Below are 72089 nucleotides of genomic sequence, written 5' to 3'. Positions count from 1 at the left end.
AACTGATCAAATGGATATTGATGTTGATCGTTTGGCAAGGATGAATCTTATTGAAGATGAGATCGAACCCTAACCAATCCGTCACTGTACGTTCTAAATTGATGACATTTCTATCATCTCATATGCATGATTTATTTTTGAATATATTTCATTGTTGTAAATGCATGTAGTGGGATTGTGTAATGATGTATACTGTAATGTACTATGAGATGGTTTAAAGAAAATAGTTTTTTATTTTGTAAAGGAATTCAGTTTTTCTTCAGTTTTTCTCTGCCATGCGTGTATTAATCCGTGTATAGTAGCGTGTATTAATCCGTGTTTAATAGCGAGTATTAATCCGTGAATATTATCGTGTATAGATGCGTGTATTATTGCGTGTATATAAACGCAGTATTAATCCGTGTATAGTAGCGTGTATTAATCCGTGTATAATAGCGAGTATTAATCCGTGAATATTACCGTGTATAGATGCGTGTATTACTGCGTGTATATAAACGCGTTTATACATGCGTTGATAAATGCAAACATACACGCGAACTTAAATGCTAAAATACACGCGCCCGATTCTATTCAAATACAAGCACGACCATACACGCATTCGTAATTTATCGCGTGTATGGCAGCATTGTCTTGTAGTGTTTAATGTTGATGGTATGCAGAAAGTATGTGAAGCATGTCAATTTGGAAAGCAAAAAAATCATATATTTACACATGATAGAAATGTGAGCAAGAATTTACTAGATGTTGTACATTCAGATGTATGGGGTCCTACTACGAAGACTGTGTCTATGGGTGGCTAATGGGTTTTCTATAACATTCATTGATGACCACATGAGAAAAGTGTGGGCGTATTTCATGAAGGAGAAGAGTGAAGTTTTCACTCATTTTTTGAATTTCAGAGTGATGACTAAAAAGCAGACAGGGAAGCATGTGAAGTGCCTAAAGTCAGATGGAGGGGAAGAGTACTTCTTCAATGAGTTCTCTAATTTCTTATTGTGGAAGAATGGTATTGAGAGAAAGTTTACATGCAGATACACTCTACAGCAAAATGGAGTTGCTGAGCAGAAAAACAAGCACATTGCAGAGATAGCACAAGCATTGATGACAGAGAAGAATATGCCACATAGCTATTGGGCGGCTGAAGCTATTTCTACAGCAATTTATATCATGAACAGGACTAGTACTATAGCCATACATGATGTAACACCAGAGGAGAAATTAAATGTCAAGAAACATGATTTGTCTCACTTGAAATTTTTTGGATGTATTGCATATGGGCATGTGCCAAATGAGTTGCGTGCTAAGCTGGATCCAAAAGTAGAAAAATGTGTGTTTATTGGGTATTCCCTTGAGCAAAAGGGATATAGATGTTATAATCTTGCTACACATGAATTGAGGATAAGCACGAATGTTGTATTTGATGAGATGAGTAGCTGGTATGCTATTGAAAAGGATGCTATTGGAGCTGAAGTAAGTGGAAATATGGTTACAGAGAATGCAAGTCAGTAATCACAATTATTGAGTGGACTAGGAGAGTCCTCATGCAACAGTTCTGTTGATAGATCATGGAGTGGCAGGTTGCATCATAATACCTATCCTAGAAATGAAGTTGATACATCACATAAAGGTAAAGAGAAAGTGGTTAAGCCCCTTCATATGCCCGATATTTTTGCAGGGCATTCTTTTGTTGATGGAGAGTCTAGTATTGGATGTAAGTGGGTGTATAAGATGGTTATGACATCACTATGCTTACATGGTAAAAGTTGTGCAAGTTGTTGAGCCCACATGTTTTGATGAGGCTATTGGAAATGTGTATTGGGAGAAAGCTATGAATGAGGAGATGGATGCATTGTATGGAGGCAAGAAATCTATTGGATGTAAGTGGGTGTATAAGGTGAAACATAATAGTGACATTATTTAAATCACATTCATTTCATCTCACAGCACATTCATTCACATCACAGTCTTTTATATCCATCACATTCATTCTCATCATCACCATCTCATCACATACATAACATCACATCAGATCTATCCACATCATATCTCATTTATACACATCTCATCTCATTCATCCACATCATACCTCATTTATACACATCTCATCTCATTCATCCACATCCATCCAATTGTTCACATGTATGATTACCCACATCTATTCATTCATTCATAGCTATCACTTCACATCCATATATATTCATGTCACATCACATCTCTTTACATCACATCACATTCTTTCACATACACGTCCACCTCACATTCTTTCACATACACATCCACATCCATTCTTTCACATACATATCCACATCCATTCTTTCACATACATCCACATCCATTCTTTCACATACATATCCACATCCATTCTTCACATACATCCACATCCATTCTTTCACATACATCCACGTCCATTCTTCACATACATATCCACATCCATTCTTCACATACATAACCACATCCATTCTTTCACATACACATTCGCATCTATTCTTCACATATACATTCACATCCATTCTTCACATACATAACCACATCCATTCTTTCACATACACATTCGCATCCATTCTTCACATATACATTCACATCCATACTTCACTTATATATTCACATCCATTTTCATCACATATTATCCACTCATATCCCATATCATTCATTTACATCTTGATTCACATGACATCACATCTCATCCATTCATTCATATCTATCTGATTCACATCACATCTCATCACATCTATTCACCTCACATCTCATTACCTCTATTCACATCACATCCATCCATCCATTCATTCATTCATTCACATCCATCCATCCATTCATTCACACCTATCTAATTCTCATCACATCTCATTACATCTATTCACCTCACATCGCATCACCTCTATTCACATCACATCTATCCATCCATTCATTCACACCTATCTGATTCTCATCACATCTCATTACATCTATTCACCTCACATCTCATCACCTCTATTCACATCACATCCATTCATTCACACCTATCTCATTCTCATCACATCTCATTACATCTATTCACCTCACATCTCATCACCTCTATTCACATCACATGCATCCATCCATTCATTCACACCTATCTGATTCTCATCTCATCTCATTACATCTATTCACCTCACATCTCATCACCTCTATTCACATCACATCCATCCATCCATTCATTCACACCTATCTGATTCTCATCACATCTCATTACATCTATTCACCTCACATCTCATCACCTCTATTCACATCACCTCACATCTCATCACCTCTATTCACATCACATCCATCCATCCATTCATTCACACCTATGTGATTCTCATCACATCTCATTACATCTATTCACCTCACATCTCATCACCTCTATTCACATCACATCCATCCATCCATTCATTCACACCTATCTGATTCTCATCACATCTCATTACATCTATTCATAGAATTTAAACATAGAATTTAAGAGAATTCTAATTTTGATGTAAAGATTCTTTACGCATCTATTTATGCATAAAAATCAACTTCAGTGGGAATAACACTTTTATAAAAATCCTTTTATGCATCTATTTGTGCATAAAAATCAACTTTAATGAGAATAACACTTTTAAAATAAAAATAAATCCTTTATGCATCTTTCTATGCATAAAATCAATCTTAATGAGAATAACACTTTTGAAATAAAAATAAATCCTTTATGCATCTTTCTATGCATAAAATCAATCTTAATGAGAATGACACTTTTGAAATAAAAATAAATCCTTTATGCATCTTTCTATGCATAAAATCAATTTTAATGAAAATAACACTTTTATAATAAAATAATTTCCATTATGCATCTTTCTATGCATAGAAATCAATTTTAATAATTAATATCAGTGATATCCATGCATATTCATAGGTGGATATGTACATAGAGTAATTAGAATATTTCTTTTTGAATGCACAAACGGTGGGAATTACTCTTTTGGAATAACATAAAAACAACTTTCTTTTCCACAAAATTTTAGAAAATTTTACCATAACCTCCTTTGTATGGCTGACCATTTCTCATTTTTATCATTCTAATTTCAACTTAAATTAGCCGAATCTAGATGTATAGGACTCTAATCTACTCAATTTTCAGAATTCATGAGAGTAAAAAATAAGAAAAGTTTATTTAGTCATTTAATGAAACCATCTAGGATTAAGAAAGGCTGAATTTTGTAAAGAAGAGAAGGGGGTGGCCTTTTCCTCAAAGGCATAGCATTTGAATTTAATTTAAGCAACTGTAAAACAAGAAAATCAAGAAAACCATATATTTAAAATTAAAAAAAATAAGAAAATTTAGCTTACATGGAGTTGTAAGCTTTCCTTTTCCTTGAGGGATTGAGGGTTCTACTCTTGTTTGAAGTAAGAGTGGCCACCAATTCACTTTGGAGAGGATTGGGTCAAAAACAATTGAATTATCAAGAAATTGAATGTAAATGGCTCAGCGCAGGAGTAGAGTAATAGTGCATAAACACCATTAAGCTTTTACAAAAGGGAGAGACTTCTATTTATAGGAAAAAGTGAGCCTCTAAACAAGCTAAATGATTCTAGAATTTTCCAGATCAGTTTGGTCAATTTTTGACCATTTTTGGGTCAGTTTAGCTTACTTTTTGGGTCTAGTTGAAACAGGAGAGACGAGAGATGAAAATATCTCATTATTTTTTAGTTTAAAACTCCTCCACACATGTGAAATAGGTGCCTCCTTCATGAGGGGAGATCCCCACATTGAGGTGTCAGAATGCATCATTTCCTCTAAATATCGCTTATTTTTTAACTAATAAATCTTGTACTCAGTTAACTCTTCATCTTATGTGAGCATTTACTCATTTTTTGGGGTTTTTCTTTTATTCTTCAATTTATCTCCTCCCTACATTTGGATTATTCGTATTGGTCCATAGGAACCTTAATTGGACCATAATCCAAAAATTTCTGAAAATCCAAACCCTTAGGCTAAGGTCCTTTTTACCTGTTCTCAAATAATTCCAATTGCACATTGGAAGGTTCTTTTTGAATTTCTGTTTCAAGGGAAACCATTTTAGACAGTAGGAGGATTTTCATATCCAAAAATATCTCAATTTTGAATTATCTCCCTCTAGACATTTTCTCTCTCCAGGCCAAAACAGGGTAAAATAGGATCTTTTTTTATTTCAGAGAAGGGAATAATTATAAGATCAGAAGGAGAGGTTCTTATATCTACACACCTCAAAAGCTGGAGGGAGGAATCTTACACCCGAAAAGCACGGGCGATTCCTCCAGGATAATTTTACTCTAACGTAGCCAAAAGCCTTAACTAACTGAACTAATCTGACCAAACCCGTAAGTCCCATAGTCAAAGGAAAAGATTGCACTTGAATCATAGAGACCAACGCTTTTTTCCTTATTGAGAGGCACACCCGTTGATTCTTTTCCATAGAACAATTTTTATCCATCCATCTATCGTACCATAACAAAATTGAGTCTCATTTTAGAGATCCATCAGTCCAGCCTAACCCCATCCAGTCCCGTGGGTTAGCCAACCGCCCAACCACTGTAGTGATGGGATCCATTTAAGAATTTGGTTAGGTTTTGTCATGGGCACCAGGGAAAAGAGTTCCTAGGCTCCCTAACCGGATATTCATGCAAACTTTAAACTAGTCACACCACTTACACACCCAATATGATGTGGCTGATGGAGATGCTGAATCATTTTGGGCGCCATCCTTGTCCGGTTGAGCTTACAGAGTATATGTATGCCCATCCCCCTCCTTCCCTGCCTGGTGTCTATACCCCTACCGCGAGTATCAGGGCATCCCCATCCCCCTCCTTCCCTGCCTGGTGTCTATACCCCTACCGCGAGTATCCACCAGGGCACTCCAGTGCCGTCTATTCCTCCGAGTCTGACGAGACGGCATGCAGCTTCTCCTCTTCCACGTCCACCGAGGAGACATACCTCGTCCCAGCCACACTCACGTACAGCAATTGGCTGATGGAGATGCTGAATCATTTTTGGCGCCATCCTTGTCCGGTTGAGCTTACAGAGTATATGTATGCCCATCCCCCTCCTTCCCTGCCTGGTGTCTATACCCCTACCGCGAGTATCCAGGGCACTCCAGTGCCGTCTATTCCTCCGAGTCCGACGAGACGGCATGTAGCTTCTCCTCTTCCACGTCCACCGAGGAGACATACCTCGTCCCAGACACACTCACATACACCCTCACAGCCACCATCACGTGCTCCCTCAGAGCCACCGTCACGTCAGGGCTCACAGCCACCGTCACGTAGACAATCCCCCAGTCGTGACTCCACCCGCAGCAGTAGGAAGAGTGGGAGTGGAGGATGCGGCGGGTGCTTTGGGGGGAGGTGGGGGAGGTAGTAGGGCACGCGGTGAGAGAGGAGATAGAGGGAGAAGAGTTAGAGGAGACAGTTCGGAAGAGGAGGAGATGAGAGAGATGGAGAGAGTGGTCTGCTATGATGTGACGGATAGGGGCGGGATAGTGATGGATGCGAGGGGGAGGGAGGTAATGGAGTACATGCGTGGGGTAGTATCAAACTCATATAGAAATTGTTTTATTAAATTTAAAGATTGAAATAGCCGATTAGTTGGGGAGGTGATAGAGGCTGTACATAGTCGGTACCCCAATCCCCCACATGCTACATTCTTGGATGTATGGGGAAGGACGCGAATAAGGGAGATCTTAATTAATAAAAGATCTCACCTTAAAAAACTCGCGTACGATGACCGGCTAAATGTAGCTGCGGGTGGCTATCCTGCCGAGAAACCTGCCACTGCGCACAAACGCGAGTGGAAGGAGGCAAAGAAACGAGCGGAGGGTGGCATGAAGAGCAGGCAACATGTGGAGGCACGACGGATCCAGATGGAGACCATTGGATCTTCGCATTTCGGATTTGGCGGCGTCGAGTCATGGGAGGCAGAGTTCGTAAGTATCTTGCCACTTTATTTGATTGTTTACTTAATTCATTGATTCTATGATTGTTTTAATCTTACAAATTGTGTTGATTATGATACAGCGACGGGTTACGGGGAGGAAGCCCACAACCCACGATACTGCGTATGCTCGCCGGCATAGCAGACGTGACACGTGGGCCATCTTTAGAGCCGAGGGACATATTACGGACGCGCAGTTTGAGATGGCCATGAGACCATACGGTTGACAGGTACTTGACAATTCTAAACGAATGATTTTGGTTTATTGAATTACATATATATATACTTATATACTATATATTACTTGAACAGGCACAAGCTGCTGATGATCCACCGGCCGCCACTGCAGAGGGTGGACGTGAGCACTACTCATCGGACATTCCGACCGATGTGAGCTTATCTGAGCATGGAGGGAGCACCGAGTCATCATCTGGGTCTGAGTAGTACTCAGACTTATAGTATCACATTCCATATTGAGGATGTGATTGTATATATTTTTTTGTAAACTGAAGCCATGGGCTACTTCGAGATATGGACTCCCTTGTATACATGTATGAAATTTTGATAGTAATATTGAATTAATTGATCGATAGTATTACATTCATGTCTGTCTTGAATCGTGTATTGACAATGTATGCATTCATGTCGTTCTTATCTTAATCTCCCTCGTGCATATGTTCTTCGTGGATGGTCTAATGGGATGGTCTAATGCACAAAAAAAATCCAGAGAGTGCTATTGGGTGCTGGAATGCTGGAACAGTATTCAAGCACCAAATAGCACTCTCTGGATTTTTTTTTGGCTCTCTGTTCGCGTGTATAAACGCGTCAGAACTGCTAAAACTCGCGTGTATCTATGCGGATACTCTGTAAAATACGCGTGTATTAATGCGTCAAAACTGACAATTACGCGTGTATAAGCGCATCTAAATTAAAGAAACGCGTGTATAGATGCAGGTATCAACGCGTCTGAGACATCTGAACTGAACAGAACGCGGCTATACACCCGTGTATAAAGCGCGTCTAAAATAAAAAAAAGCGTGTATAGCCGCATGTATCAACGCGTCTGTAAAAAGAACGCGGCTACACACCCGTGTATAAGTGCGTCTGAGAGGTGCTATACACGCGCTTTTACATGCATGTCTGTGGCCGCGATGATACACGCGCTGATACACGGGCCCGCTACTTTTTTTCACAAGTCATTTTTAGCGGCTAGGAGCGCGGGTATGAGCCCGATCCCTTGTAGTGAAACTTAGGCAACCCTGTCACAATTTCTTTAGTCTGTATAGACTTCATCCTTTGCACATCTACATGCCTAATTCTCTTATGCCAAATGTCTGTATCTACAACAACTCTTGAACCATTTGCAAATATTGCAGCACTCACTTCAGACATATTTACATTCAATGTAAACACTCTGCCCACTTGGTTGCCTTTTGCAACCAACTTGCACTTATCTATAAAGTCTTCTACTACATAACAACCATCAGGATTAAACCACACTTGCAAACCCTACTCAATCATCTGGCCAACAAAAACCACACTTGCAAACCTTACTCAATCATCTGGCCAACAAAAACCAAAATCTTTGTAATGTTCAGAACATGAAGTACATCTGTAAGGTACTTAACCTTACCATCCTACATAGACAATGGCACATCTCTAACATGGGCAATCGGATGATCAATGTCATCCCCTATTTCAACAAAACCTAGCTTTCAAGACTCTTCATTTCCTTGAACCACTCACCATGACTTGTCATGTGGTTCGAAACACCTGAATCAACATACTATACATCATCCTTACATGCTACTACATCATTTCCAGACACAACATTAACTACATGTTGCATAACAAACAACCTCTCATTATCTTCATTATTTCTGCTAGAGGACGCATAGTTATTTTGTTCCACTTTTCCATTTCGCATGTCATTCTTCTTCTTATAGCAATCTACCTACACATGTCCAGCTTACCACAATAAAAAAAGCCTTGTGTATCATTATGCTACCTTTGCCAACAATTACCACGACCTCTTTGACTCCCCGTACCTCTAAACTGGCCTCTTTCCCCTATGTGTTGTTGTGAATCTTGGGACTATTATCGCTGGTGCTAACCATAATTTTGATTCCTTGTTCGGCCACCACCTTGGCTACATCCATGACCTCTACCTCCCCTCCTCTCCTCCTCTACCTGCACTTGTGTAGAAGGCCTGTTGCTTTGAACTGCCTTTGTTTTGTGAAGATTGGTGGTCTTCACCCATACTCTTTTCTTCAATGATCAACATTGACACCAAATATGTGAAGGTGGGAATGTTCTCCCGAGTCTGAATAGATGTCTTAAATGCCTTGTATTGTGGCTCGAGACCACGTAGACATACTTCCACCTTATCATCATCATCAATAGAAACACCACAATAGATGCAAGGCATTCCGCAATGCCCTTGGTCTTCAAGGCATAATCATTCACATACATATTTTTCTTCTCCACAGTATGAAGCTCATTCTTCAACTGAATCTTTCGTGCCTTGATGTTAGTTTCATATAGCTTCACCAAGGTGTCCCATGCCTCCTTGGGTGACTTGGCATCCTGTATATGCCTAATCATAGTGCTTGCATGCTAATAGAAAGCCAATACATGACTTTTCTTGCTCCTTGATTCCAATCCTTGTATTCTTTTACATCTGTAATAGTTGGATTAATCTCCCGTATCTCTGCAATAGTTAGATTAATCTCCGGTATCTCTGTTGCCTCCTCATGTTCACCTTCAATGTAGTCCCAATAGCCTTTTCCCATCAGGAAATTTGTTAATCTAAATCTCTAAGAATGAAAGTTATTCTTGTCAAGATTTTAGCAACAGTTTGGTTAATTCCATCATTCGACATCTTATCTCTAACTCTTATCTCTAACACAAACTCACCAAAAACAGCACTCTTGTTTTACTTGCACAAATTGTTGTATTCTTTTTAGCAGTACTATATTGCACCCAAACTGTCTCACAACCAGTGACCTCAATTTGCATACATACACCCAATGGAAACTTTAAGACCTCTTTGTAGTACAAACAGTGTATGCATATAAGCAATTTCCCTTTGTGTAGTTTCAAAAATAGAAATCTACAGAGAATCAAAACTTACCCGCAATGCATGATGCGAATGCATGTGAACTGAAAAACGGAGGTCAAGACGTGTCTGAAACGCGTTTTCGGCCCAAAACCTTTGTCAAAGAATGTCCAAAGGAAAATATAGTTTCCCTGTAGTCCCACTCCCACCCCGAAGACAGCTGCTCAATCAAAGTTCTTTTGCCGGAGCCTCCCGAAAAGCTCCCGACGACAAGGGTGTAGTAGCCAACACAAAGGGGGAAGAGTAGATGAAGCTCTTACCCTCGTACTGCTTCCTGTGCTTCTCTTGCTTGTTGGTAAGCTTCTTAGCATGAACCAAGCTCTGGTACCATGAAAAGATACAGGGAGGAAGAGATTTTGAGCTCTTGCAAGCACACACACACTCACACAAACCCTAGAAGAGAACACACAAGATGAGAGTTTAAAAATTGATCTTCTTCTTCTTCAACAAAAGAGGACTACAAAAGAGATAAAGTGACTAATACACGTACTAGAGTGTATACAAGCGGTCCATAATGTGAACACACTAAATGGAGTGGGTAGATGTGGACTAGTCTGTGTAGTCCAGCTGTAGAATCTCTGGCAAAGATATGTCAGTGCCAGCTACCAAACTTGCCAGTGATGTAAATGTTGAACGGTCATGTAGGTGCCTCGAGTGTTAGTTCATGTTGATCTTGACATCTCAACACCACACACTGACACTTCATCTATCAAGTGTACCACAAGATGTCATGGTAATTGACTAGTGAGGATAGTTCTTCGGAGGTTTTCCTCAATCATACACATTGCTTCCACTACCATTACTAGGGCTGCATCAATAGTGGATGGATGGACCTCCTTGGAAATTATGTACCTAAGATGGAGTTTAGTCCATTTAATTAGCACAATTAATCTTACAAACTAGCACAACAATAAAATAAATCTATGTTAGAATTTTACTTTTTCATACCTTACCCCACTGCCCCCATTATGTAGATAGTCTCACACACTTTTTGAGCATATGGGAATAATGAACTCTGTAGCACAAAATATTGCAATCAATATATTATGTAATTACAATTCAAGACCATCATGAAGCTTTTATAAGTAGCTTGAACATCCTTATAACATCTTGTGCCAATCATGCGTTTTTAGACCATACAATTGAGTTTCTCTTTTCTTCTTTGTTTTTTTGAATGCCCCCTTTAAACAATGCATGACACCTGTAGGGGTACGAAAGGAGGTAATTTGATCCGTCACTATTTTCTTCTTGTTCTTTGTCAAGATCCAAGGTGCTTTAGGTAAAATTACCTTCCCATTCTCTTAAACTATTGGCCAAGTGCTGAAGAGATGCTCAGTCAATCTCAAGTCCTCCCGAATTGTTAAAGAATCTCTTTTGCCAATTATCCCAAATATTTGACGATACATTTTTAATGATGTGCATCGGATATAAAAGATGATTGACTCTTAGCTATGTCCAATATGGGAGATGCACTACAACAGAATGAGGGTCTAGCAACAAAAATAGCAGCGTTTTTATAACTAGAAGGGTAGCTAGGTGTCGGGTCATTTTTTGTTGTTAGAAACACTTCTGTTTTTGCTGCAAACAGGTTCATTGCTCTCACAGCAAATGAAAATAGCAGTGAAATGTCTTTGTGGAATAGTGAAATGTCGCTGATCAGGCGATGTTTTGCTGCTGAGTAGCAACTTCTATTTTCACTGCTAAAGCAGCGAATGCTCTACACAGCAAAAAAGAGCTTGGACAGACTGGGGAGTTTGTACAAGACTCCCCAGTCTTCCCCAGCTCTTAAAAAAAATAAAATAAAATAGAGTCACAGTTTTAGATTTATAACACAAACACAAATATAAGAAACACATACATTGTGGAGAATGCAATTGAGCCCAAAGAGTTATTATATTTCAGAAACTGTTGGGCCTTTGACCGTATATACATAGAGTTTTTACAATGAAGAGGTATGAAGAGGTGTCTAAATGGAATCCTCATCAGATTCTGAGTGATCTTCATCATTCGATTCCTCATCCTCTTCACTTGCTTCACGCTGATAATCTGGATCCTCCTCTTCTTCTTCCCCTTCATCCTACATACATGCCATCAAGCGTAAGGAAAGCAAGAGCACTAAAATACAATTTGATGTAGAAAAGAGAATGAATTAGGCTCACTTACCTCATCTGCTTGAGTCCCCAAAATGGAATCATCCAAGCATACACCTCGCGTACGCATCCATGCCCAGGCGGGGGGCTCTATACCCATAGTCATATTCCTCCTTTGTTGGGTCATGCCCAACAACCTCCCTCTACAAAAAATAATTAAGAAAATATACAATTATTTCAAGAAAACAATATAGTACAAAATGAAATGAAAAACCAAATAAAAAAGGGAGCCAAACTGGTCCAAATCTTGTCCAAATTGAGTCAAATTGAACGTGGAAAATTCTAGAACCCAGTTGCACTTGGCTTGTGGCCTCCCTCACCTATAATAGATCCTTAGTCTTTTGTAAAAAAATCTGTGAACTATACCATGCCAGTATTACATTAAAATAATAATATTTTCTATTATCCCTTAAAAATTGTGCAAACACATGGGATTGATTATGAGGAGACGTTTGTCCCGGTTGCAAAGATGACGACTGTGAGAGCTGTGATTACGGTGGTTGCAGCTAAAGGCTGGTTTTTACATCAGATGGATGGAAAAAATGCATTCTTGGATGGTGACTTGCAAGAAGTGTATATGAATCAGCCACCTGGTTTTGAGGATACATGTCACCCAGAGTATGTATGTAAGCTTCGTAAGGCCTTGTATATGGGATGAAGCAAGCTACAGGAGCATAGCATGACAAGATTTCTGAGTATCTTGTTACTATTGATTTTCATATGGTAGATGCAGATCACTCTTTGTATGTGTGCAAGAGTGATAAGGGTATTGCAATCCATCACCATCTATGTACATGATCTTATTGTTGGGGGCGACAACTTAGAAGAGATTGAGCATGTGAAAAGTCTTCTCTCAAAAGGAAGTTTGACATGAAGGATTTGAGAGATCTACGCTACTTTTTGGGCATTGAGGTCATTCGCACACCTGATGGTATTTAGTTGTCACAGAGATAGTATGTATTGGACATGTTGTCCAAGTATGGGATGGTTGGTTGTTGTAAGCTAATCTCGGTGCCATTAGATCAAAATGGCAAGCTCAGTGCGAATGCAAGTTATGTGTTGAAGGACCCCACTATGTACACGACGATTGTGGGGAGTTTGATCTATGTCATGATCTCCAGGCCAAATTTGAGTTACACTGTTGGCTTAGAGAGCCAATTTATGCAAGTTTTGCACAAACCACATCTTGACAGTGTGCGATGCACACTTCGGTATTTGAGGGCCACTGTTGATTATGCATTGTTTTATGTAGCAGGTGTACCACATTGGAGCTATATGGGTACACATATGTAGGTTGGGCAAGTAGCATCTCAAACAAGAGATCTATCATTGGATTTATGTTTTCATTGGGGAGTGTTGCTATGACATGGAGTAGCAAGAACTAGCCCACAGTTGCCTTGTCCAGTACTACGGAGGTAGAGTATAGAGGAGATGTGGTGGCAACATGTGAGGTAGCTTGGTTACGCATGCTACTTGCTGATTTGGGATTGCATGTGGAGAGAAAGGTTGTCATATATTATGACAATCTTCGCAGTAACAATTGGACATGAACCCAATCTTCCATGCATGGACAAAACACATTGACATACACTACCACTTCATCAAGGAGAGATTCTTGGCAGGCAACATCGACTTGGCCTGCATCAGCACATAGGATCAAGTCGCTAACATCTTCACGAAGGCCTTGGGAGCTGAGAAGCTCCATAGATTTCAAGATATGCTTGGAGTTCAGGAGCTAGAGTTGACCTTGAGGGGGAGTGTTAAGATGTCAATGTCAACATGAGCTAACAGTCTCACGAGATGCCTACATGATCGTTGGACATTTACATCACTGGCGGGTTTGGTAGTTGGCACCGACATTACTACACCGACTAGTCCACATCTACTCACTCCACTTTTATGTGTTCACATTATGGACTGCTTTTATATACTCTAGTATGTGTGTTAGTCACTTTATCTCTTTTGTAGACCTTTTTTGTTGAAGAAGAAGAAGATCAATTTTTAGCCTCTCATCTTGTGTGTTCTCTTCTAGGGTTTGTGTGAGTGTGTGTGTGCTTGCAAGAGCTTAAGCTCTCTTCCTTCCTATATCTTTTCATTGTGCATGCTCATTGGATGTTCTTCCTTGAGCATTTCAAGAAGACCTTGAAGGATTTTGTTAGGCAAAGAGCTGGGCCAGAAGGAAGCATGGCAAAGGGTTGGTTAGTGTAAGAAGTACATGTCTTCATTTCAGTGTATCTCTCTCTCTCTCGAGTGGATCCCACAATGCTGTGATTATGGAGTACTAAGAATAATGAGCACATGGTATCGCACAAACGACAAGGCAAAGGAAGAGCAAGGAGAATGGACACATCAATGTTGAAGAAGGTAATACATTTTGTATTCTCAATAGTGAAGTTATAAAGAGGTGGGTGGCAAGGTATAAAAAGGTGAGGAGAAACCGATGAGGAGGGAGCCTGAGCATTTAGAATGCACTTGAGAGGCTTACCATTTCCTCCGAAGCTTACATCATTTCCAAAAGATTGTACCATTTAGAATGCACTCAAGAGGTTTACCATTTCCTTCGAAGCTTACATCACTTCCAAAAGATTGTACCATTGATTGGTTTTATGAATAAATGGAAAAGGCCCAAGAACATGGAGAGATGGTAACAAAAGAGGAATGGGAGAACGCAAGAGGATGCAAAGCCTCATGTAAGTGTGTCTCTACTTTTTTTAAAATTCAATTAGAATCTCATGATATGGTTATTCATTATCATAAATATATTTCATTTGGTGTTGGTGGTAGTATAAGGTATACAATGCCATGTGATTCGAAGGAAGGCATTTCCACACTCAACGCATAGATACAAAGATAAATACCCAAGATTGTGGAGTTATGGCAAACTTTGAGCAAAAGAATAAAGAAATTGTTGATTATCATGGCATGATTCAAAACATCCTAAAGATTCGATTCAGGAGATTCTAAATTTTTATATTGGATGTGAAGTGGTTCAAGGATGTGGTGTATGGAGGCACTCAAGCAACCATGAAAAGGCATCCAAATGGATTTATGATGATCAATTCTACAAAATTTTGGCAAACAAAGAGAGACACATTTGTGCTACCTCACCATTGTAAACAAGTAAATTCTAACCCACAAGCTTTTATTATGTTTAATTTACAAGTCTCAATATGGTTTCTTCTTACAAGGTGTTGTTTCACGTAGATATTAATGACAAGAAATGGTGGTATGTCATACAAGTCACTTCTCATTCAAAGGGTATTTTTCAAGATAGGGATGTTGAAAAACTCATGGACAAAGTGGCAGTCAGAACTGAACATGTGAAGGATCAAGTACAAGATTGAAAACTCTGTGATATCACCAACTAATTAAGATGAAGGTATCCCTATCCAAGATGATGACGAAGGAATTGAATCCAAGAATAATGATGATGATGACGATGACGTTGAGTCCACGAGCAGTGCAATAGATCTTTTGTTGATCTTGTAGGTGGGACATATGGATTTTGAGATAGACCAGTTATCATATATGGATTTGTTGGAAGATGCGACAAATGTTGGGCCAAGCTCACCCTAATTCATTAATCAATTTCTCAATTTGCCAATCTTGCTTTAGTCCAAATTTGATTTGATTACATTACATTTTGTGCTTCTTTTATGATATTGGAATTATGTTTTGTGCTTGTTCTTCTCTGATTGGGATATTATGAGCTCTCTAGAATTCTCTCTAGACTGTCTAGATTTTTATCTTAGTACGCAACTATACACATGGCTATGCAGAAGGCAATAACCGTGCGCAACTATAGCCTCATGCATAGCCGCGCACTGAAAACTACACATCTCTCTGAGTCTCCTCTCTCTACTCTCTCTTCTCTTCACACGGCTATGATGCGCGGCTATGCTCCCCATCTCTTGTAGTGTTATGGGTGCACTACATCCTCGCTTCATTATCACAATAGAATACTCCTTGCTAAAGAGGTGAAAAGAGAGCTCTCAATGCGTAGATGGAGACAAGAAGAGAAGCAATAGTTCTCTCTCACAAAGGTGAAGAACAATGAAGCTATTACAAGAAGAAAGTCTATAATCGAATCTATCTTACATCCATTATGGGTACACTAACTCATCCATCAAGCATACAAGCAAGCAAGAAGAGAGAGGAAAAGCTCACAAGAAAATTATTGTAAGGGAGTGATTATGTATTCTCTATTGTTAAAAATGATACACACACACACACACACACACACACACATATATATGATTAGTTTTTACGCTAGGTTGGTCAAATTTAATTAGAAATTGCTCTACCTTTATTACGAGCCTTAAGCAACTATGTACACTACGCGTATGGTACTGTCACTTTATATATCCCAAATCATTCTATGACAAATAAGTGCTCGTTCACGTGGGTAGACGACAAAACGCATTACAATAAGGCGGTCATATATAGACATGTTAACCAACGGAGTGGTTAACAATGAGCAAGATATAAAAACAAAACCAAGACACATCCACATTTTAATCATTTTTCTGAAGAGAGTATTGAGAATAGGTAGAAAGTTTAAGCTAATAGAAATTAAATATTTAAACTTTAGCAAATATTAGTCAAACCTTGAAAGGGTAAAACCCTGGTGGAGAGAACATCTACAATGAACAAATGTTTAAGGGAAAAAAAAAACCAGTACAAACATCAAATTTAAAAAGATTTCTTGGGGTTTATATATAATCTTTTTCAATCTACTATCAAGAGCAGGTATGGCATTGCGATCGCGCTCGTCAATCCAAGAGTTGGGAAGTGCCAGAGTTAAGAACTCAATATTGTTTCCTCACATGTTAAATGCATTTTTCTTTAAACAATGAATGTTCACTGTAGAGGAACCAATTTTCCTCACACGTTCACTCTACAGGAATCAATTTTCCTTCATCTTGAATTCTACATAGAGCTATCTTTCATTTTAAGAAAGCATTACTGTTGGCCATATGTTGAGGTCCAAGAAAGTTCGAGGCATTGTTGGTGAGAACCATTTTATGCCAAAAAGCAGACAATTTTGGATAGCGTTCCATCTGCTCGTCCACATAAATTAGGCCAAACTTGGTGGCTAATCCTAGGAGGTACTCAAATCCATCGATCAACGACCATGCAAACACACCTCGCACATCTCCTCCATCCCTTCACAATACAAAGAGAATCATGTGAAAAAGCACAGTGTACCCAATGTCAAATATGAGGAAAAAGAGCTGAGAATATATGCGTGTGTAGTAGTAGTAGTAGTAGTAGTAGTACCTGATTGCTTCACTCAGTGTTGCATAATAAGAATAGAAGAATTGGACACGTTCTGTATCATTTAGACTTTCTTCAACAAACGGCGATGATGAAACACCCCAACCTGTCAGAGCCACCACCACAAATGATTAATTGAGCCAAGACACTTCAATTCCTCCACAAACATATATAAACAGCAGATTTAGTACAGGATTATTAGACTGAGAGTGCGAGTATTCATCAATACCTAGTTCCGTGATGTACATCGGGGGGTTCTGATAGTGCTCTTTCATATACGCAACAATCCTATTTACCTCACCAATCTTCACACCATCCTTGTAAGCTGCAAAAGACACATTGCGTGTTTCATTGAAACAAATCACAACAAACAGGTCCTAGCTTGGGTTGGTAATAGCAAACATGTCCATGGTTCAAACCCAAGCATCTATATTTAATATTTAATTTCTGTTTTAATAAAAAACAAAAAAAAAACTAGTACACCATTGACTTATTTCTACCAAGCAAGTTAGACTTGCCTCTATACTCTTGCCATACTACCCATAGATTTGCTAGTCATATAATGGCACTTAAGTGTAGGAAAAAGTACTTGGACAACATACATCACAAGTATTAGCAGATAGATTAGTGCAAACCATACCACATATGTTCCATATAATAGCACAGTAGGAAATATGACTCGGACCACATATTTCATAAGTGCTGTCACAAAAATCAATGGAGATGCTAATGAGGTGATAACCCAAGTGGTTAAGCTGTTTGCCTAGTACCACGGACCCCCAAGGTGCTTTCTCGGCAGTATCACCTACGGGTAGGTAGAATGTGCCTATGGGTTGGTGGCTTACAAGCAGTGAAAAAACGGTAACTATGAGAAGATCTTGGGCCTAGGGCTAGTGGGGGAGGGGGGGGGGGGAAATCAGTACAGACAATTATGACATATGTGGTCTATTATGACACCTCTGAAGTACATTATTGAACACATAATCTACAGATTGGGAGCCTAATGTGTAAACCACTATGGCAACACTCTACAAACAAAAAGAGAGAGGGGGGATGGGGTACCACCTGTGGTATTGATCCTCATATCCTCAAAGTACCCATCATCAGTCCCATGGTCCTTGATGGTGCTATCGAAAGCATATAGGGCTGTGACAGCATTGATGCCCACAAAATCCAAAGAATGCTGTAGGTCTGCAGCCTCCTCCCACATATGCAAGGAATTATGCTACACATGCAGGCACAAGGATAATAAGGATAATTATGTGTGATTTTAATGTTGCAGAGTGGTAGGTGTAACAGGTAATCGATTGAGATTGGGCTCCAGAGTCAGATATTTCTACCATCCGAAGAAGAAATCCGTGGCACGTTTAGCAGCGGCAATGTCGTTAATGTCGGTGTCGTTGAGAGGCTCGTACCATTTGAACCAAAGTGCTATGCCAATGGAGCCGCCTTGATCTTCCTGCATGGCGATTTGGTTACAAATTTTCGTGATAATAGGCTACCGATACCTCGTATTGATTGATGGCCAGTACCTGGTATTGCTGTTTGTAGAGCTTGGCGACGGCCGAGTGGGCGAGCAGCATGTGGTGGGCGGCAAGGTAGGGCTCTGTGGAGGAGTTGCCGCCCGTGCAGTTGACCAGCCCAAGGTCGTTTGCGGAGCTGCAGCGCCCCGGCGGCCTCTGTGTGGCAGCATATGCCAAGTCTGCATAGTCGTTGGGCTCGTCCATCGTTATCCAATACTTTACTCTGTCGCCGAACTCCGCAAAGCACACGTTTGCGTACACAACAAAATCATCTCTGCCATCATGCCATGCGTCAAATCAACCATTGATAGCTCACAGCAGATGATCACTCAGGCCTGCAATCCTACTACCCATATACAATTTTGACTGTCGATTTTACAATTGCTTACACGAAACGGGGACTCAGCAATCCACTGTACTCATCTTCCAGCGCTTGTGGATGATCCTCGGACCAGAGAGTTACGTGAGGTTCTATGCCTATCGAGGCCCAAGTTGGAACACATTAAAGTGAGAGAGAGAAAAGAAAACACTAGCTAGGGTGCACGGAAAACTGAATCTCAGCTGTTTTTTCTTGCCAATAAAAATACTCTCTGCAGTTCTTTAAGTACACAATCATCCATCCCCTCGCCCTCCCTCATTTCCTTTCTTAAGTACGCATGCTGATCTATGGTAAGTAAGCAGACCACCATGACCATGCTCCACATACCCTTGTCGAGCAGAAGGTCAATAAGACCGTTGTAATGTGCAATTGCCACTGAGTTGGGAGCCGTCAATGCGCTCGTGCCATCTGCGGGTAAAGGTCAAAGTTCAGTCGCATCTAATATTAGCTAGCAATTACATCAAAGGCATGGTAACACCTCAATAAGCGACATCACTATAAGGGCTTCCTAGGAGCTGCACACGCACTAGGGAAAATTCTTGTCCAAGCGATAGAAAAGCGGTAAGCGTCCATCCCCATCTGCTCCACTAGCTCAATGTCTTCCTGTGGAGCTTACAGACACTGATTCATACAATATTCCGCATGAAAACGATAAGAAAGGGCACATACAGAGAGAGTCCTAGCGCGGAGACGGTTTTGTGATTTGTACCTTGTAACGGTTGTACTGATCCGCGACATTGCAGGGCTGCGTTGCATCCAAGGTAACGTCTGCCATTAATCGAATCGGTGGGCGATAATTATTCATTAGAAGGTGGCTAACACTGGCTATCGTTAAATGTATTGATTAGAAAGATAGCCGGCTAACAAAACCCAAATGTATCGACTGTACATTTGGGCGCTAAAAACATTGTAATTTGGAAGCTGTGGCGCTAGAAAATCAATACCATTCCTTCGCGCGTATACATCCCAAATGCTGTCCGCCTTCCCAGACACGTTGCATTCACCTTCGTGCTGCACCACAATTAATGTCACAACAACAACAGCTACTTGCATGATCACAGAAAGAGACTTAGATGCAACGTCTGGCTCGCTGCTAGCTTGCTAGGGTTAATGGAAGCTGCATGATTAAGCATGATCGAAGAAAGAGAGATGCAAAGCAATGCAGTAAGGTGCCGGCTAGCTGCTGCTAGGGTCAATGTACCTTAACAGCCATGGTGAGAGTTCCGAAGATGAAATCTGGAGGAAAGAAACCTCTGTCAATGTAGGTGTTGTCTGGGAAAGAGACCCGTAGCGCAGCGTCGCCATCTAGGCGCTTTGGAAGAGGGTCAGGGGACGCTGCCCGGACGGACAGCAAGCAGCAAGCTGCCAGAGCCCCAACAACGGCGACCAACGCTTCTAATCGATGAGCTGCGGCCATCGCAATCGGCTACAGGAGCTCTGCAATGCTCTACATCTACATCTACAGTTGCAACACCCCGCAGAGCTTCGAAGTTCAAATGGGTAGTTTACGTTTGGACTTCTGACTGAACACACGAATCTTTCCCATTCGTGGACACGTTCTCAGCGTGTCAATCAAACTCGCGAACCGCGTGACTTCTGAACGTTTGAATCATTCCCAAATTGTACATGCTATATCAGAAACCTTGGAAAGGTTAAAGTACTATCTACTAATATGACCTTACACAACTCCTTTCCACAATGGGATGACGAGAAAACTACCTTCCTACTTTCATTGGAATTTGGAATATAGTCAAATATTTTTTTGCTCCTTCCTTGACAATGTGGGAGACTTAGGGTCTCTCAAGTCAAGACCATTGAGCCACCACCAACGTGTGTGCGAATTCAAACTTGAATTCCACTTAGCCATAGCTTCCTGCCACCACCGTATGTATGGTCCTCGGTTTTGGGGAAGGCCCATCAAGCTTGGGCCCAACATAATCCTCCCTCAAAGGATCTTGGATAACACACTCCTAGTTATATTCCAACTTTATGGCTCGTGGTGGGCATAAGGTTTTTTTATATTTTTGATATTGATGGAGTATACTATTTATGGATTATTTTTGCCTTTTAGAAGGTTAGAATTATTCCGCAAAAGTTGAATGCCATATATTTAATCTATTTAATTGCATATTTTTGTCTTCTTTTGACTTGAATTTGAGATGATGCTCTTGAAAATTATTACAATGTACAATTCACTTTTTGTAAGAAAAGTCAATGTTTCATATTTTAATGTAGTTTGGACTTGCACAAGCACCTATACCTAGGGAGGTGGGAACTATACCTTGGGAGGTGAAGTCCTTTATAATGGAGGTGGAGTCCTTTATAATGTATACATCTAGACTAGATATTGAGTAAGGCCATTTATGTAGTTTTGGTTTGCAATAGGACATCCATTTGCAAAGGGAATTTGCAACTTGTTTTCTTATTTTAAAGAGAATTTTTAAAAATCTAGACTAACCCTCTGTTAAAGCTAAATCAAACATATATTTTATCGAAACTTGTTTAGTCAAAGCAAGCCTATTGCATCTTTTCTTGAACCTTGTACAGCGAGCCCATGCTTAAAATTTAATTATATAAGCCAATTTTGGGCGTCAAACACATTTTTCTACTTGAATTTGAAGCCCTTTATGGATGTCATGTTGAAGGCCTATGACCCTCTCAATCATTACTTGATCATTCAACCCTAGCTTGGATGCCTAGGTCTTGTAAATTGCAACATATTTTAAATCAAAATCTTTAAAGGATAATAATTGAAAACTCTCCAAGTACCATTACACATTACGTTTGAACATGCACATGGTGATGGTGGCTCCTTCATAGCTAAACAAGATTCTTATTCCCAATTTCCATGTTGAGGGAAAATTCCAACCAGTTTCAAGATAAAGGTACTTCATGATTAAAAGACAAACACAACCTCAACACAACTTTGGGAACTCAACTCCTACTTTTGGGATGTGTTCAGCTCAAAATAGGTTGTGGAAACTTGAAAGTAGCCCTTAAATCTATAACTCCAAGTATATCAATCACCTCATTTAATGGGAATAGATCACAAACCTGGTCGAGACATGATAGGCTCAAAACACAAGATTGGGTGTTAGATGCTTTCCATAACACTTGGACACACTTTCAAAAAAAAAGTTTTGAGCTCCATTTAAACTTTAGAATTTACAAGTGAACCATGTAACCACTTGTCATACATCCACTCCTCATTAACCTTGGAACTTTTTCCAAAACTAGTACATTTACAAATGTAGTATAGGGTTTTAGATCCAACCTTGGAATGATTAAAATCACATACATGTACTTTGATTTTTTGTGGTGATGTTTTACACTAGTTGAGATGAAACTATACTTAAACCTACCAGAAATAGATACACTCTAGTATGGTTTGAACCAAGTTATTATGTATGAAATATACTACAATATGCCAGTATGTTTGACATCAAAAAAGGTTGGCCTAGGGCGTCTTTTCTATAAGAAGCATTTAAAATGACTGAGCATAAATTTTGGGGTCGAAGGAGGGGCACAAAAATTGGGCGGGGGACAGGGGGAGTTGGGAGCGAACTTGACACATGGATTTTGGGAGGATCAAAGCAAAAAATAAACTCCATGATTGGGAGATAAGCTTAATTAAGCTTAGATTAAGATAGTTTTCAAAATTAAGAAAAACTAATCGAGGCAAAACTCATAATCATTCTCATTAGTCTAGTTTATAAACGAGAATGGGACTACATCACTTTATAGCTCTCAAGTGAGTATCTAGTTCCCATTAGGGAAAATTCGGGCTCCAAATGGGCTCTTTAAGGGCTTTCTCTCTCCTCCCGGAATCCCAAAAAAGTGTAAAAATAGTATTATTATATTGGGTTTCTCTCTCTTCTTTTTGAATCTAACTTCACCTTTTTCTATATTTTCTAAAGAGATTCAATGCTTATTTTATTCTAATGTTCTCAAATTCTATGTAACTTCAACCACTGTGAGTGGAAATTCATAATTGTGAAAAGCTAGTACTCTATAAAGTAAGAAAACAAGTACGAGGATATTTCTGACATGTGTAACTATGCAACTATATTTCTGACATAAGTACAAAATGGAATTAGAAGATGTTGATTGGAAATAGAGGCATTTTTTAAAAGAAGTTGAATATATCTTCGGAAGCAAACTTAGTTTTATGTAAAGTTCTTTTTTTCAATGCAATTAAACACGCTTAAGTTTTATTCTAGTGCATTTTCATGAAGTTATGGTGGTTTTCATTGGGTGAGTTTTCCTAATTCAATAGCCACTCTTCTCCATTTGAATTTCCCTCCATTCAAATCTTCAATCTCTCAAGGAAGCCTCTAATATCTCACTCGAATCTCCTCTTTCCTCACATACTATTTATGCATGGACAACAAGAAGAGAGATTTGGCTTTTTGGTGCCTTCAAGTGGAACCAAAAAGTCATATTTTTCTTCATTGATTTTCTATATACTCGATTATTTTACTACCAAGAAGTGTTATTGCATCAAGAAGGGCATTAAGAAGTTTTTCTACAGTGCTCAATGGAGGTATGGCATTAATTTTTATGTTATTTGAAATGCAAGTGTTTGAAATTACTGATAATGTTTTGTTGCACCATATATTTTTTCAAAGAAAGAAGTTAGTTGCAATTTCAATATTGTTTTATGGGCTGCAGAACATCAAAGATAATTCTAAGAAGCAATGTATACATGTGGACCTAGATGATGAGTATGCTCCTCTCTATAAGAGAATAGAGGCTTTTGAGGTCAACACTTATGTAATGCAACAAGCCAAGGAATTAGGGAGAAAGCATGTTGATATATGGGTGGAAGGATCAGTTTACCCACCTGATCCCTTGACCCAACAACCACCTAAATTTTCATGCCTAACTTCTTTAATTAAATATGTTTGTGAGGGTAATGCTAGCTTGCTTGGTTACACAACAAGGCTTGCTAGTCAAGTGCAAAGCATTTGGATATCGTACAAAGGATGCTAATGATGAAGGAAGATCAGATCAAGCAGTTAAATGCTCAGATCAAGCAGTTAAATGCTCGACTGTCTAACAAAGAGAATGAATACAATGAGTTGGTAGAAGTTGTTCATGCTTAGCATTTACAGAACCATGAATTGGATCAAAAAGCAAAGGATCTAGAGGCCAAGAACAATAAATTAGAAGGGGTGTTAGATAAGACAGTCAAACATGGGTCCACCTCTAATTTAGATACACGTGAACGAGTAAGAGAACAAAGACCACTTACTACATTGTCAAAAAATAGTGGAAACTACAAACATCGTATACATGCCGAGACTGATAAGATGAAGAACCTTAAACAAGATAGTGGAGAACTCTCAAAAGTCTTCTCAAGATAGATGGTGAAGTCTACACTATCTCATTCAAATTTCAGAACAATTAGTGATGATCTCATGCATGCACGATTGCAAGATGTGAAGAATGCATTTGCTGCAAACTGAAGCTCAAGGTATTTGTGACAAAATTGGTTTAAGTAGAGAATCCTATGCAATGATCTACAGATAAATGGATGCAAGTTTTAAGTCTGTGCTGCAAAACAAAAGGGTAACTTCGCTGCCATACCCTTATAGTTTCAAAAAGGCAAGGCAACATTGAACTCATTGGTGAGCCGAAACACATAGTTCACTCACATGTGTTCAAGCATTCTGCTAAAGAAGCACTACAACACGTCAGGGGCACAACAGCATTTTCTACTAGCGTTTCAATAGTGCTTTTTTGGTTGGGATGTCGGGGATTCCGTTCACTACTCAACATCACTCCTAGCTGTGAAATTTTGCTGCTATACTACGATTTCACTACATGAAATTCTAGAGAGTTATTGGATGCTGTATTTTGAAAATGATATAATAGTTTCACAATACTCAAGATTGTCCTCTATGACATTGGTATCATGTCTACTGGCTTGACTTTCTTGCTCAAAAGTTGCCATCACACCACAATCAAATGTGTTTCTTTTAGAATCCACACGCTCCGTGCGAAAGTGCCTTCCCTCTGACCATATTGCATTATATAGTTTGTACTGATTTTAAACAAAAGCATGACATTTAGTATATATAGTGTATTAAACAAGGTATATACATGAGATAGAGATGAAGAATGTACTTACTTGAGGGTCACATCCTCTTGTATACTCATGCTCTTCTGTTGTGATTATCTCTCCAAGCGATGCCGTCAATATTGCCATACGAAGCCATTCTATATTAATCACATTTGGTAGAGGTTCCAAGCTAGGCAGGAATTACAAGCATCTATTTGCTCTTGTGAAAGCTCTTCTCTCATCCTTTCATCTATTGATTGTATCCTTTTATCTCCCAATGCACTTTTCCATGATGGGACTATTTAGAATGCATAATGTATTCACCTTGTGGTGTAATGCTTCATCCAGTCTTCATTGCCTTCCTTTTCTCTGAGGCACATTAGTGATTAGTCGGTCATCCTCCTCATTGCTCCATAATCATGGCATGGAAGGATATATGCGAGATAGATGTTTTGAGATATACACAAAAGACTCTTACATCAACCATCCCTCTGCCATGCTTACTTTTGGCCTTTCTCTTTGTCTCACATAGTCCTTTAAGTTTTTCATGAAACTTTCAAGGAAAAACATCCATCGAACATGAACAAAGCCACACAACGCCACTTCATCAACCAAATGCACCACAAGATGCAATTGGCTAGTTCGAGTTCTTCTAGGAAATTTGTCCTCGATTATATACACTGCCTCAATAGCATTGAGACGCACCATCTTAATGGATGTAGGATCCATCTCCTTTAAGGATATGTACCTACATACATAGCAATTATATGTACTATTTATCAATACATAACTTGTGAGCGCATGAGAATTCCAAATAAGCAATATAGCTTAGTGAATTTAAGAGAAGATTCATACCTCACCAAGCTTCCCATTTTGTAAATAGCCTCTCTCACCTTCTTATCTCCACAACCAACTATAGCAATTGGAAAAATGAACTATGCATAGAAAAAAATGAAAGTTAGTATATGAGCTTACAAATTATGTACCACAAAGAGAAAATGAAAAGTCGAATATTTATATACTTGTAATATCTTTTTGTGCTAATCATGTGTCTTGAGACCATATAATTGTTCCTCTCCTTTATTTTTGGTCTTTGTGAAGGCACCCTTCAATGAATGCATTACTCCCGTTAGTGTACGAAAAGAGGCGATCACACTTTTGACCTTATTGTGCTCCCTCTTGGTTAATACCCATGGTGCCTTTGGTAGGACTATTTTGCCACTCTCAATTTCAATTGGCCATGCACTTTGAAGGCGTCCAATGTTTTGTAAGTCATCACTTGCACCCTTTGTATCTCTTTCACCAATTAAATGGTCCCAAATATTTATTTCCACATTCTTGAAGATATGCATGGGATCTAAGAGATGGTTGATCTTCATGTCACACCAATATGGAAGTCGAAAGAAGATTGAGTGTCTAGACATCCCATGTGGTGGTGGATTGGGAGTGCTCCTCCATGCCTCAAACCAATCTCTACCTCTCATCACAAGTGGTGAGACATCATGTCGCACATACTTGGGATGTGAAGGAGGGAGAAATCGATGATGTTTATCATACACCACCTTCTTAAATATAGAAGGTCTTTCCGAAACAAGTGATGGTTCATAAATCAGACATGCATGATGTATGGAGGTTGCCAAACCTATTTTAATTGAGATGATTGAGATAGAGATATAAACTTAAAGTTTAAAGGCTAAACTCTTATGCATATAAGGTTCAAGTAGGTACCTGAGCACTCTGAGAACCCGGGGATAGTCATGCATCCTCCAAAGCAAAACTCCTTTCACCTTCGCCTCATGCCTATTTATTGGCCTTGAAACGTCATGTGCTTTGATACCTCGCCATAGTGTCTCAAGCTCCTCAATCAAAGGCTCGAGGTACACATCCATGTTTGCCACGTTATACTTGCCTGGTACAAGGAGAGCAAGCATGATATGACCTTTCTTGATTGCCACCCATGGAGGGAGGCTCATCTTTAAACTCTGGCCATGGTGGATGCTCCACATGTTGCTATGCTGGTGAATCAGATACAATCTTCATGATGCCATCGGTCGAGTGATGATGAGTACCATGCCACGTCACGAGTTTTGCAATCCCCTTACATTTAAACATGTATTGGATGCGAGGAATGATAGGGAAGTGTCTCAAAACCTTTCAGGGAACTTTATCACCTTGCAAATCATCCCTATAGCGACTCTCCCCACATTGTAGACATCTTGTTGTATCTTTATTAACCCCTCTAAATAGCATGCAATCATTGGGACATACATGTATTTTTATGTAATCCATACCTAGCATAGAAAGCATTTTACGACACCCATCTTGTGAGTTCGGTAATAGATTTTTAGGGGGAAGAATCTTCTTGAGAAGCCTACAACATAGGGTAAGAAATCATATGTCAAAATATTAGCAAGGAGAGTATATAGAACATGAAATATTTTCAATAGAATGAGGCAGTCTTATCGAAGAAGACTTGTGACACTTGTATCACTCCATCCATAAGTTGTTTGCAAGTTCAATAGCTCCAAATTTTCTTGTAGTGTGGAGTATGGACGTCCCTCATACAAAGGTGTGCTTAGCTCTCTATGCAAGGTTTCCTCCTCTTCTGACATTGGAGCTTGCTCACTATCATCTATGACCTCCCTTCCAAGGAAGTCATTCACCACGTCGTCCATGATGAGATTCTCTTTCTCCTCATGTGGCAATGGTGGAGGCTCCTCATTCATTGGTTGGGGAAGATGAGCCTCAGCCATGATTTCCATATGAGGCCTTGCCACCTTCCGCACTTTACCCGATGTCACCGAATGGTGTGGCATGTTACCTAGAACTCTCATGTGGTTCTCCTCTATGTCATCATCTGCACTGCCTCATGAAGACCATATTTTCAGACATGCTCAATTGTTATACGACGTTGTTGTATATACTGGCCCTTGCATCGTTCACACACACATCGAATTTTTTCTCTCAACCATGCCTCGGATCCAACTTCTGGCCCTTGATGATCACTGTCAGACATCTTTAACTTGGCCAAAACTGATTTAGGGTTCATACAAAACACACAACAACATCCAGTACTGCAAACAAAAATTACGACCTGCGAAATTGTCACTCCCGCTGCCGACGGGTGTCAATACCTACATACTTCCCTATTGCTGCACATGCACAGCTACACCTACAGCCCGAGTTTTCCTCCCACCTCAACTCATCCCTCGAGGGTGTTGAATCAATCAAGTCTCCCTCTTTAAGGTAAATACTTCTTGCTTTCTTTCCTATTTCATGGTTTCATGTCTTCTTCCATGGAAAGCTTGGAAATACTTATATGTGAGCTTCTTCCCTTACCCTCTCTCCTTTTCTCCCTTCCCTTCTCTTTCCTCTCCCTTTTCCTAACCCCATCTTAATGCATAGAGCTCTAATAGAGAGCTTTGATGGAGATCTCTCCATCAAAGCTTTCTATAATTTAAGCATTCTATGCATTATGCATAGGTTTAGGCTTAACATAAACTAGTTTTTCCATTCACTTATGCATTAAGAGTAGGGTTTAGGGCATTCACCTCTTTTTTCTCTTGTTCTTCTTTCTTACTAATGTGTTAATGAGGACTAACATTTTTATTTATTATGTTTCTTTTTTTTAGGATTATTCAAGTGAGCAAGGTTTTGGACATAGCCTCTCATATACGGTAAGCCCTCTTTCTTCATTTGCACTTCTTGTCTTTGTGTTTTTGCACCCTTGGGTGCCGGGGATTAAGGCTAGGGCTAGTAGGCTATGCATAGCCCTCTTATGCATATCCCTCTTTATGCATAGGGATTATACATAGGGCTATGCATAAGGGCTAGGCTATGCATATCCCTCTTTATGCATAGCCCTCTTATATGCAATAGGGCTTATGCGTAGGCCTTATGCATAGCCCTTATGCAATAGAGCTTATGCATAGCTCTCTTATGCAATAGGGCTTATATATAGGCCTTATGCATAGGGCTTATGCATAGGCCTTATGCAATAGGGCTTATGCAATAGGGTTTATGCATAGGGTTTATGTATAGCCTTATGCATAGGGCTTATGGAGAGGGCTTATGCATAGGCTATGCATAGCCCTCTTATGAAATAGGCCTCTTATGCAATAGCCCTCTTTATGCATATCCCGCTTTCAATAGGCCCTCTTTGTTTACGCTTCTTCTCTTTGTGTTTTTGCACCCTTGGGTGTCGGAGATCAGGTTTGGGTCAAGAGCCGTATGCATAGGCCGTATGCCGTATGCATTGGGCACATGCATGCGCCCTATGCATACGGCATACGGCCTATGCATAGGTCGTATGCCATATGCATAGGGCTTATGCATGCAACCTATGCATATGGCTTCTACATAGGCCATATGGATACGTCGTATGCATAGTCCTTATGCATAGGCCATATGTATAGGTCTTATGCATACGGCTTATGCATAGGTCGTATGCATAGGCTGTATGCAATACAGCATACGACCTATGCATACGGCTTATGGATACAGCCTATGGATACACTGTATGCATAGGCCTTATGCATAGTCCTTATGCATTGGCTGTATGCCGTATGCATATCGCCTATGCATACGCAGAGGAGACATGGACATTGTGGCAAAACACCAAAAATGGGAGGAAGAATATTAGAAAGAAGAAGGGAGTTTAAAGCCACTCTTATTATAATTACAGGACATGGATACCATAGCAGGTGGGTGGTAGTCCATGAGATTGAAAAATGCCTTCTCTATTGCGTGAAATCAAAATATACTAAGGTTGATGAATATGTCAACCAAGGTGAGCGGGAAGATTATAAAACAAAAGAATACATCTCCAACCTTAGTATCCTCTCTACCTAGATGATGGAGTTCAAGTTTCATATGCAAGATTCTTTTAACTGCTTATTCAAGTGCCATATGAGCACTATAACAAAGCTTAATGTGAAATTAATGTTTGCATAAAAGGATCAAGTCACTAAGGAGGCTGGGCAAAGGCAAACAGAAATAACAAAAGCCAATTGTGCCCTCACCACACAAGTCCATACACTACTTGAGTAGCTAGAGTCCCAAAGCAAGAGGTACTCATGGAAAAAACATGCCAGACACAACTACAGGTCCAAGTAAAGAGCCTTAGAGAGAAGCATAAGACTAATGTGGCTGAGTTACAAGGAATGCACACTCAACTATTGGATGTATAGATAAAGATAGCCAATGTCAAAGGTGATTACAAGGCCTTTGAGAAGCGTTTGGAAGAAAACCACTCTATAGAGCTCATAAATAAAAAGAGTAACAATGTTAGAAATACACGAACAAGTCATCTTCCACTTGAATGAATAGATTTTGGAGGCCCATTCAGTGAGACAATGGGACTGTAAGCCAAAGTGGTGGTGCCCACCAAGGAAAAAGATGCCCTAGTGCTCAATCTGTAGATCCAAGAAGCTCACCAACAAAGGAAGATAGAGGTAGCCAATGCCTTATATTTTTTGTTTACTTTCTGAATTTCAGAGGGCACTGGTTTGCTTGTTTAATTAATGTGGTGAAATGCCGGACAATTTTTATGAATAGCCTTCTAAATGCACGGACGATCTAAATTATAAGACATTATACTTTATATCGTTTCCTTCTTCCTTCCCAATTGTTGATTGTAAGTCATTCTTACTTTATATCGTTGACTGTAGGGCATGTAAGAGGGTGGTTGAATTGATTGAAACTCTATGTCCTGAATTGAAAAAGGATATAGAGTGGAAATTTTTCAACCAACCCGTTCCTATGCAAAAGGATTTGCACTCTTCTAGCTGGCACGTAGTCGCAAATGTCTGGAGGTTCCTCCTTTCCAAGTTCAGTAATTTTGACAACTGTGTAAGTTTCTTGTATCGCTGTAATATAATTTCTCTATGTTCATTTCATGAGAGATCCTGTAAAGATTCTATATTTTTATTGAGCTCAGCTCATTTTTGTATAAACATTCTATATTTTTATTGAGCCCTACTTATTTTTGTATTTTATGAGTACTGTGCTTTGCCATAATAAAATAGATTGTTGAGAATTTTTATTCTCATAACTTATCTTTGGTTAAAACTAAATTTTAAAGATGTTTGCTTCAAAATCATTATGAGTACTTTGTAGACACATGTCCATGTAGACATTTTTCATCACGTTAGTCATTGCTAAGATACAACAGTTTAGTACAAGTCTTACAATGACTTCTATTGGGCCTAAGTCCCTCGATACAAGACCTTTCTAATTCTACAGGATAGATTTTTCCTCAGTCTCCTTCTTTGGGTTGTTCAGCTGAAGAATTCTTTGATGCACACCTCTTTAGCTTCATCTATCACTTTGTCTACATCTTCAAGGTCCTTTTGGAAGCTTTCAGATATCTGGATAGGTTGATCATCTGTATCCCCAGTAGAGGAATAGGATTCATCATCAGAAGAAACAATTGAAATAGCTGGCCTAGCAACCTTGCTAGGAACAATCCTCTCGTTAGAAGAATTTGCATCCATGGGTGGCTTTTGTATAGAGCTTATAAGTTGTAAGATATTATGTTCTCAATTCCCTTAGGACTAGTCTTTATATACTGTTTTGGATGGACTCCAAAACCATTGACATAAAGAAACCTTGTGCTGTAAATCTGTGTGCCACTAATCCATTTTGGAATAGGAACCCTAGTACCTACACTGATCTGACCATTATTGTGCACATACAAAACAGCTTTAGAGTAAATTTGTTGAGCTATATTATAACTTTAATATAAAAATCTAAATTCATAGCTGTTATAAGACAAAAATTCATTGCTCAAAACACTTTTTGAGGGCAAGGACTTTACAAAATTAACATACTTGAAGTAGCTTCAAAATTCGCAAAATTCAAAATCCCCATTTACTGAGCGATATACCATCAACATCCTGATTGGGATCTACCAAGGTCTTTGTCTCTAGTCATTTTTGAATCATTTCTATTGTTCACCTTGAATTGTGCTCTGCTAATATCCTCACCTCCCACGATATTGAGGTGCTCTCTAATATTTAGGAGGCTCCAATGTCTACTTGCACACCTACAACTTCCACTGCACCACTGGGCAACCGAACACATATGCAAGAGGCAAAACAACTTGTTCATCTGCTTGCATTGGGACCCAACAACTATTATTTTTCATCCACCACTCATAATAGAAGCGTATGTGTAGTGTGACACGAGCTTTGAGATACCAAAATGAGACACTAGATTCTACTATATTGCACTTGAATGTATCATCCTTATGTATCCCTTCTACAATCCTCCACTGGTCTCCAAGCAAGGCTACCATGTCATCACCTAATACCTTCTTGCAGACAAACATGGTAGGTGTTTATGAGAAACAAAATTGATTGAACATCTTGGCAAAAAGATGTATTGGGCATACCCAACTAAGACCCACAGATCGAGAGGGCTTTGTAAACTTCAAAGACCCTTGTATATCATAAAGCATCTTTGATTTAATGACCATTATAGTCCAAGCATCTAGAATTGGCCATTCTATAGAAGATAGGGGTGGAGATGTGATTATGTGTAGCTTATCAAACCCACCATCCTGCTTTGGCACCAGATAGGATTGCTGGGTAAAAGAAGACCTTTCCTTAAGAAGTTCTGCACTTGTTTTACAAGAAAACATTGCCTCACCAATGTCTGCATGCAGTGCTTGAAATGTTCTGGTAAGGCTTTCCAATGGCTGCTCCTCTACCATGTTTGAAGGAAAAATATCTACAAACAAGAAATAAGTTCACTTAGATTGAAACATCTCTGTCAAAAAAACTAACATGCCCCTTTCTACCCACAATACTTACAATTGTATGGAAATCGAGTTTGTTGGTGTGCGAAGATGGATATCTCATGCTGTGTAAACATGTTGTACCGTGGCCCACTAGTTTTCCATTGCTTACCTTCTTGAAGCCTTGTCAAACGACCTTTCCAGTGGTGCTCCAGTACATTTTGCCGTTGAACTCGGTGAGACCCGATTGCAGCAGGCTGTTAGATAAACCCAAGCCCTCTTACGATATGCCTCTCCCACCCAAGCACCATCATCGTCCTTCTTGTTGTGCAGGGATATCTCCTCAATTTCATCTTTTGGTCTTCTTGGTGCAGCCATATCTTCTTGGAAGCTAGAGTAGAAAGGTTAGGGTTAGAGTAAAAAGGAAAGAGATCAAAAGATTATGTGCAAACTAGGGTTTTACGGGAGCCTTGAAGATGAAAGAGATGGAGCTCCGAGAAGGGAGGGAGATTAAGATGGAGGAGAAAGTTTAGGGTTTCGGGCTTTGATGGTTTCATTAGGGTTGGAAAAATGAGATAGAGATGGAAGAGAAAGGGAGGAAGAGTTTAATTTGGACATTCAAGAGGGAAAGCGGACTTGAAAATGAAGTTTTTGATTACAATGAAATTTGAGATGGGTTTTTGGGGGAAAAGTGAGTTTTGGGGGGATCTCAAACATTTCAAAATTTTAAGGATTTTTTGAGTCACGAAAAATGGTGGGACCATACCTACCCTAAACCCCCTACTTTTTTAAAGGGACAAGTGTAATTATTAGTACTGAAAGCCTAGTCCCCCTCAGGCTACAGCCTACTAGTCTCCCTCCATATATTCAAAGGAGACCAAATGTGCACAATCCTTTATTCCTATTGGTCCGTTGCTAATTACTTTCATTAGTAAAAGGCCCAAAATATGTCCAAATGCCCCCTAATGGTTTGGCTCCCTTTTTGATCCAGTTTGATCCAAGAGAGAGGAGAGATAAAAATATCATATTTTTTTGAATTAAAAAACCCAAGCAATGATGATGAAGAAAGCGCCTAGCTCAAGTGGGATTCCCACCTTACTGAGGTGTCAAAAATGCATCATTTCACCTAAATATCTCATTTTTTTACTATTATACCTTAGTTTTTAACTAATAAACCTTGTACTCAGTCAACTCTTCATCTTATGTGAGCCTTTACTCATTTTTGGGCTATTTTCTTTTATTCATTGTATTTATCTCATCCCAACACTTGGATTAATCCTATTGGCCCTTTGGAACCTTATTTGGACTATAATCCAATTTGTTTTGAAAATGTGGACCCTTTGGTTAAGGTCTCTTATACACATCTCGGGGGGTCCACCACTAAGAAATCATATGTATCACGTGCGTTCAAGGGGTAATAAAAAACCCCCTCTACCTACATGCTATCAACTAATAAAATTACCCCTCTTTCTTAAGGAACCTACGGGTTTTTTTCAAAAGTGTAATAAAAAACCCCCTCTTGTAGATGTAATCCTGTAGGTTTTGTCAATTAAAAAAACCCTTCTGATGAACTCACGTGCTACACTTACATTTTTTTAGGTGCACCCCCCGGGATACACATATTCAATGAATTCCTAATGCACATTGGAAAGTTTTTTTTGAACTTCTGTTTTAGGAAAATTCATCTTAGACATTAGGAGGATTTCTGCATCCAATAATATCTCAATTTTGAATTATCTCTCTCTAGACATTTTCTCTCTCAAGACCAAAACAGGGTAAAACAAGATCTTTTTCCATTTCTGAGGGGGGCATGATTACAAGAGACTGAAGGGGCGGTTCTTACACCTATACATCGCAAAAGCTGGGGGGAGAAAACTTACATCCTACCCCACTTAAAAAATGCGAGATGTCCTTATCTCGTAGCAGGAGGATAAAATCTTATTTCTCTTTCTTCTTCTATCACTTCCAGCGTTAGTGCCTTGGAAGTGGACGGTTGGTTTGGGAACTTCTCTATTTGATTTCCCCAATTCTTAGACTGAGGTCTTGCATTACTTTGGATTGAAACTAAGGGTTGGCTAGAGGGTCTACCTCTGGGGTTTCCCTGATTTTGACGGAAAGGAACCTGATTACCCTGGAAGGAAGGAGCTAGAGTCTGGAATCTTGGTCCCTGACTTCCCTGCCCCAAAAACCTTGATCCAAAAGGATTTGGGAAATCCATACTGCGATGTCCGTATCGTTGACAGTTATAGAATTTAACTTCTTTGTTCAAGGATGGAACTTTGAAGTTGAATTCTAGGGGATTGTGTTCCGGGAAAAAGACCTTTCTTCCATTATGGAACTTCCCATATCCTGAGTTTGACCTTGCTGTCTCTTAGGCAGTGGAAAGTTGGAATCACCTTTCGGAGCTAGAAATCTTTTGAAAGATGATGGTGCTGGCTTCGCAGGATCTTGACAACAAAGGCCTTGGCAAAATCCTTCGCCATCGGTATGGCTTCAGCTATAGAAATTGGCTTGGCATTCTTCACCAGGATATTCAAGGGTTCGTTCATTCCCCGAATGAACCTAGCCATTAGTTGTTCTTCATCCAGTGGTGGTGAGTATTTGAGGAGGAGAGCGAACGCATGGTGATATTCTTCAATAGTTAGCTCCCCTTGGGTTAACTCTAAGAATTCATTCATCTTGGTTTCCAAAAAGCCAGGAGGACATAATCTCTTCCTTAGGTAAATCTTGAGATCATTCCTCTGAGATGGTTTGTCTCGTAGTGGTTTCTCCATGCCACTCTGGCTGCTTCTACTATCTTTGGCCTTGCAAGAGCTATTTTACTCTTCTTGCTATATTCAGTGACATCAAAGTATTCTTCCATTTTTTCGATCCACTTCTGCATAGCCTCACCCAAGTTTTTTCCTTCACCCTTGAAAGGTCCAGGTGGCTGAGCTTTATAAAGAGCTTTATGAACATCTGGGTTGAGATCTTCCTCATCGAGTTGGGGGTTAACATTCCTACCATGACGACCTCGATCCATGATCCTATTAATACGAAAATTCTTGTTAAGTCTCTTTTTCCAAATTAACCAAGACGCTCAGGTGAAAAGACCTCTTTATTTATAATTCGAATCCAGCTGATTCTAGTGTTTATTAAAGTTTGGTCAGCCCCCACAGAATCCGGAGATAAAGATCCCTTCTACAAGAAGAACATACAGAACTCATTATCACAAAATAATTCATTCATATTTTTAACACAATAATGGTCCATTAGACCGAAAATTCCATCTGAACATTCCCCCACGGAAATTTCAGTTATGTAGGTTCTCAACTTGGTATTCCTTAATTCGGTCCATTGGGTCAAAAGTCAAACAGTAACAATCTATCAGCACGATCCACTAATCTCATAGTGGTCTGCTGAAAGTCTTAATCGTCTTCCAGTTACTAACATCATCACTGGCATTCTCTCCATTCATCCTCATTGTGGATTTATTCAACTTATCTTCTTCCAACCAAACTTTAGAAATCATCATCTTTCAATCAGAATCCAAATCAATTCATCAGTTGTTAACTAGAATTCTAAAATCATATCAACCAGTATTCGAATTCATCATCTGGATAGCATTTTTGCTTATAACTTCAAGGTCTTAGATTTACTTGTATATATTGCCAGTAAAGAGCTGCAGTATATACCTATGGTATATACGGGTAATCACGATCCTTGGAACTATAAGGTAAATACCATCATATCTAGGTCTCAAGAAAGTCAGGGATTCCACACAATTGCAGTACTTCCATCTGAAGACCCCATTTCCCAATTTATGAATCTTTATTTTGAATATCAATTTGTATGAATTTCATCACACAATTACAATCTTTTACTAATAACTCATAAATTTTTGACATTTCTTGCTTCTTAGTTGATCAACTTTAGCCAATTTGCTCTGATACTGGTTGAAAGATCCCTGCCCCCTCTGCGCAACGAATTTTGGGGTGCTAGCAACGGAAGGCGCACTTCTGGCGCAAGGCAGAGTCTCCCACTCGGGGCGTCGTCCACAAATATCTGGATAAGATATTAATCTCTTGGTTCTTCCAAAATGGAACCCGAAAAAACTTCCCTCGCCCAAAAGGCATAGGCGATTCCTCCAGGAAAAAATATTCTAACGTAGTCAAGAGTCTTAAATTACCCTTTTTCATTCCAACCGAACCCGCAGGTCACATGGCTGGGTCAAGGGAGGAACTTGCACTTGGATCATAGAGGCCAATGTTTTTTTTCCTGTCAAGAGGCATAGCCGTTGATTCTTTTCCATAGAATAAGGATTATCCGTGATTCACTTCAACTATCATAACTTAACAGAATTGAGTCTTATAGGGATCCATCAGTCCAGCCTAACCCCATCCAATCCCATGGGTTAGCCAACCGCCCAACCATTGTATTGATAGGATCCATTTAGAAATGTGGTTATGTTTGACCCTGGGAAAAGAGTTTCTAGGCCCCCTAGCCAGCGCTTCAGGCAAAAATCAAGATAGTCACACCACTTACACACCCAATATGAAATTGCCTTTTTCACAGATTCGGCTATCTTTGAAACAATCTTTTAATGAAACCATAGTATCACTGATCATAATCCTCCAAAATATCTAGCTTGAAGTCCAATTTCCAATCATTCCTTCATCGGTGTACCTATGGCATCATTGTCAACCAGAACGCTCACCACCTACTTACTCAGGGGCATTTTCAATAGTTCCTAGCTCATAGTACCCGGGAATATAATCATATAAAAATCTAGATGGGCTCTCTATTGAAGATCGACTAGATCAATCAACAAGATCTATATAAAAGGGCCATGAACTCATCCGTTGGAGACCACTAAGGTCAATCAACCAGATCCATGCTTGTGATTAGAAAATAACTCCAACTCATTTTTCTTCCCCAACACACGCATGGGTATCTTGGATGACCCAGAGCCCGAGCACCGTATGGTCAGCACCCACCTAGCGCTTCACTTATAGGCCATTTCCTTGGTCCCTCATCCACCGTACTGGAAGCTCACCATTTTAATTGAACCGAGGTTGGTCAAGACCTCGGTCGACCTTGCCACGCGAGACATCCTTCATTGACTCTCTGTCAGCTGGTTGCAACCTTATCACTTAGGTCCTCATGACCTTAGTCTACAAGATAGTCAAAATGCTTCCCAGCATTCTTGACATAAAATAGTCTTTTAAAAATAGGTTTCATATACAATTACAGTTTCCAACAACTCTCATCTGTCCACATCATTCCACGTCATTTCTCATTATTCCACATTCTTCTACATTAATTCACATCATACATTCCACATCCATTCAATTACAGTTTCCAAAAACTCCCATCTGTTCCACATCGTTCCACGTCATTTCTCATTATTCCACATTCTTCTACATTAATTCACATCATACATTCCACATCCATTCATATCCATTCCCATCATCCTACATCCATTCTCATCCATTTATATCCACTCTCATCATATCACATCCATTCATCTCACATTACATCTATTCACATCCGTTCACATCCATTCACCTCACATCACATCCGTTCACATCCATTCACCTCACATCACATCCGTTCACATCCATTCGGATCCATCCACATCTATTCACATCCATTCACCTGACATCACATCTATTCACATCCATTCGGATCCATCCACATCTCATCACATCCATCCACATCACATCACATCACATCCATTCACATCCATACACACCACATCTTATCACATCCATTTGCATCTATCCAGACCCACATCACATCACATCACATCACATCCATTTACATCTATTCAGATCCACATCACATCACATCACATTCATTTACATCTATTCAGATCCACATCACATCACATTCATTTACATCTATTCAAATCCACATCACATCCATCCACATCACATCACATCCATCCACATCACATCACATCACATCCATTTGCATCTATCCAGATCCACATCACATCACATCCATTTACATCTATTCAGATCCACATCATAGCACATCACATCACATCCATCCAATCTCATCACATCCATTCACATCCATGCACATCTCTTCACATCCATCCACATCACATCACATCCATTTACATCCATCCAAATCCACATCACATTACATCCATTTACATCCATCCAGATCCACATCACATCACATCACATCGCATCCATCCACATCTCATCACATCCATTCACATCCATTTAGTATGGTTACTCTGCTTTTGATACAGATAGAACTTTTCTAAGTTTGTGCCAATTGCTTGGCTTAATTAAAGGCAACTTTTTCTCGATCCCATTAAATCTAAGTATCTGAGTGTTGTTGAAGGTTTAAAAAGGAAAAATGAACCTTATTTGAATTTTATAGTAAAAACTCAGAAAGAGCATTTACGTATTGTGTTTTCATTCCTTAAGCTTCATTAATGAAGACTAAATCTAAATTTTCGTTTACTTATTAGATCCTTGATCCTCTCAGGGATTCCAAATTTCCTTTTCTGATTAAGAATTATCCAAGTTTTCTCGATGGATATTTTCACATTCTCTCTCAAAATAAGATATATTCAATATTCTTCTTTTTGAATAAAAGATTCATGGGATTTACAAAATCAATTCTACCCATTTTTCTTAAGAACATGATAATACTCAGAATTCTACTTTTTGATAAATACTCATATTTTGAATTATGCCAAAAACTCCTCTTTTAACATTTAATTATTTGGATCTCGAATATCATGGGAATTCCTCTTTTTACATCTAAATTCTTATGCATAAAATTTTTTTAATAAAAAATTCTTCTTTTCTCTTAATTAAATATTTATGCATAAATACTAAAAAAATATTTTCCATGAATATGATAAAAATTATTCTTTTTGCATAAAATATCTAAACCTAGAATATGATAGGAATTCCTCTTTTCGCTTTATTCAAAATATGCATAAATTTAAGATTTATCTTTTTTCTAGAAAATTTTACCATAGCTTCACTCAGTTACTGATAATATTCAATTTTCTATTTGAATTGAAAACTTGTAATGAAAATATGATAGAAACTCCTCTTTTAGACTTAAAATTAAATTATGCATACTTATTAGAATTATAGCCATAATTATAAGCATAATTATGATTATTTCTCTTACTTAAACTAAAATAACCATTCCTCATTTCTACAATTGTTAGTATAATCCCCTTTCAATTTAGAATGAGTTAATGTGATTTTTCCTACTCATAAGCAAACTAAAAAGACTTAACCATCATTTTTACTAAATTAAAATCATGAAAATATCAATTCACATTCTCTAGCTCATCAAGCCTAGAGTTTAGATTGAAACAAGGGATTATCATTGAAAATCATCCTTTTACTAAGGATCTAGCCATAAAGATTATTAATCTATTCAAGAGAGATTTTCTTAAAGAAAACATTATATTTAAGCATAAATATTAACATAATTCTAATAAGACATTATGAATCTTTGGAAAGCTTGATTTGAAGAAAGAACCATTACTTTGAAAGCTTCTCAAGCTTGAGAGGGGTTGAGAAGAAGAAAATCATTGAGATAATTAAAAAAAACCATTAAAATAGGATTACCTTTGAATTAGGCTTGATTCTTTGGCTAGAAGTGAAGCCCCCAAGCAAGTTCTTGGCCACCAAGAGAGAGAGAGAGAGAGAAATCTCCAAGAGAGGTTGGAGGAGAGAGAAGCTCCAAAGCTCCCAAGAGAGGAGGCAAAATAAAGAGATAATAGAAATATACTAATTTGAGGATAATACTGGCATGGTATAGCTCAAAGATGAAAATACAAAGGAATGAGGGTCTATTTATAGGTGAGGGAGGCCACTAACCAAGTCTAACTAGGTTCTAGAGCCTTCCAGCTTCAGTTTGACCCAATTTGGACAAGATTTGGATCTCCTTTTTGATCCAGTTTGCTCCAGGAGAGAGGGGAGATAAAAATATCATATTTTTTTGAGTTAAAAAACCCAAGCAATGATGATGAAGAAGGAGCCTTACTCAAGTGGGATTCCCACCTTATTGAGGTGTCAAAAATGCATCATTTCACCTTAATATCTCATTTTTTACTAATATACCTTAGTTTTTAACTAATAAATCTTGTACTCAGTCAACTCTTCATCTTATGTGAGCATTTATTCATTTTTGGGCTATTTTCTTTTACTCATTGTATTTATCTCATCCCAACACTTGGATTAATCCTATTGGACCTTTGGAACCTTATTTGGACCATAATCCAAAAATTTCTGAAAATGTGGACCCTTAGGCTAAGGTCTCTTATACACATATTCAATTAATTCCTAATGCACATTGGAAAGTTCATTTTGAACTTCTGTTTCAGGGGAATTCATCTGAGAGATTAGGAGGATTTTTGCATCCAAAAATATCTCAATTTTGAATTACCTCTCTCTAGACATTTTCTCTCTCAAGACCAAAATAGGGTAAAACAAGATCTTTTTCCATTTTTTAGGGGGGGATGATTACAAGAGGCTCAAGGGGCAGTTCTTACACCTGTACATCTCAAAAGCTAGGGGGAGGAATCTTACTACAAGAGACACCCCCACTCCCTCACGTTTGCTTCCTCACCACAACGACGACGTAGTAGGGAGTCTAGGGGGTAGTAGACGTGATAGAGGGGGGGAGCCGATTTCTTTTGCTTTGTTTGGCAAAAGCAGCACTAGGTCTCCTAATGCATCTCCCCAACAACCCCCAGGAGACCCATTCCACTGTTCGATCCACGCCTTCTACCATACACCATAGATGCGGATGGTGCCCTCATGAATGGATGCACGAGGAAAGCAAGTCATGAATCGTATGCATGTACTTGTGAACCTGGAGTTCGTGAACTCCTTCAAAAAGTGGAAAGCACAAGATGAACTTTCTAAGCAATGTGTTATCGATGTGCTTAAGTCGGAGTTCCGTGTGCCACATGCAGGTATGTGCTTCTCCGAGAAGTGGATGAAGCGGCGCATCAAGCTTTTGCTCTCTAATAGGAGAGAAAATATCAAGAGGGAAACGAAAAATAATTTGGAGAAGCCCAGCATGTGTACGGCTGAGGAGTGGAGACACGTACGCAGTTTCGTGAGAAAGCACCCAAGTGCTTTCTCAACAACAAGTGGGCAACGAGTGCTTCCCGACTACGGAAGCGAGGAGCTTCGCACTTCGACTACGACGGGAAATCCTCCTTTCTTGCTCGTTTTGTAGTATCATTTCTTCTCTACTTTCATTTTTTTGTACTAAATTGTTTTTTGTAAAGGGAGGTTGTTGGGCGTGACCCAACAAAGGAGGAATATGACTATGGGTATATTAGAGTCTCCCATCCGCAATTGTGGGCGTGGATGCGTACGCGAGCTATACGCTTGGATGAGTCCATTTTGGGGACTCAAGATGATAAGGTAATGTGTTGCCTAAACCATTCTCTTTTCTACTTCTAATTATATTTCCATGCTTTCCTTACGTTACGCTTGATGGCATGTATGCAGGATGATGAAGGGGAAGAAGAAGAGGAGGATCCAGATTATTAGCGTGAAGCAAGTGAAGAGGATGAGGAATGGAATGATCAAGATCACTCGGAATCCGATGAGGATTCCAGTTAGACACCCACCTCTTCATACCTCTTTTGTAAAAACTTTATGTATATATGGCCAAAGGCCCAACAATTTCTGAAATACAATAACTTTTTGGGCTCAATTGCATTCTCCATAATGTTTGTGTTTCTTGTATTTGTGTTTGTGTTACAAATCTGAATTTGTGACTCTGTTTTAAAAAAACTTTTAAAGAGCTAGGGCAGACTGGGGAGTCTGCACAGGACTGCTCAGTCTGCCCCAGCTCTTTTTTTGTTGTGCAGAGCTTTCATTGCTCAGCACAGCGAAAATATAAATTGCTGCTGATGAGCAGCGAACCCGTTGCAACGAAAATAGCAGTGTTTCTAGCAGAGAAAATGGCCCGACACCTAGTTGCTCTTCTAGTTATAAAAGCGTTGCTATTTTTGCTGCTAGACCCTCATTCTGTTGTAGTGAACATGAAAGGACTCAAGTGGGGAGATACAACTAGTAGCTCTTTATGCTAGATCCCCTAGATCACCAAGGCCATTTCACAACAATTCCACAATATGCAAGGAGTCAAATAGGACTTAGATCACCAAGACCATTTCATAACAATTCCATAACACGAAAGGAGTCAAGCGAGGAAATACATCTAGGAAAGGAGTCAAATAGGACTTAGATCACCAAGACCATTTCACAACAATTCCACAATATGCAAGGAGTCAAATAGGACTTAGATCACCAAGACCATTTCATAACAATTCCACAACACGAAAGGAGTCAAGTGGGGAGATACATCTAGATAAAATTAAGTCAACTCAAGAACATCTCACCATTATCTCAAGCCCTGATACTTATTAAGAGTCAAGACTAAAAGTGCACATACTATAGAGTAATGAGAGAATGTGCACGTGAATTTTGAAAAAGGCTTGTGAATGAGAAATAGAAGGCATTGAAGCCCAACACTCCACAAATGAAGATGAAATGCTCCCATGAAGTTCACCTTCAATATTGTGAGACTTCATATGTCTCATCAAAAGGATGGAGATAATAAAAGCACATATTGCAGCAAAATGGGGCATGAGTGTTAGAAGAAGGCCTATGATGATTAAGTAACAAAGAAGAGCTTGCATGGAAGGCTCACGTGCAAGATGAAATGCCAAACATTTTCTATAGACAAGGTAAGTAGCTTCTTTTGCTTTTGGCTATGGTGAGACTTTAGCTTTGTCTTCTCTTTAACAAGGTACCTGTTATAAAGGCTATTGTGAGGCTTGTTGCTTTGTCTTCTCTTTGACAAGCCATCTTCACCATTGATGTCTTGGTTGCGAAAAATTGTTGTTCAAGTTGTGAAGGTTTGTTGCACCATAGATTAAACCACTCTGCATAGCTAGGTCTACTTCCTTTTCATTGCATTAAGGAACTCCACATATGGGTAGCTTGCAACTAGTTTACTAATCAATGAGTTAACTTGGCAGTTGGAAGACGAAATTTAGAGAATTAGACCTCTACAACACAAAAAATAAATGTAAGCTACGATTGTGGCAAGGTTCCCTCTTGAATCTCTCTCTATCACACTTGGATTCTTCTTCAATAACCCATTTGGTTTTGTGCAAGGTTTCCACTTGATTTTATGTACCTTTTGAACTTTTTCTTAGAGACATTCTTGCCCTTTGTATTTTTTTTTGAAATGTTATTAAAAGTTAAAAATCTAGTATATTTGCAAATATAATATACATAACCTAGAAGCTTTGGGATTCTCTCTCACTCTCTATCTCTTTCATCAAAGGAAGACCCCACTACAAGAGAAATTATTCTCTTGTTTGCCATTACTATACTCGAACGTGTTTGATTTTCCATGATAACTACTTTCTAGAAGGACATTGTGTAAGCTAAACATGGATGTTTCCTTTTATCCTTATAAGGCATATTCCCTTCCATCTTTTGACTGCTATTATTGAATATTCCTTTTATTTAAGGCATACTCCCTTCCATCTTTTGATTGCTATTATTGCATATTATAGATATCATATATTGAAATTTAATTACCATGACTACGTTGAGAAAAGAAAAACATGGACATTTCATTTTATTGAAGGCATATTCCCTTCTTGAATTTTATAGATAACATATATTGAAATTTATTTATTAGAAAGTGATGATAGCCTTTTTTGTCAGAGTGCTCTCTCTCCCACACTATTTATTAGAAAGTGATGAATCATGATAGCCTTTTTTGTTAGAGTGCTCTCTCTCCCACACTATTTATTAGAAAGGGATGATAGCCTTTTTGGTCAGAGTGCTCTCTCTCCCACACTATTTATTAGAAAGGGGTGATAGCCTTTTTTTGAAGAGTACTCTCTTGCACACACACATTTTGGGACAAGTAATAAACATTATTGGTAATCATCCACAGCTTCGCTCGCGTGTGCACTTACACAAATTTTACAAGTTTACATATTACTCACCGCTTCCCTTGCTTTTTTAAAGTTCTTTCCTCCTCTTCCCAAACCTATGCCAAAGCTCTTTCTTCCTCTCCTAAACCTACGTGTAATTTTTCTTATCACGAACTTACCACCAGTAGGGCATAGAAATAGTGAAAACGGAGTAGGGCATAGAAATAGTGAAAACGGAGAATAGATAATAACTGTCAGTAGTTGTCTATTTAGTTTACCATTATCGGTGTTGCAAAACTTGAAAGCCCTTCATTACATAAACCCTTTCACACACATCTCCAGCTTCCCCATGGGCCTCAGCAAGGAGGGGAGTGTACAGCTTCGAATCAGTGAACGAAAGTGTGGTGCAGAGCTTGAAATCATCCATTTCTCTTTTCCTATCGAATTTCTGTGCAGGGGATGACAGTGCAGAAGCTACTCTCAAAAAGTTCACTAATATAACCAGACAGATGTCTGTCTTTCAGGCAGACATTTCTTGATGTCTTCAACTTGCTGATTTCATTGTAAGAAACTGGCATGGTTTGAGACATTGTTGGTGAGAACCATTTTATGCCAAAAAGCCGACAACCTTGGATAGCGTTCCATCTGCTCATCCACATAAATTAATCCGAACCGAATAACCATTCCCAGAAAGTATTCAAATCCATCAATCAACGACCAAGCGAATACACCTCGAACCTCCCCTCCATCCCTTCTCACAAAGACAAAAAAAAAAAAGCACATTACTCAGAGGCAAACGTGAGATACAAGAGCTGAGAGCATATGCGCAGCCTGCAGGGCAGGGTACCTGATTGCTTCACTCAATGTTGCATAATAGGAGTGGAAGTATTGGACACGTTCTGTATCATTAAGAGCTTCTTCAAGGAATGGCGATGATGTAATACCCCATCCTGTAATTAGCCAGTAGACATAATAGATTTGAGCCAAGATGCTCTTCCTCCACATAATTACATCATTTTAAGTACAAGTTCATTCTCAAATTGAGAGTGCCAGTTGCCCTATAGTCACCAGAAACGAGAAACGAGAACGGAAATGTTTGAGGAATAGAAACAAGAAGGAATCGAGTTTTTAGGGTAGAAATGGCCGTTTCCTATAACAATCACTTGAGAAACAGGAAATGGCCATAAAAATGAACGGGTCTTGAATCGGAGAAATGCATTTCTAAGGATTAAAACGACAGTTTCCTGTTACTATAGTCTGCCATACCTGTCTCGGTGATGTACAGTGGGGGGTTTTGATAATGTTCTCTCATATATGCTACAATCCTTGACATACACCATGGTACTGCGTATTCGTTATCGCCCTGCTATACCAAAACCACTCGTTACAAGTATATATATGTATATGCATATAGTTAGCCAACGCTAACTTAGGTTTTCTCAACAGTACCAATCAGGACTACAACGTTTGAAAGGCAATTAAACCCATGGTGCAGAGTGGTAGATTTACCTCACCGATCACAACACTGTCCCTGTAGGCTGCAGAGGAAAAAATTGTTAAATTCAAATCACTAGCTCATTAGAAACTACACACGATTTATGTACCACGACTTAGTTATGTGACATTATTACCACACATAACATGTCTAAAGATCTTTAGATTATCTAGCACATCCGAAGATCCTTAGATTTCATAACGATATGAGCCCTGGGTTTGCTGATCGTACAATGGCACCAAAGTGGATCATATAATTATGGCACCAAAGGAGAGTGTAGGGAAAAGGAATTTGAACACATACATCACAAATATGGTCATATAGACCAATGCAAGTAGTTACAACGCGATGACTTGAAGATCATTGTATACGAAGGACATTGAACCCAGCTGGCGTGTGCATTGCTCTCCATTAAGAGAGAGAGAGGGGGAGAGGGTGAGTGCTCAAGAGAGAGGGAGAGGGTTTATAGTATAATTTTCTCCGTTGAAATTCAAAAATTTCGATTAGAATTCGATTGTTGCTTTCAATTTTAAGGGATGAAATTTGTACATTTTAATTAAATATCCTCAAATTTGTACATTCCAGTTATAAACCCAACATGTACATTTCAGTTATAAATCCTAACATTTGTAACCCAACATGTACATTTCAGTTATAAATCCTAACATTTGTATAATTTCTGGTGATTTTCAAATTTAAATCCTCCCAAATTTGTATATTTCAATGTGGACATCGCTGCAGCGCGTGTAGCCCGCTGCCCCCTGCGCCTCCCCCTTCGCAGTCGCCGCCGCCTCCTCCCCCTCCTCCTTCACCCGCCTGTCCCCGCAGCCCTTCCTCCCCTCCGCCTTCACCCGCCTGTCCCCGCAGTCCTTCCTCCCCTCCGCCTTCATCCCGCCTGCCCCCCTCTGCCCCCCGCCTGAGCCAGACCCTTCCGCCCCCGGCCTCCCTCTTCCGCGCCGCCCTCCACTTCCCCCCCTTTCTCGCCTTCTCTGCGCAGCCCCCCCCTCGCCATCTTTCTTCCTCCGCCTCTCTCCCTCCCCCCCGCCCCCCTTTTTCCACCCTCTTTTTCCCCCCCTCCTTGCGTCGTCGGCTTCTCCGCCCCCCGTCCCTGCCTCTCCCTATCTCCCTGCCTCAGCCCCCCCATCCCCCCCCCCTTTTTGTTTTTTCGGCGTCTTCAGCGGAGTGGCGTGGTCTTTCTTGGGTTCGTCTCGTCGATTCAGCCAGTACCTGGTCTTTTTCCCCTAGGAGGACTCCATGGCAGCCTCTCCGTCAGCCCCGACCGATACAGGTCTTCGACTAGACTTCTCAGATGCAGAGCAGCAGCTTCTCGCGTCCTCCGTTTCTTCTTTGGAGGCCTCCTCCTTGGTTTGCAAGGTGGTGGGTAGCCGCCCAATGCGGAGAGAGTTACGCGACCTACTTCAGGGTAGCCTCATCGGCGAGACTGCCAGAATCGTCAGCGTGGATTTTTTAGGCCGCGGCTACTACCAGGTGGAGTTCGAGTCCCCACCAGCAGCTCAGAGGGTGCTGGCTCGGAGCCCCATTGCCCTACGCTCCTCTCGGGCGTTCTTGGCGCGATGGACACACGGTTTCGACCCATCGTCTGATCCACTGGCAGGCGCGACTGGATTCCCCATCACCGTCTGCTTTCCAGGTCTCCGAAGGGAGTACTTGCCCCTCCTGCCGGCCATAGGCAAGGCTTTCGGGCAGGTGGTGGAGGTGCCACAGACCGCGGCTTCAGTGGTTGCTCGGGCAGCAGGACTCCCGGCCATTCGTGTTGTTGTTTCGTCACCGGAGTCCCTCCCGAAGACGATCCTCCTCCCTTGTCTTTCTGGAGGACATCTGATTCAGCGCGTGGAGTATTCGGGCCTCCCCGGTCAGTGCTTCATATGTCGGGAGATGGGCCATCTCGCACGCTCCTGTCCCCGCAAGGGGGCTAATCCTCGCGTTCTCCTTCAGTGGTGAGCAGCATGGTGGCCTTCTCCTTTCCTCTCAGCGTTGCCCCAGACACAGCCTGGGATTGCAGCTCTGTAGAGGAAGTTCTGCGTGACCAGATACTGGAGTTTTCTCACCACTTCAGCGACCTGGGGCTCACGGATCTACTGCAGACCAGACTTCACTCAGCCCGCATGAGCCTATTTGGTATAGGAGATTGGCGGGTGGATCCGGTCCACACATCAGTTGAGGCGGTGCTACTGATTCTCCTCCATGCCGCCCCGAGGGTGCAGCCTTCCTTTAGGTACTTATATGCAGAGGATTGGTCTCACGCCTATGCTCTGGATAGGGCGAAGGCGGAGTGGGGCTGGACTCAGACACAGGTCACCCTCTTTCTGGAGAGACTCCGCACCCGGACAGACAGTGATTATTCTCCCTCCAAGCCGGCGCCCAAGACTCCTAGAGTGGAGGGCAGATCATCCGGGCCGGCTGAGAGGGGTGAGCCAGTGGCGGCTTCTTCACTTGCCTCAGCTCATCCATGAGGATCCTCTCATGGAACATCCAGGGTCTCGGTGGACATCGCTGCCACATTGGTCGGGGCAGACTTCGTCAGGAGATCCAGAGGGCTCTCGTTGGAGGACCCATAGATATTCTTTTCATCCAGGAGCACCACCTTTCTGCCGGGCGTACCCGCATCTGCGGGAAGATCTTGCCAGGCAGGAGTCACACTTTTTGGTCCCCGGCATATGGCCCCCAGGGGAACCAGGGCGGAGTATGCATCTCAGTCAGCGAGCAGCTTCTTTCTGAGGTTGTGGACTCTGGCACTCTGGTTCAGGGTCGAACGCAGTGGGTCATCCTTCGGGTTGGGGAAGACCGCATTGGCTTCCTCAACTTCTACGCCCCTAACGGGGCGTCCGGGAGAGCCGAGTTCTGGAGCACCATCAGGCAGTCCCTCCCCTTGGCAGACCACTGGTGCCTAGGAGGGGATTGCAACATGCTGGAGGACGCAGAGGATAGGATGGGGGGCAGCCAGGAGACCATTCATGGGCCAGAGCTAGCTGCCTGGGAGGAGCTAGTGCTACAGGTGAGAGGCCAGGATCCGTGGACTCTCCCGGAGTTTGGCAGGTTGCAGGGGAGTCTATCTTTCTCGCGCTCGGATAGACGAGCCACAGGCGTTAACCTTTCCCGCATCGACAGATTCTACATTGATGAGTGGGCCTGTGATAGAGGCGGCACTGTGGGCATACTTGCTGGCTCCTCCTTTTCAGACCACTTCCCAGTGCTTCTCCAGATTGAGGACCCTACGAGAGGAGAGCGGGGCCAGAGCGTCCGGATTCCTGATTGTCTCATAGAGGAGCCTGAGATCGCGCTCAGAGTTGAGCAGGTCTGGCAGGAGCTACAGTTCAGGAGAGGCTCGGCAGCCAGTGATCTTGCCAGTGGCTTGCAGGAGATTAGTCGGATGCTCAGACTGGCTGCCTTGGACCGTCTGGAGGCCTTCAGGGAGCAGGAGAGGAGCCTACGGAGGAGTTTAGCGTCTCTCTAGAGACTCCAGGAGAGAGATCCTCTGAGCCCTTGGATCTCTGAGCAGATGGAGACAGCTCGCACTGAGATCAGATCCATCGAGGAGAGGCGGGTGGAGTTCCGATTCCATGCTCGGTCTTCTTTTTGGACTCAGGCTGGAGATAGAGTGACTCGGGATTTCTTTGAGGCGACTGGGCCTCGCTTCAGACGAGAGGGTCTCAGGCGGCTTCGTCAGGCTGATGGCCAGGTTGTGGTGGATCCCCCCAGGGTGCGGGCGATAGCCACAGATTTTTACAGGGTTCTTCTCTCTGCTGAGCCGGCAGACGACAGGGTGAGAGAGGCTAGGGAGGCAGTCTGGAGCTTCACGAGACCGGTTGTGCCGGCCCATCTGCAGCACTCCCTTCTCTCCCCCTTCTCGGATACGGAACTGGAGGAGGCTCTTCAGGCATTACCGCGGGGCAAATGCCCAGGAGAGGACGGTCTTTCAGTGGCTTTCTTCCAGAGGTACTGGGGCCTCCTTCATAGGGGCTTCAGATTGGCATTCCAGGAGATTATGGAGACGGGAGTCATGCCGGACAGCATTGCAGAGGGGTTGATTCACTTGATCCCCAAAGAGGGCGGAGACAGACTGGAGATTAGACAGTGGAGACCGATCACCTTGCTAGGCACGGCCTACAAGGTCCTAGCTAAGGCGATCAGCAGGCGGCTTCAGCCTCACCTTCCGGACATCATCCACTCCACGCAGACAGGCTTCATCCAGGATCGGAGCATTCTGGATAACATTTTCTCTTTCTGGGAGGCTACGGCCTTGGCTAGATTGCGGCAGGAGGATTTGGCGGTGCTCCTTCTCGACTTCGAGAAGGCATATGATCGGGTGGACTGGGCCTTCTTGGAAGGCACTATGGAGAGGATGGGCTTCCCCCCTCAGTGGATCCGTGGGGTATCTGCACTCTACACTTCGGCTCATAGCCAGGTGCTGATACAGGGTGTGTGCGGAGAGAGGTTCCAGCTTTCGCGCTCGGTGCGGCAGGGGTGCCCCTTGGCGCCCTTTCTTTTTCTTTTTGTGGCGGAGGCCATGAGCACCTTCTTGACGGCACAGGATACAGGTTTGAGGGGCCTCCAGCTTCCCATCCGCACCTCGGAGGAGCTCCTAGACTCGGAGTTTGCGGATGACACTGCTGTCTATCTTCAGGGAGGTGAGGAGAACCTCCGCCGCTTCGCCTCAGCCATGGACAGGTTTTGCAGAGCCTCGGGCGCTTTGATCAACTGGCACAAGTCGTGTGGGCTGTGGGTCAGTTCTATGCCCCCCCCGACTTGGAGGCCAGTTGATGGTTTTCAGTGGCTGCCCCCCGGCACTACAGTGCGTTATTTGGGCTGCTATGTGGGCATTGATATATCTCCGGAGCAGCAGATAGCCCCCCTTCTTCTGAGCATTCGGAAGAAGCTTCTGTATTGGAGTACTGCTCGTTTATCTCTGGCTGGCCGCGTAGTGGTGGCCAACCAGGTTCTGCTCGCTACCATGTGGTACATCACTTCCTGCTGGGCCTTCTCTCGGGCGTGCATCGGCCAGGTGCAGAGGCTCATCAGGAACTTTCTTTGGTCCGGAGGCGATGGGCGACCCGCTAGGGCAAAGGTGGCATGGGCTGTGATCACTCAGCCGAGGGAGAGAGGCGGCTTGGGCATTGTAGATCCTATTTGCCAAAGCCGAGCCTTGCTTGGCAAGCTGGTAGTTCGTGGTCTCCTGCCAGGTGTTGAGCCGTGGAAGGAGCTTCTTGTTTCCAGGATGCTCAGCCGCACTCCATCTCTTAGCGGCCCCTGGAACCCCAGCATCAGGTGGATCTTTACGGAGCAGCGCTCCAGAGGAGTGGGCCTTGGCTTCGAGGAGCGTTTTGCAGCCAGCCTTCTGAGGGCCTGGGCGCATCTGAGGCCGACACTCTTCCAGACTCCCCCGGGCACCGATGAGGAGCGCCTGAGGCAGCCATTGATCTGGAACCCCTTGATTCGTCTCCCCAGTGGCCATATGGTTGGCTCGCGGTCTCACGTGTCGTGGGGCCCGTTGAGCTCCGGCCCAGCCCAGTCCCTAGACGACTGGATATGTTTTCAGCAGCTGCCTCCAGAGGCTCAGGAGAGGAGACTCAGTGGGATGAGGGGCAGAGAGTTGATGAGACAGGATATTGAGGCGGCCATCCCCCGGGAGTGGCGGACCCCAGTACAGGACCCTTCACCTCCACAGTGGATGGGTGTCTTTACTCGGCATGAGATCCTCCTAGCGGTCTGCGGCACAGCGGAGAGAGTCGCCCCACTCACTTTCGAGGTGGGAGAGGGTGGCCAGCTTCAGAGGTCACGACTAGATTTGGATGGGTTCCAGGGTTGTATCCTTCAGAGGATTCGGGTGGTCGGCTTTCATCAGAGACAGTGGTATGTAGACCCCTCACCGGCCTAGATAGGGGAGGATTGTACTTGGAGACTCTGGGCTTGGGACAGCAAGCCTCTTATTCGCCTTCAGTGGGACCCAGGGGAGTGGTTTTGGCGAGATCCCTACTCGGCCCCTACCAGCCCTGCCATTCCCTTTTTTCAGTACACAGCGAGGCTGGGGCGGCGGATTCAGAGACACAGGATAGAGAGCACCCCGGCAGCGGCCGAGCATTGGCGGCGACAGGGGCTCTCCCCTGCCTTTCTTAGGGACTTCTGGCAGCGCCTTTGGGCCAGCTTCCGTCCCCGGAAGGTGACGCTTTTTCTCTGGCTCACAGCGCATAGAGGATTGGCTGTGGGGGCTTGGCTTGCTTTTGGTAGACACCCAGCGTCCTGCCCTCGGTGCGATCATGCACAGGAGTCACAGCGGCACTGCTTATGGGATTGCCCACAGGCACAGCAGGTCTGGCAGCGCGCTCTCAGGATGGTTTTTGCAGGTTCTCCAGGGGAGATGTTGGTGACATGGGGTGCGGTAGCTTGGGCCACGGATAGCGGCCCTGCACTTGGATATGAGGACGCTCCTGGCAGTGTGACCATCCAGGTCTCTGACAGGGCGATGGCGGTGGTTCCGACACCAGACTTCTCCTCGGCAGCCTCTCAGGAGGGGGTCGGGCAGAGATGGGAGTTGATCAGCAGCATGACGGCCTGGCACATATGGAGAGCCCGATGCAGGGAGGCCATTGACCACCAGACGACTCCACCGGCGGAGGTCATACAGGCCCTCTGGGTGGACATCATCCACACCTTGAGAGGACACTGGGGGAAACTCCAGGGAGACTCGGATCGCATGAGAGGGCGCCGCAAGGCTTTCCTCCGCACTTGGCAGCCTGGCCCTTTCCTCACCGCGAGGGACGAGGATGTCATTTGGCACTATCGGCCGCCAGTTTGGCTTTTCTCACCTCCTTCATGTATTACTAGGTAGCCCCCCCCAGAGAGCGGCCAGCCACGGGGGGGAGCTCAGGTGTTCATTGTGTTTTATCCCTCCTTGCGAGGTGAGCTTTGTAGCCATATGGCGTTTTCTCATTAACTAATAGAAGGATCTTTTTTCCGGAAAAAAAAAAAAAATTTGTATATTTCACTTATAAATCTCAACATTTGCATGATATGATTTGTAGTAGTGATTTTGAAGTCCTCTTAACCCTGACCGTTGCCTTTAATTTTAAGGGTTGAAAAAGGTTACCTGTGAAGTTGACCCTCGAATCACAGAAGTAGCCGCAATCGGTGTCTTGCTGCTCGTTGGTGTTGTCGCACACATATGTGGCTGTGACGACGTTGAGACCCACGAAATCCAAGGAACGTCGTAGGTCCGCAGCCTCCTCCTCTGTAAAACTTGGAAGGCGCGGACCCAGCAGAGAGCGCATGGTCTGCGGGTACTCACCGAAGGCTAAAGGATCCATGAACCTGTGCCACATAATTTGGAAATATTTCTCGCTACATGGAAGCCTAATATGCGATGTTAATAGAATGAAAAGTAGCTACGTTGAGGACATCGAATCTACCATCCGAAGTAGAAATCCTGGGCGCGCTTGGCGGCGGCAAGATCATTACTGTCGGTGTCGTTGAGAGGCTCGTACCATTTGAACCAGAGTGCTGTGCCAATGAAGCCCCCTTGATCTTCCTGCACAATGTGTCGGTTGCTAACAGCAGCTTATATACAGACAATATTGTATGCTACTAATACCTGGAATTGCTGTTTGTAGAGCTTTGCAACAGCCGAGTGGGCGAGCAACATGTGGTGGGCGACGAGGTAGGGCTCTGTGGAGGAGTTGCCGGCTGTGCAGTTGCCGTGCAAGTAAATGCCCGCGGAGCTGCAGCGCCCGGGGGGGCTCTGTGTGGAAGCGTAGGCCAGGCTAATATAGTCGTTGGGCTCATCAAACGTTACCCAGTACTTCACGCGGTCGCCAAACTCCTCAAAGCACACGTTCGCGTACACAACAAAATCATCTCTGCTTAATATTCCATGCCATACATCACTGATCATCAAAGTACACATGGAACCTGCAACACACGCTTGCCAATCCTGCTACGATATATACAGTCAATTGCCTTATTTGTGAGTACTTACATGAAACGGGGGCTCAACAGTCCACCGTACTCGTCTTCCAGCGCTTGTGGATGATCCTCGGACCAAAGAGTAACGTGGGGCTCTATGCCTATATCATGGCCCAAGATGAAACACGCAAATTAACACGTCAAACCTGATAGTGTGCAGAAGAAAGACAGGGAAATGGTGTTTCGCATTTGTGAAATTTGGAAAAAAAAAACCCTTTAAATTAGGAGGAAGGTTTCCACACACTACCCTATGTTTGTTTCTACAGACACAAAGCAGAGCCCACCAGAAGGCTACCTACTTTTCTTCACCAGAAGGCTACCTGCTTTTCTTCACCAGAAGGAATTTGAGAAAATAAAAAACTTTTTTTTTTCACACACTATGTCCCAACCTCCTATGTTTGTTTCTAGAGAAAAAACCGACTTTTCTTCATTTCACCAAATTTTTTCTTACACGATATCTTTCGAAGAAAACAAAAATGTGAGTGGGTGTGAAATTAGATGTCATCATGGTAGAGTAGAACCCGATACTTCCCACTTTGAGAAGTATGGGCATTGGGTAGTATCCGTCTAGAAGGCTTACACACTCACAGAAATCTTCCACACTTTTTCAGAGCGTTTTGAGAGTGAATGTAAGTGTGTGCCATGAGAAGTCAGGAGGTCCAGTTTGCGAAAGATTTGAACGAGAGTTGTGATGCAGTCAATTGCAATTTGCACTTATGATTCGTTTCTTGCGCACCTTGCGCACTTTCTCTAGGATGACCAAAAAAGAAGAGTCATTAACACCCATTCCATGTAGTACTGAAAACAAAACATATTCAAAATAACGACAACTCTTGGTTTTTGTTTCATAAAATTTTACTATATGTCAGTTTTATAACTAAAAAATAAAAAAAATCATTCCTTAAAATAAAAGTACTTCAAATCTTATCTATTTTTTAAAATTTTGACTGATACAAATACACTAGAATGTCATTTTTTTTCGAGCAGTGTTGCCTGGATGATGGCACTATAGACACTTGCTATAAGTTTGCTCAATAAAATAAAATTTGACCATTGTAATTTTCAACGATTCTCAAGCTTTTGTAATTTCTCTAATACTAGAATCTAAGACTTAAAAGTATAGCTGATACTAGAACCTAAAACTTAAAGTATAGCTGATATCAGATACAAAAATCTAAGACTTAAAAAAGTATGTTGAGAGTGGGGCCAACTGAGTTAGGAGTCGTTGATGCACCCGTGCCGTCTGCGCACAAAGAGATTGATATGAGATTTTGAAAGGCCAATTACATAATGTAATTAGAAATTACATCAATGGCATGCCCGTAATGTCCAATTATTAGCGATATTAAGTACATCATTAAGAGTTGCCTGCACACTCACTAGGAAAGATTCTTGTCCAAGCGATGGAAAAGCGATAAGCGTCCATCCCCATCAGCTCCAGCTGCTCAATGTCTTCCTGCAGACACTAATTGATTCAAAATTCCGCATGAAAACATTAATTAAGGGAGGGCACAGCATTGAGCAACAGAGTCCGGGTGGGCGTACACGATTTTAATGTGATTTGTACCTTGTAACGGTTGTACTGATCCCCGACATTGCAAGGCTGTGTTCCATCCATAACAATGTCTGCCATTAACGGCAAGAATTCATTATAACCTGCCGTCCCAAACGTATCTAGATGGTAAACGTGGGCGCTATTGCACTGTAGCAGGCAATCTACATTGTACATGTGGGCGCTACAGCACGCAAGGGCATTGAAACTTGGAAGCTGTGCAGAGCATTAGAAAATCAATACCATTTGTTCGAGCGTATACATCCCAAATGCTGTCCGCCTTCCCAGACGCATTGCACTCACCTTCGTGCTGCACCTTCAACAACAATTAATCAGTTCGTGGTTGATGAAGCATGATCGAAGAAAGGGAGATGCAATGCGGCAATTAAGTGCCGGCTAGTTTGCTGCTTAGATTGAAGTAGAGTAGGGTTAATGTACAGTAACAGCGTAGTAGGGTTAATGTACCTTAGCAGCCAGGGTGAGAGCGCCGAAAACGAAGTCTGGAGGGAAGAAGGTCCTGTCAATGTAGGTGTTGTTAGGAAAAGAGATGTTTAACGCAGCGTCGCTATCTAGGCGCTTGGGAAGAGGGGACAAGGAGCTGCAATCCACCATAATCAGAATGGTGGCCAGAGCCCCGACAACGGTGATGGGCAGCAACGCTTCTAACTGATGCAGATGAGAAGCCGCCATCGCTACAAGCAGCTATGGCATACAAGAGCCCTGTACCTCATCGACGCAGCTATATAGGTCGGCGATGAGAAACACTGCCAACACGCCGCCTCGCAAAACTACTTCGAACGGAGTATACGTTTGGACGTCTTCTACACGCATGCATCTTGCCATTGCGTGTCCACGTTCTCAGCGTTTCAATCAAACTCGCGAACCGCGTGACTTCGGAAAGTTCATTTCGGGAAAGGTTTACTAATTCCCAAAAGTATCGTAAAATGCTGCAAACAGCACCTTACACAAATCCAAATTTCAAAACTTTAGGAAAGCTTCAAGGATTCCCTCAAGTTTTAAAAACTGTATTTACTCCACCCTACACAAACCCTTTTAAACATAGTTATATATTTATAAACAACTGGCCTTCTATATATATCTTTACACGGTTTATTTTCTACTATACACGTGTCACGATTTTTTCGCATTCTACTGTCGTGTCTGTACATGCAGCTGCCAACTTCACTGCGGGAGGCGGATGCAGACACTACAGAGAAGGCGGATGCAGAGGAGGTAGGTGCCAGCCAATTGAAGGAGCCCCCAACTTCTATTGTAGGAGGCGGAGGAGGCGGATGCAGAGGAGCTAGGCAGCAGCCAATTGAAGGAGGCGGCCAGAGTCGTTTTGAAATCGTCTCTCGCTCAACCTCATGTCCACCTCACTCGATGTTCTCTCACTCTTTCTTCCTCTACAGAGGTAAGTCTCTCTCAACCTGCAAAACATGCGCGCAAAGATTAGTAGAAGAGAGAGAGAGAGAGAGAGAGAGAGAGCAGCATGCACCTCCCCTTGGTCCGCCTCTCTTGCTATGTCTTCCTCTGCCCGGGCTCTCTCTCAACTTGCAAAACATGCATATATTTCTATTGCCGTGTCTGTACATACAGCACTTCGAGCCCGCCTTTGCTCATAGCGTGCAAGAGAGAGAGAGAGAGAGAGAGAGAGAGAGAGAGAGAGAGAGAGAGAGAGAGAGAGAGAGAGATCTGTGGTTTTTCTTCTCAAGTGTTGCCCGAGTTTTGCACCGTCTGCTCCCCTGAGTTCTGCTCCGTCTGCTCCCGCGAGTTGTGCACGCGTCTGAGGTAAGCCCGAGGTCCCTTGCTCCGTATGTTTCTCTGCAGTAGTTGATTGGGTGGGTGTGTGTGTGTGTGTGAGAGAGAGAGAGAGAGAGAGAGAGAGAGAGAGTATCTTGAATAGTTTTTTTTAATTTTAAAAGTTAGTGAATAGAGTATGTGTGTGTGTGTGTGTGTGTGTGAGAGAGAGAGAGAGAGAGAGTATGTTTTTTGAAATTGTGTGTGTGTGTGTTTTTGAAATTGTGTGTGTGTGTGTGTGTGTGCGTTTTTGAAATTGTGTGTGTGTGTGTGTGTTGTTGAAAGGTTGCAAACAATGATGTATGTACATAATCCATATGCCCATGCACTTCGTTCAATGAGAGAAATGTTGCTGTCAAGTCCACATGTAGATTTGAGAATGGTCATCACTGAAGCTCGATCAACCTCACGGCAATACTTGGTTCCTAAAGGAAGTGAGGTTGCAGCTATCATGCCGGGTCAAGGAGATGATTTTCATGTGGGGCATAGAGACATTTAAATAATGTCACGCACATGTGCTATAAAAAAAATATCTAACTTGCATCACTCATATATGCCTCTATTATATGTTCTTATATTTCCTCAAGAAGAGGATGGTTGGCATGTTGGAATTCCACTCAATAGAGAAGGCTCAAATGAGGATACAAAGACCGTAACTCAACGACAATATTATGCTTATAGACTACATATTAGGAAAGATACAAATGCATGCCTTCTACGCGGTGGTCGTCTTTTGCAACAGTACATTGTTGATGCATTTAGTAGCATGGAAGAATCTAGATTAGTATGGATACGCACAATAACCAGAAAGTGTTGTGTGCAGAAGTATACCAGGGTCTTGCAGATATGGTTAATTTAAGTGATGGAGTTAATAGAGTCTCTGCAGGCATTGCTGGACGCAGGGTGGTACTGCCATCTACATATACTGGGGGGCCTAGATATATGCATCAATTGTACCAAGATTCAATGGCTATTATTAGAAAGATGGGTAAACCTGACCTCTTTATCACCTTTACTTGCAATCCCTAGTGGGATGAAATAACCAATGCTTTATTGCTGGGTCAAGTTGCCCAAGATCGACCCGACTTGATTGCACGGGTCTTTTATGAGAACAATAAGGACATGATGCACTTATTGGTGAAAAAATCAATATTTGGAACGGTATTGGGATTTGTTTCTATTATTGAATTTCAAAAAAGAGGCTTGCCACATGCACATATATTATTGATTTTGGAAAGTGGATGTAAATCGATCGAGATCCCTCACTATGATATGTTGGTGTGTGCTGAACTTCCTGACAAGGTGATGTTTCCAGAGTTACACAACATAATTAGTCATTGCAATGTCCATGGACCATGTGGTTAACTGAATATGTGCTCTCCTTGCATGGTTAATGGGAGTTGCAAACATCGATATCCATGGAATTTTTGCGACAGTACTAGCGTTGATGACAATGGGTATCCAACTTACATGCGACAAGATGATGGTAGTTAGTCGATGGGTTGTTCCATATAACCCTTTTCTCTCTGTGAGGTACAAAGCCCATATTAACATAGAAGTATGCTCTACCATTACAGCTATAAAATATTTATATAAGTATGTATACAAAGGACATATAGAGCTACTATAGAGTTGCAAGACAGAAATGGGGTTATTGATGAGGTTAGTCAATATCTGGATGCACGGTACATTTTTGCTTTAGAGGCATGTTGGCGCATATATCAATATGATTTGCACGATGAAAAGCCCGATATACAAAGGTTACATGTTCATCTGCCAATGCACAATAATGTGCTTCTCAATGACCAGGATGACTTACGTGATGTGATTAGTTGTGAGAGAAACCAAAGAACATCTCTCACTGAATGGTTCAAAGCCAATTAATTGTATGCAGATGCAAATAGCATACTATATGTTGATTTCCCTGGCAAGTGGGTGTGGAATTCGGCTCTTCGCTCATGGACTAAAAGAAAAAGGGAAAATATGATTAGACGTATATATAATGTTAGTTTGAGTGTAGGTGAGCAATATTACTTATATTTACGGATGCTACTCACAGTGTGGAAAGGGTGCAAATCTTTTGAGGATTTGCGAATAGTGAATGGACATTTGTATCCATGTTTTAAAGCTGCATGTGAAGCCAGAGGGATGCTAGAGAGTGATAAGGAATGGTGCATGTGTCTCTATGAAGCTGCAATTCAGAATACAGGATTTCAATTGCATCAATTGTTTGCCATTATAATGGTTTTTTGTGAGCCTATATACCCTGGGCAGCTTTGGGACAAATTCTCCACTGAACTTTCAGAAGATTCATTGCTACAAAGAGGGTGTGTCGATGTTGGTGTTTGTCATTCTATAGCAAAGAATCAGGCTTTGTTGCACATGCAAGATCACCATATGGAAAGCGGTTAACTGATTTTGAAGGGTTGCCTACTCCAGATAGATCAAGTTTTGCCAATGTCAACAATGGTTTACCCATACATCTCATCACATCAAATCACATCCATTCACATCCCTTATCATTCATTCACATCCCGATTCACATGCTATCACATTCATTCACATCCCGATTCACATGACATCACATCTCATCTATTCATTCACATTTATCTGATTCACATCACATCTCATTACATCTATTTACCTCTCATTCTCATCACTTCTATTCTCATCACATCCATCCATCCATTCTTTCCCATCTATCTGATTCGCATCCCATCTCATCACATCTATTTACCTCTCATTCTCATCACATCTATTCTCATCACATCCATCCATTCATTCCCATCTATCTGATTCGCATTACATCTCATTACATCTATTCACCTCACATTCTCATTACATCTATTCTCATCACATCCATCCATCCATTCATTCCCATCTATCTGATTTACATTACATCTCATCATATCTATTCACCTCACATTCTCGTCACTCCTATTCTCATCGCCTCCATCCATCCATTCATTCCCATCTATCTGATTTGCATCACATATTATCACATCTATTTACCTCACATTCTCGTCACTCCTATTCTCATCGCATCCATCTATCCATTCATTCCCATCTATCTAATTTGCATCACATATCATCACATCTATTTACCTCTCATTCTCATCACTTCTATTCTCATCGCATCCATGCATCCATTCATTCCCATCTATCTGATTCGAATCACATATCATCACATCTATTTACCTCTCATTCTCATCACTTCTATTCTCATCGCATCCATTCATTCCCATCTATCTGATTCGAATCACATATCATCACATCTATTTACCTCTCATTCTCATCACTTCTATTCTCATCGCATCCATCCATCCATCCATTCATTCCCATCTATCTGATTCGCATCACATATCATCACATCTATTTACCTCTCATTCTCATCACTTCTATTCTCATCACATCCATTCTCTATTCATTCTCATCTATCTGATTTATATCACATCTATTTATAAAATTTAAGAGAATTCTTATTTTTGATATAAAGATTCTTTACGCATCTATTTATGCATAAGAACAACTTCAGTGGGAAATAACACTCTTATAAGAATCCATTTATGCATCTATTTATGCATTAATTCAATTTTAAGGAGAATAACACTTTCGAAATAAAAATAAATCTTTCATGCATCTTTCTATGCATAAATTCAATTTTAATGAGAATAACTCTTTTGAAATAAAAATAAATTTCTTTATGCATCTTTCTATGCATAAAATCAAAATTGATGAGAATAATTCTTTTGAAATAAAAATAAATTTCTTTATGCATCTTTCTATGCATAAAATCAAAATTGATGAGAATAACTCTTTTGAAATAAAAATAAATTTCTTTATGCATCTTTCTATGCATAAAATCAAAATTGATGAGAGTAACTCTTTTGAAATAAAAAGATGAGAATAACTCTTTTGAAATAAAAATTAAATTTCTTTATGCATCTTTCTATGCATAAAGTCAAAATTGATGAGAATAACTCTTTTGAAATAAAAATAAATTTCTTTATGCATCTGTCTATGCATAAAATCAAAATTGATGAGAATAACTCTTTTGAAATAAAAAATAAATTTCTTTATGCATCTTTCTATGCATAAAATCAAAATTGACGAGAATAACTCTTTTGAAAAAAAATTTTCTTTATGCATCTTTCTATGCATAAAATCAAAATTGACGAGAATAACTCTTTTGAAATAAAAATAAATTTCTTTATGCATCTTTCTATGCATAAAATCAAAATTGACGAGAATAACTCTTTTAAAATAAAAATAAATTTCTTTATTTATCTATTGATGCATAAATTTAATTTTAATGAAAGTAACACTTTTATAATTAAAAAATTCTTATGCCAATTTCTTATGCTTTCGAAGTATATTAGTTATCCCTAGTGGTAGCTACCTCTTAGGTATGGGCTAGGTGCTAGGATTAATAAAAAATTTACGAAAATATACCCTAAAAAATATATATACAAGTGAATCGAGACATGACGTGTCTACAGCTATGTGGAATGCTTGGTAGGACCTGGGGTTGTCTTAGCACCTTGGAGCCGATGCCTTGGTTTCCATGGGGTGAACACTGACGTCTAAAAACTTCAGAAAAAGACCTTCAAGGATTCTATCGCCTTGATAGATGTTGGTAGGACTCTGGGGTACATTATGGGTTCTCGAGACCGATGCCCTCATCTTCATGGGATACTCCTTAGGACAAAAAGAAAGAAACGGGTTTGTCGCCTTTGAGATACTTAGCGGCCTTTAGATTCTCTTGGCAGAGGTCTCTTGGCCATTGCTTGGGTCTCATTGGGATGGAACCTTCCTCTTTATTCATCTTTTATACACAAAAAAAAAGGAAAATAAGAAGAAGAGGTCCAATCACCATTGCTCATATTTAGGAGTAGGCTTGCCACTTAGGAATAACTTAAATACTTGTAGGACATTGAGACTGCGGTCATAACCTGTGGTGTGCAAGCACACTCGCCTTTGCATAGCACTATCTACCACTTAGTCTCACTTTGACTAGTCTTTACTCACCTATTTTAGTACTCTTTAAAACTCTCATCAGCCTTTCACTTGTATGCTCACGTGTGAAATTGTCATTGCTGTTTTTTTTCTTTCCTTTTCTTTTCTTTTTTTCAATAAAAGGCTTTACTTGTATCCATTGTTTTTTGCAGCTCTTGCTTCTACCGCGCTCGAGGACGTGCGCAAAATAGGAAGGAGGGAGTGTTGCGTGACGAGTGAAGATCAATGCAAGGATGCAACAAAAAGATACTTAGGGCTCTTGTAAAGAGTTCCAAGTTGTAGATGAGTGTGGGAGTGGGTTTGACAATAATCCCACATGGGAACTTTTGGGAGTTTTAGAGTTTTTGTATAAAAAGTGACTCATTTGAGAGCTTATGGACACATTGGGCAAACTCATGTTTGAGCTCTCTTGAGACTAGCTCTCCCTCTTTTCCCATAGAGGTGCAAGCTCTTCTCTCTCCCCATCTACATTGTTGTAAGTTCTATTTTTGTTAATTCAATGCAATGAGTTGATATTTGTCTCTCTTCTCATGTCAATTCTCTAGTGTGCATGTTTCTTATTGATAGCTTCAAGGTTTGTGTGCATGCTAGAGAAATGAGTATTTGAGAATGAAGAATGCTTTGATCTTGTGTATGCAATAGCTAAGCTTTCTTCTTGTTTGGATGCATGGATGAGTGGAATGTGGAGTTGAGTGAGCAAAAGCAAGATTGAGCTTGTGTGTGTGTTAAGTCTATGTCAATGGTAGTAGTATTCTTAGCATTCTCTCCATCAAATGGATAAGCTTTTGTGCACCGGTACGGGTTGAATCCCTAGCTCCGAAAGGGATGCAAATCCCATTGGATTGAGCTACATGTGGATCATACTACTCTTGCTGTATACAAGTGAGAGAGTTTTCCATCTCTCCAATATGGCATGCACCAAGAACATTGCATGTGTTACCATGCCTTCACAAAACATAGTGCAAGGCACCCAACGACCACATACTGTGGCAACACCACGAAAGAGAGTGACCCCTTGGATTCTAGGACATGCCCAATGGGATCACCAGAGTCCAACCCCCCCTCCCACAGCAACACCAATGCACATACATGCAGGCCCTTCTAGTGGGAGCAAGAGCATGAAGAAGACCCCACAATGAAGCCACCCTAGAGAACAAAACAGAGAGGTCGATGATAAGTTTGACTAGGTTGGTGAAAACATTCCTACATTGCGCAGTACCATAGGTGGCAAGACCCTACTACTAGGACACGGTCCCCTACCTACCCGGGAGGAACTTGATACACAGGTACCACATCAGCAGGAGGAGGAGGATTCAGACTATGAGAGAGACCAAGAGGAGGTTCTTGCAAGTGCGTGCAAGCGTAGAAAGGTTAAGCTCTTCAAGCCAAGGAAGTCCCAACCTCGCCAACGCACCAACACAACACAGAGAGCTCCAAGGAGAAGGATGTGCCAAGGGAATAGGGCTCTACAAGAAATCAAGTTTTATCATAGAAACACTGAGTTGCTGATAAGAAGAGCCCCTTTTGCTCGCACAGTGAAGGAGATTCTCCAACGATATAGAATAGAGTTCCGTGTGCAGGGGATTGCCCTTGAAGCATTGCAAGAAGGCTCTGAGGCTTACCTTGTTGGGCTTTTTGAAGACACCAACCTCCTTGCAATACATGCAAAGAGGATTACCATTTCTGCCAAGGACATGCAACTAGCTTGGCGTATTTGAGGTGAGCGTGACACGATCTAGAGATCTTAGATGTTAGCCTTCTTTTTGAAGAAACTCTTTGTTTCAAACCCCCCTTTGTAACAAGCCTATCTGGCTTTCATTTGTAACCTTCTGATAATTAAAATTTTAAGTTTCTCTTACAATGTCTTGGTGTCATCATGTTTGTTTAACATGGAGTGTCTATCATGTGCGAGTTTGTCACCCACCAAGGCATCAAAAATGCTCCTGGAGGACTGAGGAAGCTGTGCTAGAACAGTGCGAATTTGGCCTCTATAACGGGGGGAGCAAGCTGCTTTTGCCAAAGCAAAAATAGCACTAGGTCTCCTGATGCGTCTCCCCAACAGGGGGTCTCTTCATTTACACATTATGAGCTAGCCCTCAGGAGATGTATTCCACCGTTCGATCCACGCCCCCTACCATACAATGTGGATGCGGATGGTGCCCGTGTGATGGATGTATGAGTAAAGAAAGTCATGAATCGTATGCATGTACTTTTGCGAACCTTGAGTTCATGAACTCCTTCAAAAAGTGGAAAGCACAAGATGAACTTTCTAAGCAATACGTTATCGATGTGCTGAAGTCAGAGTTCTCCGTGCCACATGTAGGTCTTTGCTTCTCCGAGGAGTGGATGAAGAGGCACATCAAGCTTTTGCTCTCTAATAGGACAGCAAATATCAAGAGATTAGCAAAGAATAATTTGGAGAAGCCTAGCGTATGTATAGCCGAGGAGTGGAGGCACGCACACAACTTCGTGAGAAAGCACCTAGGTGCTTTTCAACAACAAGTGGCGGTGAGTGCTTCCTGACAATGGAAGCGAGGGGCTTCACACTTCGGCTCCCGCAAGAAATCCTCCTTTCTTACTCATTTCGTAAGTAATCATTTCTTCTCTTCTTTCATTTCATTTTGTACTGTATTGTTTTCTTGAAATAATTATATATTTTCTTAATTGTTTTTTGTAAAGGGAGGTTGGGTGTTTTCTTGAAATAATTGTATATTTTCTTAATTGTTTTTTGTAAAGGGAGGTTGTTGGGTGTGACCCAACAAAGGAGGAATATGTCTATGGGTATTTATTCCCCCGTCCGGTCGTGGATGCATACGCGAGGTGTATGCTTGGATGAGTCCATTTTGGGGACTCAAGCAGATGAGGTAAGTGAGCCTAATTCATTCTCTTTTCTACGTCAAATTGTATTTTAATGCTCTTGCTTTCCTTACGCTTGATGGCATGTATGTAGGATGAAGGGGAAGAAGAAGAGGAGGATCCAGATTATCAGCGTGAAGCAAGTGAAGAGGATGAGGAATCGAATGATGAAGATCACTCAAAATCCGATGAGGATTCCATTTAGACACCTCTTCATACCTCTTCATTGTAAAAACTTTATGTATATATGGTCAAAGGCCCAACAGTTTTTGAAATATAATTTTTTGGGCTCAATTGCATTCTCCACAATGTATGTGTTTCTTATATTTGTGTTTGTGTTATAAATCTGAAACTGTGACTCTGTTTTATTTTATTTTTTTTAAGAGTTGGGGAATACTGGGGAGTCTTGTGCAAACTCCCCAGTCTATTCGAGCTCTTTTTTTGCTGTGCAGAGCGTTCGCTGCTTAGCAGTGAAAATAGAAGTCACTACTCAGTAGCAAAACATTGCCTGATCAGCGACATTTCACTATTCCACAAAGACATTTCACTGCTATTTTCATTGCTGTGAGCAATGAACCTGTTTGCAGCAAAAATAGAAGTGTTTCTAACAACAAAAAATGACCCGACACTTAGCTATCCTTCTAGTTATAAAAATGCTGCTATTTTCGTTGCTCATTCTGTTGTAGTGCATCTCCCATATTGGACATAGCTAAGAGTCAATCATCTTTTATATCCGATGCACATCATTAAAAATGTATCATCAAATATTTGGGATAATTGGCAAAAGAGATTCTTTAACAATTCAGGAGGACTTGAGATTGACTGAGCATCTCTTCACCACTTGGCCAATAGTTTAAGAGAATGGGAAGATAATTTTACCTAAAGCACCTTGGATCTTGACAAAGAACAAGAAGAAAATAGTGACGGATCAAATTACCTCCTTTCGTACCCCTACAAGTGTCATGCATTGTTTAAAGGGGGCATTCACAAAAGCAAAGAAGAAAAGAGAAACTCAATTGTGCGGTCTAAAAACGCATGATTGGCACAAGATGTTATAAGTATGTTTAAGCTACTTATAAAAGCTTCATGATGGGCTTGCATTGTAATTACATAATATATTGATTGCAATATTTTATGCTACAGAGTTCATTATTCCAATATGCATTAGCGGGTTTGGAGATCAAAAAGTGTGTGAGACTATCTACATAATGGGGGCAGTGGGGTAAGGTATGAAAAAGTAAAATTCTAACATGGATTTATTTTATTGTTGTGCTAGTTTGTAAGATTAATTGTGCTAATTAAATGGACTAAACTCCATCTTAGGTACATAATTTCCAAGGAGGTCCACCCATCCACTATTGATGCAACCCTAGTAATGGTAGTGGAAGCAATCTGTATGATTGAGGAAAACCTCCGAAGAACTATCCTCACTAGTCAATTACTGTGACATCTTGTGGTACACTTGATAGATGAAGTGTCAGTGTGTGGTGTTGAGATGTCAAGCTCATAATGAACTAACACTCAAGGCACCTACATGATCGTTCACATTTACATCACTAGCAAGTTTGGTAGCTGGCGCACTGACATATCTTTGCCAGAGATTCTACAGCTGGACTACACAAACTAGTCCACATCTACCCACTCCATTTAGTGTGTTCACATTATGGACCGCTTGTATACACTCTAGTACGTGTATTAGTCACTTTATCTCTTTTGTAGTCGTCTTTTGTTGAAGAAGAAGAAGATCAATTTTTGGCCTCTCATCTTGTGTGTTCTCTTCTAGGGTTTGTGTGAGTGTGTGTGTGCTTGCAAGAGCTCAAGATCTCTTCCTCCCTGCATCTTTTCATGGTATCAGAGCTTGGTTCATGCCAAGGAGCTGACCAGCAAGCAAGAGAAGCACACAGGAAGTGGTACGAGGGTAAGAGCTTCATCTACTCTTCCCCCTTTGTGTTTGCTACTACACCCTTGTCGGGAGCTCTTCGGGAGGCTCCGGCAAAAGAACTTCGATTGAGTAGCTGTCTTCGGGGCGGGAGTGGAACTACAAAAAAACTATATTTTCCTTTGGACATTCTTTGACAAAGGTTTTGGGCTGAAAATGCGTTTTGGGCACGTCTTGACCTCCGTTTTTCAGTTCACAGGCATTCGCATCACGGGTAAGTTTCGATTCTCTGTAGATTTCTATTTTTGAAACTACACGAAGGGAAATTGGTTATATGCATACACTGTGTGTACTACAAAGAGGTCTTAAAGTTTCCATTGGGTGCATGTATACAAATTGAGGTCACTGGTTTTGTGACAGTTTGGGTGCAATATAGTACCGCTAAAAAGAATACAACAATTTGTGCAGGTAAAACAAGAGTGCTGTTTTTGGTGAGTTTGTGTTAGAGATAAGATGTCGAATGATGGAATTAACCAAACTGTTGCAAAAAATCTTGACAAGAATAACTTCCATTCTTAGAGATTTAGATTAACAAATTTCCTGATGGGAAAAGGCTATTGGGACTACATTGAAGGTGAACATGAGGAGGCAGCAGAGATACCGGAGATTAATCCAACTATTGTAGATGTAAAAGAATACAAGGATTGGAATCAAGGAGCAAGAAAAGTCATGTATTCGCTTTCTATTAGCATACAAGCACTATGATTGGGCATATACAGGATGCCAAGTCACCCAAGGAGGCATATACAGGATGCCAAGTCACCCAAGGAGGCATGGGACACCTTGGTGAAGCTATATGAAACTAACACCAAGGCACAAAAGATTCAGTTGAAGAATGAGCTTCATACTGTGGAGAAGAAAAATATGTATGTGAATGATTATGCCTTGAAGACCAAGGGCATTGCGGAATGCCTTGCATCTATTGTGGTGTTTCTATTGATGATGATGATAAGGTGGAAGTATGTCTACGTGGTCTCGGGCGCCACAATACAAGGCATTCAAGACGTCTATTTAGACTCGGGAGAACATTCCCACCTTCACATATTTGGTGTCAATGTTGATCATTGAAGAAAAGAGTTTGGGTGAAGATCACTAGTCTTCACAAAACAAAGGTAGTTCAAAGCAACATGCCTTCTACACAAGTGCAGGTAGAGGAGGAGAGGAGGGGAGGTAGAGGTCATGGACGTGGCCAAGGTGGTGGCTGAACAAGGAATCAAAATTATGGTCAGCACCAGCGATAATAGTCCCAGGATTCACAACAACAACACATACGTGAAAGAGGCCAGTTTAGAGGTACGGGGAGTCAAAGAGGTCGTGGTAATTGTTGGCAAAGGTAGCATAATGATACATAAGGCTTTTTTTACTGTGGTAAGCTGGATATGTGTAGGTAGATTGCTATAAGAAGAAGAATGACATGCGAAATGGAAAAGTGGAACAAAATAACTATGCATCCTCTAGCAGAAATATTGAAGATAATGAGAGGTTGTTTGTTATGCAACATGTAGTTAATGTTGTGTCTGGAAATGATGTAGTAGCATGTAAGGATGATGTATAGGATGTTGATTCAGGTGTTTCGAACCACATGACAAGTCATGGTGAGTGGTTCAAGGAAATGAAGAGTCTTGAAAGACCAGGTTTTGTTGAAATAGGGGATGACATTGCTCATCCGATTGCCCATGTTAGAGATACACTACAAGGGATCGAGCTCATACCGCACTCCTAGCCGCGGAAAATGACTTGTGGAAAAAAAGTAGCGGGCCCGTGTATCAGCACGTGTATCATCACGGCCAGAGACATGCATGTAAAAGCGCGTGTATAGACGCATTGACATACACTACCACTTCATCAGGGAGAGATTCTTGGCAGCAACATCGACTTGGCCTGCATCAGCACACAGGATCAAGTCGCTAACATCTTCACGAAGGCCTTGGGAGAGCTGAGAAGCTCCATAGATTTTAAGATATGCTTGGAGTTCACGAGCTAGAGTTGACCTTGAGGGGGAGTGTTAAGATGTCAATGTCAACATGAGCTAACAGTCACGAGGCGCCTACATGACCATTGGACATTTACATCACTTGCGGGTTTGGTAGTTGGCACCGACATATCTTCGTTACTAGAGATTCTACAGCTGGACTACACCGACTAGTCCACATCTACCCACTCCACTTTTGCGTGTTCACATTATGGATTGCTTTTATATACTCTAGTATGTGTGTTAGTCACTTTATCTCTTTTGTAGACCTTTTTTGTTGAAGAAGAAGAAGATCAATTTTTAGCCTCTCATCTTGTGTGTTCTCTTCTATGATTTGTGTGAGTGTGTGTGTGCTTGCAAGAGCTTAAGCTCTCTTCCTTCTTACATCTTTTCATTGTGCATGCTCATTGGATGTTCTTCCTTGAGCATTTTAAGAAGACCTTGAAGGATTTTGTTAGGCAAAGAGCTGGGCCAGAAGGAAGCATGGCAAAGGGTTGGTTAGTGTAAGAAGTACATGTCTTCATTTCAGTGTATCTCTCTCTCTCTCTCTCGTGGATCCCACAATGCTGTGATTATGGAGTACTAAGAATCATGAGCACATGGTATCGCACAAACGACAAGGCAAAGGAAGAGCAAGGAGAATGGACACATCAATGTTGAAGAAGGTAATACATTTTGTATTCTCAATAGTGAAGTTATAAAGAGGTGGGTGGCAAGGTATAAAAAGGTGAGGAGAAACCAATGAGGAGGGAGGAGCATTTAGAATGCACTCGAGAGGCTTACCATTTCCTCCGAAGCTTACATCACTTCCAAAAGATTGTACCATTGATTGGTTTTATGAATAAATGGAAAAGGCCCAAGAACATCGAGAGACAAAAGAAGAATGGGAGAACGCAAGAGGATGCAAAGCCTCATGTAAGTGTGTCTCTACTTTTTTTAAAAATTCAATTAGAATCTCATGATATGGTTATTCATTATCATAAATATATTTCATTTGGTGTTGGTGGTAGTATAAGGTATACAATGCCATGTGATTTGAAGGAAGGCATTTCCACACTCAACGCATAGATACAAAGATAAATACCCAAGATTGTGGGGTTATGGCAAACTTTGAGCAAAAGAATGAAGAAATTGTTGATTATCATGGCATGATTCAAAACATCCTAAAGATTCGATTCAGGAGATTCTAAATTTTTATATTGGATGTGAAGTGGTTCAAGGATGTGGTGTATGGAGGCGCTCAAGCAACCATGAAAAGGCATCCAAATGGATTTATGATGATCAATTCTACAAAATTTTGGCAAACAAAGAGAGACACATTTGTGCTACCTCACCATTGTAAACAAGTAAATTCTAACCCCCACAAGCTTTTATTATGTTTAATTTACAAGTCTCAGTATGGTTTCTTCTTACAAGGTTTTGTTTGACGTAGATATAAATGACAAGAAATGGTGGTATGTCATACAAGTCACTTCTCATTCAAAGGGTATTTTTCAAGATAGGGATGTTGAAGAACTCATGGACAAAGTGGCAGTCAGAAATGAACATGTGATTAAGGATCAAGTACAAGATGAGAACTCTGTGATACCACCAACTAATTAAGGTGAAGGTGTCCCTATCCAAGATGATGATGAAGGAATTGAATCCAAGAATAATGATGATGATGATGATGACGTTGAGTCCACTAGTAGTGCAATAGATCTTTTGTTGATCTTGTAGGTGGGACATATGGATTTTGAGATAGACCAGTTATCATATATGGATTTGTTAGAAGATGCGACAAATGTTGGGCCAAGCTCACCCTAATTCATTAATCAATTTCTCAATTTGCCAATCTTGCTTTCGTCCAAATTTGATTTGATTACATTTTGTGCTTCTTTTATGATATTGGAATTACGTTTTGTGCTTGTTCTTCTCTAATTGGGATATTATGAGCTCTCTAGAATTCTCTCTAGGCTGTCTAGATTTTTATCTTAGTACACAACTATATACACATGGCTATGTAGAAGGCAATAACCGTGCGCAACTATAGCCTCATGCATAGCCGCGCGCGCACTGAAAACTACACACCTCTCCGAGTCTCCTCTCTCTACTCTCTCTTCTCTTCACACGACTATGATGCGCGGCTATGCTCCCCATCTCTTGTAGTGTTATGGGTGCACTAACTCATCCATTACATCCTCGCTTCATTATCACAATAGAATACTCCTTACTAAAGAGGTGAAAAGAGAGCTCTCAATGCGTAGATGGAGACAAGAAGAGAAGCAATAGTTCTCTCTCACAAAGGTGAAGAACAATGAAGCTATTACAAGAAGAAAGTCTATAATCGAATCTATCTTACAT

At 41.2% G+C, this 72089-nt stretch overlaps 1 protein-coding gene and 1 pseudogene across 2 annotated transcripts; both read right to left on the bottom strand.

Annotated features, from left to right (window-relative positions):
• Positions 1–17131: 17131 nt before the first annotated feature.
• Positions 17132–20848, bottom strand: LOC147613304 (beta-glucosidase 25-like; annotated as a pseudogene). The gene is made up of 12 exons (XR_015263311.1): positions 20592–20848; positions 20335–20401; positions 20100–20158; positions 19918–19993; positions 19718–19798; positions 19401–19488; positions 19021–19285; positions 18786–18947; positions 18554–18689; positions 17718–17813; positions 17492–17594; positions 17132–17377 (listed from the first exon to the last, which is right to left on the bottom strand). The product of XR_015263311.1 is annotated as a beta-glucosidase 25-like (transcript).
• Positions 20849–45408: 24560 nt separating this feature from the next.
• On the bottom strand, positions 45409–56853 carry LOC147613303 (beta-glucosidase 25-like). Its single transcript, XM_086782776.1, has 13 exons — positions 56629–56853; positions 56407–56473; positions 56179–56237; positions 55992–56067; positions 55819–55854; positions 54625–54712; positions 54241–54505; positions 54059–54177; positions 53740–53960; positions 46649–46677; positions 46406–46502; positions 45987–46089; positions 45409–45890 (listed from the first exon to the last, which is right to left on the bottom strand). Exons 1-13 carry the CDS (start codon positions 56851–56853, stop codon positions 45698–45700), a joined length of 1578 nt encoding a protein of 525 aa, XP_086638902.1. The 3' UTR covers positions 45409–45697.
• Between the last annotated feature and the right edge of the window lie 15236 nt (positions 56854–72089).

Source organism: Cibotium barometz, chromosome 44 (genome assembly GCF_041138505.1).
Source record: "Cibotium barometz isolate CiBa-2024 chromosome 44, ASM4113850v1, whole genome shotgun sequence".
In the NCBI taxonomy this organism is placed as follows: Eukaryota; Viridiplantae; Streptophyta; class Polypodiopsida; order Cyatheales; family Cibotiaceae; genus Cibotium; species Cibotium barometz.
The sequence above is the reverse complement of the archived record's forward strand: the minus strand, read 5'-3'. Positions and strand labels throughout refer to the sequence as shown.

What these genes read in the sequence shown, in the direction of transcription:
- LOC147613303 (XM_086782776.1), bottom strand. Translation starts at nt 56,853, where the DNA reads ATGGCGGCTTCTCATCTGCATCAGTTAGAAGCGTTGCTGCCCATCACC. An exon ending in CTCTCACCCTGGCTGCTAAG is followed by an intron (nt 56,474 to 56,628) that starts GTACATTAACCC and finishes TTGAAGGTGCAG; the next exon opens with CACGAAGGTGAGTGCAATGC. An exon ending in TTCGAGGGTCAACTTCACAG is followed by an intron (nt 46,678 to 53,739) that starts GTAACCTTTTTC and finishes TTTCCTCTGCAG; the next exon opens with CCTACAGGGACAGTGTTGTG.